General features: G+C 36.8%; 5 protein-coding genes across 5 annotated transcripts in view; 1 reads left to right on the top strand and 4 right to left on the bottom strand.

Moving 5' to 3' along the window:
- Nucleotides 1-14416: 14416 nt before the first annotated feature.
- LOC118581736 (olfactory receptor 51G2-like) lies at nt 14417-15358 on the bottom strand. Its single transcript, XM_036184212.1, has one exon. The coding sequence runs from the start codon at nt 15356-15358 to the stop codon at nt 14417-14419; it is 942 nt and encodes a 313-aa protein (XP_036040105.1).
- A 6545-nt stretch (nt 15359-21903) lies between these two features.
- On the bottom strand, nt 21904-22851 carry LOC118579190 (olfactory receptor 51L1). The gene has a single exon (XM_036180320.1). The coding sequence runs from the start codon at nt 22849-22851 to the stop codon at nt 21904-21906; it is 948 nt and encodes a 315-aa protein (XP_036036213.1).
- A 16536-nt stretch (nt 22852-39387) lies between these two features.
- LOC118578856 (olfactory receptor 51A4-like) lies at nt 39388-40332 on the top strand. Its single transcript, XM_036180112.1, has one exon. It carries the CDS (start codon nt 39391-39393, stop codon nt 40330-40332), a length of 942 nt encoding a protein of 313 aa, XP_036036005.1. The 5' UTR covers nt 39388-39390.
- A 13026-nt stretch (nt 40333-53358) lies between these two features.
- Nucleotides 53359-56088, bottom strand: LOC118576141 (olfactory receptor 51F1-like). Its single transcript, XM_036176511.1, has 2 exons — nt 56016-56088; nt 53359-54340 (listed from the first exon to the last, which is right to left on the bottom strand). Exon 2 carries the CDS (start codon nt 54316-54318, stop codon nt 53359-53361), a length of 960 nt encoding a protein of 319 aa, XP_036032404.1. The 5' UTR covers nt 54319-54340; nt 56016-56088.
- A 12198-nt stretch (nt 56089-68286) lies between these two features.
- The window catches only part of LOC118584598 (olfactory receptor 52R1-like), a 954-nt gene continuing 818 nt past the window's right edge, over nt 68287-68422 (bottom strand). The window contains exon 1 of the mRNA XM_036188898.1: nt 68287-68422. This exon is cut by the window's right edge and continues 818 nt beyond it. Coding sequence (XP_036044791.1) covers nt 68287-68422 — 136 coding nt within the window.

Below are 68422 nucleotides of genomic sequence, written 5' to 3'. Positions count from 1 at the left end.
CTATATACTGTTTTCTGAGATAGTTGATCACAAAGAATTGAAACTATTTAAAGAGAAACTGAAGCTACTGGGGAACTAGTATATAGTATTAGATTTGGTTTGATAGTTGAAAACTTATTATTGTATTAATAGATTCAATGTATTAATGTATTCAAGCATATCTATTATCCAGAGGAAAAACTCTATATTATTCATAAAACCTAGCACATATTCATAATAAAAATAATCATCAAGGATGCTAAAGAGATAGCTCCATGGTTAAGTGTTAGCTCAACAATCATGAAGACTAGAGTGTTGATTGTAGAACCCAGGTAACAAGCAGAATGTCTCACAAACATCTGTGATTTCAGATCTATGAGAGATATCCAATGCCCTCTTCTGGTTTCCATTCACTGTGCATACATTGTACACCCACACCCACACACAAACACACAGAAACAAAAGTAAAAAATATAAGTAAGTAAATAAATAATAAAATCTTAAAAGAAAAAAAAAAACACCAAGCAAACTAAGAATATGGAGGCATGTCCTCCCCACTGCAAAGGACATTTGTAAAAACCTATAGCTGACCACATACAGTGACAATATTTTCACCCTAGACCATGAAAAAAAAAAAAAACCAAAGGATTTGAATTCACGTTCTTCCTATTAAGCATCTTGCTGGAGCACTATCTAGTATAATAAGAAAAAAGGAAACCAAAAGATGGGGCAACAGCCATCCCAGGAAGACCAGCCCAACTTGGCCAAGTTTCTGGCAATTTGGTGGGCCCTGTAGGAAGATTCCCCTTTTCCAAGACTGCAAGCAGACCCTGCAATCTCCACAACTTGCCCCCACACCCGTCTGCCTGAGACCCCAGCCACTTCCTGAGACTCAGACCAGACCCCAGCTCCCATCCGCCCCTGAACTCCAATCTGGACCAGAGGTGAGTGCCTGGACCCACACACAGAGAGGCCCTCACCTAGGTCCCAGCACTGGGCACCAACCATTCCAGGGAAGGCCTGCCCAACTTGGCACCAGATTCTGGCCATAGGGCAGGACTCCCCAACACCACATGGAAGATTCCCCCTCTCCAAGACCCTCCGGTGAACCCTGCAACCTCCATGCCCTGCCCCCACACCCATCTGCTGGAGACCCCAGCCACTTCCAGGGACTTAGAAAACAGCCCCCAGCTTCCTCCTGGGCACCAGCCATCATGGGAAGACCTGCCCAACTTGGCCCCAGTTTCTGGTCATTTGGAGGGCCCTTTGGGAGGGTTCCCCTTTTCCAAGACTGCAGGTAGACCCTGCATTCTCGACACCCTGCCCCCACACCCATCTGCCCAAGACCTCAGCAACTTCCTGAGACTCAGAGACCAGCCCCAAGCTCCCATCCGGCCAGCACTCACATCTGGACCAGAGCTCTCATCCAGACCAGAGCTTCCATCTGGACCAGAGAGAGGCTCCCTAAATCTGTCAGCTCTCTCTGGACCAAGAGCACTGGTAAGACCAAGAAAGAAGCCTCAAGGAGATAGGCAGACATCAAAGCAGAAGGACATACAACAAAATAAAGAGCAATACAGCATCACCAAAACCTAGCCCTCCCCCAACAGCTAGACCTGAACAACACAGAATGGAAGAAGCAGAAGAAAACAACCTTATAATAACATCATGAAGAGGCTAGAGCCTCATATAGAAGAAATCAAAAATAAAGTGGAGGAACAGACAAACAAAAAAAGGGAAGAACGCTATAAAAAAAAAAAAAAAAAACTAGAGAAAAGGACAAATAAAGCAGAAGAAAACAATAAGTCCCTGAAAGAAAATCATGAAAAAGCAATGAAACAGATGAGGGAAACAGTCCAAGACCTGAAGAGGGAAATAGAAAAAATGAAGAAGACACTAGCAGAAGGAATGCTGGAAATAGAAAATCTGAGTAAGCAAACAGGAACTTCAGATGCAAGTATAACCAACAGAATGCAAGAGATGGAAGAGGGGATCTCTGGTGTTGAAGATACCATAAAAGAAATAGATCCATCAGTCAAAGAAAACACTAAAGCCAACAAAACCATAACCCAAAATGTCCAAGAAATTTGGGACACCATGAAAAGACCAAACCTACAAATAATAGGGATAGAGGAAGGAGAAGAATACCAACTCAAAGGCACAGAAAATATATTTAACAAGATCATAGAAGAAAACTTTTCCAACTTAAAGAAGGAAATGCCTATGAAGATACAAGAAGCCTATAGAGCACCAAACAGACTAGACCCCCCAAAAAAGTCCCCTTGTAACATAATAATTAAACAACTAAATGTACAGAATAAATAAAGAATATTAACAGCAGCAAAGGAAAAAGGCCAAGTGACTTATAAAGGCAAACCTATCAGAATAACAACCAATTTCTCGATGGAGACTTTGAAAGACAGAAGGACCTGGACAGATATAATGCAGACACTAAGAGACCATGGATGCCAGCCTAGATTAATATACCCAGCAAAACTTTCAATCATCATAGATGGAGTGAATAAGACATTCCAAGACAAAACCAGATTTAAACAATACTTATCCACAAACTCAGCCCTACAAAAAGCACTAGAAGGAAAATTCCAACCTAAGGAAGTCAGATACAGCATCAAAAACACAGGCAATAGATAACACCATAGCAGTAAACCCCAAAGAAGAGAAGTACACACACACTACCACCAAAAAATAAAAATAATAACAGGAATGAACAAACCCTGGTCATTAATATCCCTTAATATCAATGGACTTAATTCACCTATAAAAAGACACAGACTAACAGAATGGATATGAAAACAGGACCCATCTTTCTGCTGCATACAAGAAACACACCTCAAATTCAAATATAGACACTACCTAAGAATAAAAGTCTGAGAAAAGACTTTCCAATCAAATGGTCTTAAGAAGCAAGCTGGTGTAGCCATCCTAATATCCAGCAAAATAGACTTCAAACTAAAATCAATGAAAAAAGTTGATGAAGGACATTATATACTCATCGCAGGAAAGATCCACCAAGATGAAGTTTTAATTCTGAACATTTATGCCCCAAACACAAGGGCACCCACATATGTAAAAGAAACATTACTAAAGCTTAAATCACATATAAAAACCCACACATTAATAGTGGGAGACTTCAACACCCCACTTTCACCTCTGGACAGATCTGCCAAATTGAAACTTAACAGAGAAATAATGGACTTAAGTGATGTTATGACACAAATGGATTTAATTGATATCTACAGAACATTCCACCCAAACAAAAAAGAATATACCTTCTTCTCAGCACCCCATGGAACCTTCTCTAAAATTGACCACATACTTAGCCACAAAGCAAATCTCAACAGATACAAAACAATTGGAATAACCTCCTGTGTTCTATCAGACCACCATGGTTTACAGTTAGATTTCAACAACAAAAACTACAGAAAACCTACAATCTCATGGAAACTGAATAATGCTCAACTGAATCACCAATGGGTTAAGGAAGAAATAAAGAAATTAAAGACTTCCTAGAGATCAATGAAAATGAATACACCACATACCCAAACTTATGGGACACTATGAAAGCAGAGCTAAGAGGGAAGTTCATAGCACCAAATGCCCACATAAAGAAGTTGGAGATATCTCACACTAGTGACTTGACAGCATACCTGAAAGCTCTAGAACAAGAAGAAGCAAAGTCTCCCAGGAGGAATAGATGCCAGGAAATTATCAAATTGAGAGCTGTAATCAATAAAATAGAAAAAAAGAGAACAATACAAAAAATTAATGAAACAATGAGTTGGTTCTTTGAGAAGATCAACAAGATAGACAAGCCCTTATCCAAACTATCCAAAAGACAGAGGGAGAGAGCATCCAAATTAACAAAATCATAAATGAAAAGTGGGACATAACAATAGACAATGAGGAAATCCAGAGAATCATCAGGTCATACTTCAAAAACCTCTACTCCACAAAACTGGAAAATCTAAAAGAAATGGATACTTTTCTGGATAGATACCACATACCTAAGTTAAATTAAGACCAGATAAACCATTTAAATAGTCCAATAACCCCTAAGGAAATAGAATCAGTCATTAAAAGTCTCCCAACCAAAAAAAAAAAAAATCCAAGGACCAGATGGTTTCAGTGCAGAATTCTACCAGATCTTCAAAGAAGACTTAATATCAATACTTTTTAATTTGTTCCACACAATAGAAGCAGAAGGAATATTACCAAACTCCTTCTATGAGGCTACAATTACCCTGATTCAACATACAAAGATGCAACAAAGAAAGAGAACTACAGACCAATCTCCCTCATGAACATGGATGCAAAATTACTCAATAAAATACTGGCAAACAGACTCCAAGAACACATCAAAACAATTATCCACCATGATCAAGTAGGCTTCATCCCAGGAATGCAAGGATGGTTCAACATACAAAAGTCTGTCAATATAGTACAACATATAAACAAACTCAAAGAAAAAAAAACACATGATCATCTCACTAGATGCAGAAAAGGCATTTGACAAAATCCAACACCCCTTCATGATAAAGGTCTTGGAGCGATCAGGAATACAGGGAACATACCTAAACATAATAAAGGCAATTTACAGCAAGCCAACAACCAACATTAAATTAAATGGAGAGAAACTCAAAGCAATACCACTAAAATCAGGAACAAGGCAAGGCTGTCCCCTCTCCCCACACTTATTCAATATAGTACTTGAAGTTCTAGCCAGAGCATTAAAACAACATAAGATTGAGGGGATACAAATTGGAAAGGAAGAAGTCAAGCTTTCCCTATTTGCAGATGACATGATAGAATACATGAGTGACCCCAAAAAATCAACCAAGGAACTGATACAGCTTATAAACACCTTCAGCAACATAGCAGGATACATGATCAACTCAAAAACATTAGTAGCCCTACTATACATAATAGACAAACAGACTGAGAAGGAAATCAGAGATACATCATCCTTTACAATAGCCACAAATGAAATAAAATACCTTGGGGTTACTCTAACTAAGCATGTGAAGGACCTATATGACAAGAACTTTAAGTCCCTGAAAAAAGAAATTGAAGAAGATGTCAGAAAATGGAAAGATCTCCCATGCTCATGGACAGGCAGGATTAACATAGTAAAAATGGCAATCTTACCAAAAGAAATCTACAGATTCAATAGAATCTCCATTAAAATACCAACACAATTCTTCACAGATCTGGAAGGAATAACACTCAACTTCATATGGAAAAACAAAAAACCCAGGATAGCCAAAAGAATCCTGTATAATAAAACATCCTCTGGAGGCATCATGATCCCCAACCTCAAGCTCTACTATAGAGTTACAGTAATAAAAACAGTTTGGTACTGGCATAAAAACTGACATGTGGACCAATGGAATTGAATTGAAGTCCCTGATATTAACCTTCACACCTAGGAACACATAAAATTTTTGACAAAGAAGCCGAAACTGTACAATCGAAAAAAGAAAGCATCTTCAACAAATGGTGCTGGCATAACTGGATGTCAATGTGTAAAAGGCTGCAAATAGATCCATATCTGTCACTGTGCACAAAACTTAAGTCCAAGTGAATCAAAGACCTCAACATTAATCCAGTTACTCTGAACCTGATAGAAGAGAAAATAGGAAGTAGTCTTGAACACATTGGCACAGGAGATAACTTCCTAAATATAACACCAGTAGCACAGACACTGAGAGAAACAATCAATCATTGGGATCTGTTGACATTGAGAAGCTTTTGTAGAGCAAAGGACATAGTCAACAAGACAAAGTAATAGCCTACAGAATGGGCAAAGGTCTTCACCAACCCCACATCTGACAGAGGGCTGATAACCAGAATACATAAAGAACTCAAGAAATTAGACATCAAAATGCCCAACAGTTCAATTAAGAAATGAGCTATAGAACTAAACAGAGAATTCTCAACAGAGGAACCTCAAATGGCTGAAAGACATTTAAGGAATTGCTCAACATCCCTAAATATCTGGGAAATGCAAATCAAAAAAGGACTCTGAGATACCACCTTACACCTGTCAGAATGGCTAAGATCAAAAACACAGAAGACAGCTTATGCTGGAGAGGATATGGAGCAAGAGAAACTCTCCCACACTGCTGGTGGGAATGCAAGCTTGTACAGCCATTTGGGAAATCAATATGGTGCTTCCTTAGAAAACTGGGAATCCATCTCCCCCAAGACCCAGCTGTAGCACTCTTGGGCATATACACAAGGAATGCTCAATCATATCACAAGGGCATTTGCTCAGCTATGTTCGTATCAGCATTGTTTGTAATAGCCAGAACCTGGAAACAACCTAGATGCCCTTCAACTGAAGAATGCATAAAGAAAATGTGGTACATATACGCAATGGAGTACTACTCAGCAGAGAAAAACAAGGACATCATGAGGTTTGCAGGCAAATGGATGGATCTAGAAAAAATCATCCGGACTCAGAAGGACAAACATGGTATGTACTCACTCATAGTAGGATACTAGATGTAAAACAAAGATGACTAGACTGCTACTCACAACTCCAGAGAGGCTACCTAAAAAATGGGAGCCTAAGAAAGACACAGGGATCACCCAATGACAGAGAAATGGATGAGATCTACATGAACAACCTGGACGACAGTGGGAGTGATGAAGGGCAAGTTTCGAGGGAAAGAGAGTTTAGGGGAGCAGGAGATTCCAGCTGGATCAAGAACAGAAAGAGAGAACAAGGAATAACAGACCATGATAAATGAAGACCACATGAGAACTGGAAGAAGCAAAGTGATTGCTAGAGAAGTCCCCAGAAGTCCACAATGATACATCCACTGTAGACTACTGACAATGCTTGAGAGAAAGCCTGATCTGACCTAGTCTGGTGATCAGATGGCCAAAAACTCTAACTGTTGTGCTCGAACTCTCATCCAATAACTGATGGAAGTGGATGCAGAGATCCTCGGCCAGCCCCTAGGTGGAGCTCCAGGAGTCCAATTGTCAAGAAAGAGGAGGGATTGTATGAGCATGAATTGTTGAGACCAAGATTGGAAAAAGCACAGGGACAAATAGCCAAACAAATGGAAGCACATGAATTATGAACCAAAGGCTGTGGAGCCCCCAACTGGATCAGGCCCTCTGGATAAGTGAGACAATTGAATAGCTTGAACTGTTTGGGACGCACCCAGGCAGTGTGACCTGGACCTGTCTTTAGTGCATCAGCTGGCTGTTTGGAACCTTGGGTTTACACAGGGACACTTTGTTCAGCCTGGAAGGAGGAGACTGGAGCTGCCTTTACTGAATCCACCAGGTTGAATTGAATCCCCAGGAAAGTCTTGGCCCTGGAGGAGATGGGAATTGAGAGGAGGGGCTCGGGGGAAGGCAGGGCTGGGGGCAAGAGGGGGCAGGAAAGGGGAACCCATGGCTGATATGTAAAATTAAAACACAAATATAATTTTAAAAAATAGCTAGAAAAAGAAAACCAAAAGATATTCAATTATGAAAGAAGTGATAAAAATTTTCTTTGTTTGCTGATGTAATAATTTTCTATGAGCAAGAGGATAGGGGGAAAATCAACACATTGAAGCTTTCATTAAATTGAACACAAAATTTATAGATTAAAATGTGAATAAAAACACTGTAAACCTTTCAAGAAAAAATCATAGGTCTTGAGTTTAGCAAGATAGAAAAAATAATTTAAGAGACAATATGGATCAATTCAACTTCATTAAAATCAAAACCTTCCTACCTTAAATGACTAAGAAGTACCTAAACACATGTTCAACATCCTTAGTCACTGGGAAAACAAATCAAAACTACTTTGAGATTTCATTTTACAGCTTTTAGAATGTCTAAGACAATAGAAAAAAGTGACAGCTCATGCTGGCAAGGATGTGGAGTAAAGGGAACACTCATCCATTACTGATGGGAGTGCAAACTTGCACAGCTACTATCGAAAAAAGTGTGGTGGTTCCTCAGGAAGATGGGGATAGATCTCCTTCAAGATCTTGCTATACCACCCTTGGGCATATACCTAAAAAGTGTTTCATCCTACCACAGAGAAACTTACTGAACCATGTTCATTGGTACTCTATTCATAATAGCCAGAAACTGGAAACAACGTAGATGTCTCTCAACATAAAAATGGATAAAGTAACTGTGGTACATTTGCACAATGGAATACTACTCAACTGTTAACATAATGAAATTCACAGGTAAATGGATGGAACTAGAAAAAAAAAATCAAACTGAATGAAGTAACCCAGACCCAGAGAGATGAATATGATATGATAACCAAGCTACAATTCATTTTATCCATGGATGTTAGGTACAGAGCAAAGAACAAAACGAAGACAGATAAATTGACCTATGTAAAACAAATAGAATAAGTAGTTATAGATAGATGGGAGGAAGGCTCGAAAGGGAGAATCAAGTAGGAAGGAAGAAGGAGAGAGGAATATGTAGAAAGACAGTTAAAATTAAGAGCCATTTGAGGGATATTATGAAAACCTAATATAGTAGAAGCTTTGCAAAATATGTACTTATAGGAAGACAATCTACATGAAATCACACACACACACACACACACACACACACACACACACACACGGGAGGCAAACCCAAGCTGGCCATCTATGTTCCCCAAATGAAGCCTCCAGTATGAGGATTAGGTCACATGTAGATGATTAGTTGGTCAAAGGGTCCCATGGGAATCCCCAAACCACCCAGTCTGTTGCCAAAACTATAGGCTGTCCTCCACAAACTGATGACAAGGCCCCATTGCTGAAGACAACTCCTATACAACTCATTGAACATGGGGAAGTTGACCTGGTGCCAACATAGAGCCTGTACTCTTACATGCTAGAGTCTTTGGTACATGGAAGTATCCTGCATGCTACAAAACACAAACAAACAAAAACATAAATAGAAACCAAGCCACAGATCCTTTTAGCTCCTATTATACCCTTTCTGCAATGGTGGCACAAAATTTGTGGAAGTAGCCAGCCAATATCTGATTTAACTCTACAAGATGGAACATACATCTGGCACTGCTTGGGTAACAAAGGACCTGAGTCTAGACAGCCCAGGAACTAAGGATAAAACTAAATACTACTGTTCTGAAAAAAACAACAACAAAACAAAAAACATAGCAATAAAATGGCTTTGAATGACATTCTGCTACACTCATAGATCAGTGCATTGCCTAGCCATCATCAGAGGAGCTTCTTCCTTCAACAGATTTGAACAAATACAGAAACCCACAGCCAGACTTTATGCAGAGAATGAGAGACACTGGGCATTTGGATGTCTCCATCAAATCCTTTTCCTCAGGGCTCAGGGAATATCTCAGAAGAGGAGGCTAAATGGGTACAAGAGCCAGAAGGGTTGGAGGACACCAAGAAAACAAGGCCCCTTAATCAACAAGACAGATAGATGCACATATGAACTCGCAGAGACTGAGGTAGCATGTATAGGGCCCACATGGGTCTGCTCCAGTTGGGGTTCTAGAGCTGAAAGGAGAAGCAGACTTGTGCCCCAATCCCTAAACCAGAAACAAAATCCAATGGTAATGAAAATTTAGTTTTTCCAAGGGAGTCTCACTAGAGAAGCAAACTGCCCTTAAGGATAGGCTATATGCCCAGCAGCAGATGACCATCAGGAAAAATATGAGATCAACAGCATCTTTGGAGGTTCCTTATCTCATAATATCATGTCAAGGCTTTTCCATTTTTAAAAACCTGCTTTTAGTATTTTTTTTTATTTTGTTTTTTTTTGTTTACTGTATTTTTCTTCTCCCTTTTACCCTTCAGGTCCTTTTCATATATATAAGAGCTTTCAGTTTAGTTTTTATGGGATTCCTGAGCATACAAACAGTAGGTATCTTTACTGTGTTTTCTCTTGGCCTCTTTTCCTTCTGTTTTTTTTTTTTTTTTGGTTGTTGTTGTTGTTCTATTCTGATGTATTAATTTTTGTTTTATTATATTATATATTATTTTGTTACTATCCCTTAGAATCCTGTTAGTTTTCTAATGAGAGATAGAAAGGAACTGTACCTGGATGGGAGAGGAAGTAGGGAGAGAACTAAGAGGAGCAGAGGGAGGAGAGACCATAATCAGGATATCTATTGTATGGTAGAAGTCTATTTTCAATAAAAGGAAAATTTTAAAACCTTCTTATCTGTGAGGTACTTCCAAGATTGAAAGTTAATGCACACACTAAAGGAAACTATTTGAAGATCATGCAAAGGACAAAAGGCATATCCAATATATAATTGTGACATTGCTATAAATTTATATATTGGACTTGAACAATATTATAGCTAATAGTAACAAAGATAATTTTTCATTACTGGAGTAAGAGTTTGTGGTTAAGAAGGTAGAAAATGAAATTAGAAAGATGGCAAATAGTTACAGTTGGAGACATAAGCATTAACTCCTATTTTCTTTCTGTTGATAAAGATATTGGGTGGGGGGTTGAGACAGGGTTTCTCTGTATAGCTTTGCACTTTTCCTGGAACTTGCTTTGGAGACCAGGCTGGCCTCGAACTCATAGAGATCTACCAGCCTCTGCCTCCTGAGTGCTAGGATTACAGGCATGCGCCACCATCACCCAGCCAAGATTTTTTTGTCATACAGAAATATGCATGTGTTATTTGTATATGAGCAGGTTAGTAGACATACTATAATCTTTTTCTTTGTCAGTCAAAGAGCATAAATAAGAATAGTCTATTAGAAATAAATAAGTGCAGCATTCAAATAATGTTTATAAATATGAAAACAATAAGTATGTTTTGGAGAGCGGAATGATTTGAGGATTTTGACAAGGTATATCAAATGGTACTGAAGCACTTTGTAGTTTTAGAAACCATAAATATAAATATAAAACATACATACATAGATTAGTAAATAAATAATTAAAACCAGACTGCACTTAAAAGCATAAATGTGTAAATAAACCAACAAATAAATCTCCACACTTATGGGAAAATATCAAAAGTACAATTATTATCTAAGAAGAGTTCCTTTTGGTAAAATCAAGAAAAAAATTGAAAGAGTCAAGTCAAATGTATTTGACTATAATTCCAAATATGAAATAAGTTGGCATGGTAGCCCATACCTATAGTTCCAAACAAAAATGGCTGATGTAGGAAAATCGTGAGTTTGAGATCACCCTGATATGCACAGAAATAAAATGTGCCAAAAAAGGATAAAAGTATCTAACTATATATCAATATCAATAAGTCACTGAATAAATGAAAGGGAAAGAGACATAGTTCAGATGCAAGGTTTTAAGAGACTATGTAGAAAGCTTTCTGCTGTCAATGAAGGGACCGGTAGCTACCCACTCCTTCCATGTAAGCTGTGCATAATGACTTTATAACAGAAAAGTACAATGAAGGAAAGGGGTATTATTATTTCATTTTATTTATGGGGCTTAGTCAAACTCAAGGCCTCCACATGTTAGGTAAGCACTGTACTTCAGAGTTTCTTACATGTCAGAAAGAAAGACTTTAAAAGAAAGTAAAGCAAGAGAAGAGACAGGAGGGAAGGGCAAGAGAGGGGACGGGAATGTAAGGAAGGGGAGGAGACTCTTTCCAGAGGAGGAATATGAGAAATGCTACACAAGTCACAGGAACAAATTGAGCACCAGCTGTGGTGATTTAAACTTTGAATGCATTTTGTCAACACTACACACTGAAAGTAGAATTCCGCCATCACAGTCTTCCTCCCATAATCACACAAGTCTTTCTTGACCGTGTAAAAATTGTTAGAAAAAGTCTTTTAGAAGGATATTTTACAAACTGTCAAGATTTTAACAGTGAAATTCTTTATTCATTCTCCTCACATACAATATATCCTGATTGCAATCCACCCTCCACTCCTCCTTTGTTTCTCTTTAGGAAAAAAGCAGGCCTCCTAGATATATCAATCTAACACAGTATAATAAGGTACAATAAGACTAGGCACAAACTCTTGTATCAAGGCTGGGTGAGGCAAACCAGTAGAAGGAAAAGGGTCCCAGACAACTTTATGATTCAGAGTCTAAAAACAACCCTGACTGATGTCCTGTGATACTTTGGGTGATATCTGGGAGGAACAGAAGATGATAGGATCTAAGAAAATATGAAATGAATGCATAACTTGGTTAATGAAGTATCACTAGTGGTTCACTAATCAGTAATAAACATACTAATGCAAGATACTAATAATAGGAGTAACTGGGTGCTATATATCTGGGAACTGTATAGAATTTAATTTTTTTCTGTAAGTCTAAAGTTAAAGTTAGTTTTGTGGGTTTTGTTGTTTTTTGGGAGATTTTTCTATTATTTGGGGATTTTCGGTTTGTTTAAGATTATAATTTAATTACGTTTCTCCCCTTCCTTTCCTTCCTCTGGATCCTCCCATATACACTTTTCAGCTCCTTCAAATCTGTGGCCTCTTTTTCATTAACTGTTATTACAGGCATATATTTACTTTTTATATACTTATGTATTCCTAAATATAGCCTGTTGAGTCCATATATTGTTACTTTCATGTGTGTTTTCAGAGCTGACCATTTGTCACTGAACAACCAATTAATGTGCTATCTCTGGAGAGGACTTACCTCCCCCACCCCCCCACACACCAAACTCCCAGCTTTTTTCAGTTGCCTGTAGTTCTTAATGTAGAGTTGAGGCCTCATGGACTTTGCCTCATCCACTTTAACATGTTCATTGGTATCATCCTTGTTCAGGTCATGATTGGATAGTCATTTTGGTCAGATTTTATGAGTATAACTTCTGGTGTTACTAGAAAACATAGTATGACTGCATACTCCATAATCTTCTGGCTCTTACACCTTTTTCTGCCCCTCTTCCACAAGGTTCCCTGATTCTTAGGTAAGGTAATGTTTTCAAGATGTAACCATGGTGTGTAGTTAATATCTATGGAAACAGAAGTTAAGTCTATATGTGACTTAGTAACAAATAGATGACAATAAATACCATAGAGATCAATTTCAATGGAATCTTGGATATATATGTAAATAAGGTGACAAAAAATTAACTTTATAATGGAAGATGAAGAAATTTAACAATCAAATAAGCATAATTATTTAAAGATATTTTGTATACTATGTGATTTAAAGCATGAGACCTGCATGGGTCTGCACCAGCTCCTCTGAAAATATATTTTGGCTGTGAATTTGGTGTTTTTGTGAGATTTCTAACAGTGGGAATAGGTATATCTCTGACATTTTTGCTTGCTCTTAAGGCTCTTTTTTTCTCCTATTATGTTGCCTTGTCCAGCATTAAATGAGGACTTTCACCTTGTCTTATTGTATATATTTTGTCCTGCTTGACTGTTCTCTCTTAGAGGCCTGCTCATTCCTGAAGAGGAAATGGGGGTGTTCTGGGGTAAGGTGATGTGTGCAGATCTAGGAGGAGTGGAGGGAGGGGAAACTGGTTGGGATGTATCATATGAGAGAAGAATTTTTTTCCATTAAAATAAGTAAATAAATAAATAGAAAATAGATAATTCAATTGTTCATATCAGTTGCAAAAAAGTCTTTTTATTACCACACTGTAGAAATTCTTATTGTTTAATATTTATATATCCATAAATCCCATAATAAAGTTGAAGAAAATGTACCTGAAATATATGCATACATGATATTCTCAAATAACGAAAATTAAAATATCTTGAGCATTTTAGGTTAGTGTACCAATGGAAAACCAGAAAGAGACTAGGACAATGAAGGCAGAAATATATGTCTACTAAAAACAAAATTCTCTCTCCCTGCTTAAGTCTTGGAGAACACATTTTAAGACAGAATTACCAATGCCTGTTGCACATAGCTGAGAAATATGTGAGAAACATGGAAGAAAAAAGGAAACAAAAACCTTGTAGTAATCATAGTCCAGACAGAAAAACAGCTTAACGTAATAATGGATTTAGAAATGTCAGTATTCCTACGTAATTTGAGAATCACCCAAATCAGACTGACTGATTTGTCTCAGAGTTACTTACCCTTATACTTCAGAAATTGTGCTACATTTCACTAACTTGTCATTTTCTTTTAGTAACATCCATTTCCTATTGAAAATATTTTTTCTAGATTTAACAGAATCAAAATGTATATGCAAAATATTTTTATACTAAGGAAAGTAATATGGGCCAAAGTTGATGATCTAAGTTTTAGGATTTATGTAAGAGTTGTCTTGAAATTTGAGTATCTTCAGAAATTGAGGACTTTCATTTTAAAAGTAAATAAAGCCAAATTTTAACTCGATATGTTGAAAAGACAAAGATTTTTTTTTGTCATTGGGGTTTGGATGCAATATCTTAAGGGTGAAATATTATTAACAATATTTACATTTAAACATTTACATAAATAAGAAATTTTATATATATGTAGAATACCAAAAGTGTTTTCTAGTCCCTTTATCCTAAACTTTATGTTTCTTTAATTTCCTCAGGATTCTGTCACGAATCTGCTTGGTCTTCACACTGTAGACAATAGGGTTCATGAGAGGAGGAACCAGCAGGTACACATTGGCCATGAGCACATGGACAATTGGGGAAGCATTCTGTCCATAGCGACGGATCATAGACAGCCCAATCATTGGTGTATAGAAAGTGAGTACAGCACAGATGTGGGAAATGCAAGTGTTGAGGGCTTTTATCCTCTCTGCTTTCGAGGCTATACTCAACACAGTGCCCAGGATGAGAATATAAGAAAGGAGGAGAAGCAGAGAATCCAGTCCCATGGAGAAGATGACCACCATGAGGCCATAGATGCTGCTGACCCAGCGGCTGGATACAGTTGTCTTTATGAGGTCCTGGTGCAGGCAGAAGGGATAGGAGAGTATATTGATAACCCGATATTGAAGCCTTTTCAAGAGGAAGGAGGCTGGGAAGACCAGGGCTAAGGCTCTTCCAGCAATTGCCAAACCAATTCCAACAATGACACTGTTGGTTAGAATAGCTGCATAACGCAGAGGTTCTCTTATTGCTACAAAGCGGTCAAAGGCCATAGCCAACAGTACAGCTGACTCAATAATTGAGAAAACATGAATGAAGTACATTTGGATCAGACAAGCATTGAAAGGGATCTCCCGGGCTTGGAACCAAAACACACTGAACATGGTAGGTAAGGTTGTAGTAGAGAGGCCCAGGTCAGTGAGTGCCAGCATTGATAAAAAGTAGTACATTGGCTGATGGAGGGAAGACTCAGTTCTGATAATGAACAGGATGGTAATGTTTCCTGCAATAGAAGTGGCATAAACCAAGAATATAGGGATGGAAATCAAGCCATATCTGGTTTCAAGGCCAGGAAAACCAGTCAGAAGGAATCGAGGGTACAGAGTGGAATCGTTGATGACAGACATTGTGCTGATAACGGCCCTAAATCTGAAATGGGAATTAAGAACATGGAAAATTAGAGTCAATGCCAACTCTGTAATAATGAACAAAGCTTAGATTTAATTTCCCTTCTGTTCATTATATTTAATTGCCACCTGTATTTGTTAACCAATTAATTCTTTTATTTCATTGCATATTTATTAAGAACATAATAAAGGAAATTGTTTCATGCTAAAATAGAAGTGTCTATAATAAATGTCTTATATAATTATAAGCTTGTGAATAGGAGCTAAATTAAATGTTAGCTTAACTCTTCAAACATAGGTTTTAAAACACAAGGTGCTATCTAAACAGAGAGGATACTAAGCTTAACCAAAGAGTTCACAAAAAAAATTATTTATTGAAGGGGATTCTTGAATTAGATCCCAAATGACAGATATGTTACATGGAATCAAAGGTAAATATTTCTTGAACTCATTGGTACCCATGCATGTTAATAAGGAACTAATAGAGCATAGATCTCCTTATGCCCAGGAAGTACCTTTCTAGGCTAGTGGGCATGCCAAACACTATGGAAGGACCCACCATTACATGTACTGTTTTTTTTCCCCTACACTTATACTACTATTGCTAAATGTAACTCATAAATTAGGCATAATAGATTAATAATGACTAACAATTAAATAGAACACCTTAAAAACTTGTGATAAATATTATTTAATGCAAAGTACATTTTTCTAAAATTTTTCATTTATTATTTTTAGGCAAAGGTTGATGGAAAATAACAAAATGGCAGAAGTCAGAATTGTGGATAAAGGGAGAATATTGTGTTGAAGTGTAAGCAAATGCTATAGGTACAGAATGGATATTCAGATGGGTGATGGAGCTAAATTTAAACAAAATGGATAAGAAATAAAAAACACAACTTGTGAGGTTACTCTTACTGACTATTATAGAACTCTTATAGAACTTGATAAATATGTAATCAGCTTGATTTATATTGGTATCAACATAGAGTCAAAAATAATCTAAAATTTTTCAGGAAAAAGGCAGAAGAAGCCTAAATAAAGCAAGTTATTGTTATAACAAAACTGTGGGTGAAAGTAACTTCTATTAGTGAGTATTGTGAGGGATATAGAGTTGTAAAGTTACAGAGAAAACAAGAATGGATGGTACAGAGCATCATGATGTTTAGAAATATAGAACAACTGACTTATTTTATTGAAATTGGCCATTTGTTAAAACACAATAAAAGACCTGCATAGAAACTGGGTAAACAAGTAAGGTAAACCCAGTTAAGTTGTGATAAGCATGAGATGTATGTGTTAAGAGGAATTTGCTATCTGTGACAAATGAGGACTTTGTAATGCCTTATAAAGAAAGGATGGAACAACACATCACAGATGACCAGGAAGAGAAAGCAATATAGGAAAGCAATGTCAGTTGCAAGAAGAGTTGAGAGCTGCCTGAGCATCAAGCCGTCATCCACATATTGGACGTGCTAGGCTCAAGCATGGTCAAACTTTTCAAAATTCCTATGCCCCATTTACTAAGCCATCCTCCTCGAACAATGAAATCATGTTGCAATTTTCTCTGGCTAGTTTAATTATAACATAACTGATTAGATAATGCTCTATAGAGGTAGCAGGAATTTTTCACAGCTATTGTAATATCCTTATAAGATAGAAAAATAAAGAAAATGGAATAATTTATGCCCATATTTTATTTATAAAGTGATGTATATGCTATAATAATATCACATATTGGGAGATACTGATTTTTATATATTCCTTCACTTCCCTTGGTTTGAAGTCATAAAATTCTGATCTCCTTCAGCACTGAGTGATAAGAAGAACCCCTTTGGCACCCATAATTATTTTCTTCCTTCCTTATGCCCACCCTCAATAGTTCCAGTTGTCTTTAGTCTCTTTCTCAGGGAGGCATGCCAAGGTTCATCTCTTGGGTGACTCTCTTAATCCTTAGAAATGTTTTTGATTTAGAGAATTCAGTCTTGTCTCACTATTGATTATAGACATGAACACCTGATTTCAGTGGCTGCTCTTCTAAAGTCAGAAAAAGTCATATGGCAATTGTAATCTACTACTTCAAACAATTTTAGACAGATGACTAACCATCTTTGAACATAAAAATAAAGTAGTAGATATACCATTTTGTTAACATTTAAGATGTTTGAGCAAAATATATAAAATGACCACAGAGCATCTGGTACTTGGATAGTTTGATCTCAAGTAAAGAAAAATGTTGATCAAGATGAGGGATAAATATTAATTTTAAATGTGGCAGCCACAGACACTGGCTCAAAGACACTGGGACCAGTAGCTCCAGGAACGGTCAAGTAGAATTAAGTACTCATGATTTATGTGGGATGAGATAGAAGAAGTATTCAAAGCATCATCTGTACCACCAACTTCACCCATTTTGACATTTGATTCTTTACTTAGTTTTAGACAATAATATTTTTGGACAACAGTGATGTCAGTATTGAATTCCAATCATAGAAATCCTGAAGTTGTTGTTTTTTAGTAGTTTTCAAGGGTAACAGTCTAGCAGGGTGCAATAGCAGCTATTTTATCCCTCTCACCTGTTCCAGAGCAGTGATTTCACATAATGGAAGATCAGCAGAAACCCTCAACTTGCTTTCCATGTACTGAAACCTGTACATATATAATGTATCAATCTTGTACCCACTATTCTTACCTCAAAGTCTTTGCCCAGGCACACCTGAGTCCTTAAGTCAGACAGGCATTCACCTTGTCTCAGACAGGCTGAGTTTCTCTGTCAGTCTGAGGGACTCTCTGTAGGTATTGAAAGCTACTGAAGATTGGAATAAGAGAAGAATAAGAAGAATAAGACATACAGTGTGTCCTAAGGCATACAGATCTTTATGGAAATGCAGGTGTCTTAAGGCAAGGTTCAATGCCTTCTGTGACTCTAGAGCCTACACAAGGTATTTCATGCCTTGAACATATTTGGCAATATCTAGCCAGTCACTTGTGTATTAAGGACTCTAACATTCTTGTCCCTCCTGACTAGTACATTCCCTCTAGCACATTTTTTTTATGAATAAAAGCTCTGGGGAAAATAATTGATGCCAAAGCTATTTATCCTCCTCAAGGGCAGATGGTGGGCATGTCAACCTAGTCTCTTAGATTTAGAAGCAGTTCAGGAGTGTCTGACAGATTGTTTGATGGAGAAAAACAATGGGCTCCATAATGCCTTTCCTGAAACTCTATTTAATAGTATTGTGAAAAAAGTCTTAGTCCTAAATATCATGTTCAATTCAATATTTCAAATACTTGACTGAGGTGTATAAATTGAGATCATTTCTCAGTGATTTCTGTGAAGCAATCATAACCTGATATCCAAAGCTAGAAAAGCATAACACAGAAAAAAACTTGTAATACCTTTAGACTCTATGGAATTAATATTAAATTTAAACCTAATCATTATGAATATAATCTGTTAAACACACACACACACACACACACACACACACTGCCACACTGCTTCTGCTTCTTTTGTATTTGATTCAGTCATCAAAACTGTTTCTATCTAAAATTCATAGGAACTTACTATTTCCTTAAAAGGAGAGGATCATTTTATAATATAAATTGAGAAAGATATTTTGTTAAATTTAATGTTAACGGTGATACAGGGTATATTAAACTCAAAATTCAAGATAATTTTTCTTTGTGTGATTTAGTACAAAAAAAGCTATAATAGCCGGGCGGTGGTGGCGCACGCCTTTAATCCCAGCACTCAGGAGGCAGAGGCAGGCAGATCTTTGTGAGTTCGAGGCCAGCCTGGTCTACCAAGTGAGATCTAGGAAAGGCACAAAGCTACACAGAAAAACCCTGTCTTGAAAAACCAAAAAAATAAAAATAAAAATAAAAATAAAGCTATAAGAAACATCAATCTTACTTGGAAAATATAATAGTAAGACAATCTTCCCCATAGTTAAAAAGAAGATGATAATATTAACTATGTTCAGCCCTAACTATGTGCATTGTTATTCTTTTGTGTTTTCAATATAAATAGATGAGAAAAAGAAAAAACACAGAAATCAAAGGAAAAATAACTTTATTATTATTCATAGGGAATATTAATGAACTATTTGTAAATGAAAAAATCTTAATGAAAAGTCAGGAAAACTAGTACATTAATTTATCAGTATTAAGAACATACAAGTTTTATATCTAAATCCATTTCTTAGTGGTGGTAAGAAAAAAAAATGAAGCCTCGGCTACATTGTGTATTCTAGCATCAAAAGTACAGAGGAAAGAGAAACTGATAAAGGATTAGCCATACATTTACACTTGTAATTTTAAATTGTATTGACATAAATATAAGACTATTTATAGAATCAAGAGACATATTATGTTTACAGATTAGATGTTGTAATATTATAAGAACAGTTACTCACTCCAAGTTCAAAATTTATAGAAAAAACTCATGGAAAACACAAATACAAAATAAATCATTTCTGAAGTTGAAATAGTGCTGAATTGATAGGTAGGCACTACCTCTAGTAATATTAATCAAGAAAATACAGAAAACATACATTGAAACAGTACAGAGACCAATATTAGACCAAAACACAGAGGTATATTTACATTGCAAGACACATCACTGAGATTCTAGGTTAATGCTCCATTAAATAGTTGGTTCTTATATATAAACTATGCTTTGATATTATCTCACCTTGGCAAATTTTACATATTTTTTATACCCAAATATGAAAAGTAGGCCATAAAATTTTCAAAACCCACATAGAAGAGTTTGAAAACCTACAGAATTAAGCATACAAGCTACCTACTTACCTATTTAAAGCATGTCCTCTACTGGCCACACTAGTAGCAAACAGCTGAATCCAGTGAACAATTTTTCTTGCCAGCATCATGATGCAAAACTTGGCCAATAGAGAATGCTGACAAGACAGTGCAGGAGAAGTGCTTCTGGACTTCTGTCCTAGTCTTGCTTCTACTAGACAGAGACCAGACACAGGTGGAGCAGGCGCTCAGTGTCACTCCTCCCTTAGCTTCAACCTTAGGCTTCCGGCTCAGCTCTGGACTCTGGCTGTCACTATAGTACTTGGTTTCTCAACCTGTATTTGCTCTGTGCACTAGAGGGCACATTTCCAGCTTACTAGTCAAAGTTGTGTCTTCCCCTATCCACCCCTTGACTCCACCCTCACCCCCACCCCCAGACTATAAAAGAGGTCAGGTCCTAAATAAAGGCAGTTCTGAGTTACAAAAAGTGGATAATCTATCCCCAGCAGGACTGGTTTTTTGTTTGTTTGTTTTTGTTTTTGTTGTGTGGAGTGGGCAGAAACTATTCATACTTCAATGGAGTCAAAGCTATAATTTATCCTTCTTTGGATAGTCAATCTCCTTTAAAGCTAATTTACTATTTAGACTTATCTTTATCCCCCTTACATGTAATGTCTGAAAGGTTAATGGTTAAGATACATAAAATATTTCCTAACTCTACAAAAATTACTGTGTAGTTGCTAACTCCAAATTGGGCCCCAAATGACATCATAAGGCAGATATTTCTTAAAGTGCACTAAAAATAAAACACACGAACACACACACACATATATATATATATATATTTAAAATTAAGAATTTAGAAAATGTTATTACATTTATTTATTTATTATTTTTATTTGAGACAATCTATTTGACCCACAATCCCAATCTTATTCTATTTATCTTTCCCCTGCTGTGATGGGGTTATAGGCATGTGTGGCCATGCCAAGGATCTGAATCAATTCCTTATGCTCACACAGCAAGCACGTTACAACCCTAGTTCTCCTCTACCCTTCAGCTCATGTCTATTGCTGTTTACATAGTCACAGCGTTTAAAGCAATAGCTACCGCAGTACATGTTTCATTTGTCCCCATACATTTGACTTGGATTGTGAAATTAGAGCTAAAATTTATATTTGTGTTTATGAATTGGGGTAGACCAAATACATAATGTTCTGTTAATGGGTGGTTATGGTTCCGTACCCAGACTGGCACAATTCAACTAATAAGAAAGTAAATATATGTGAAATAATCAAATATTGTCCATGAAGGTTATCTAGGGAAGATGGGAAAAGGAATCAAGTATCCATAATAAAATATTTGAAAACACACTAAAGACATATACAGACTTGTAAAAAGAAAAAAAGACTATTGTCAAATGGTATTATCATTGTTAACTATTGTAAACAGCTATTTTTCATAAGGAAAGTTACTATAATAATTTTATCATTTTAAAAAATGTATATAGTTTTTTAAAAATCTGAATTCCCGTTGCATTGTTTTCTATTATTAAATCTCATAATGATCTTAGGAAAGGACATAGTAATCATCACAATTTAGCTGTGAAAACCTAAACGATATAATGATTTCAAATTAATTGAGTCTGCATATTTAAGAAGTAAAATAATTAGTAATTTAGCCAGATTATGACCCAAGAACTATAGCATATACTTTCTATGAAATAAAACAAGCACCTTTCCTAATAAATCCCAGGGCAGAAATCAGAGGATACAGGTTACTTAAAACCTTCTACTTAATCTAAACTTGCGGAGAATTCCTAGACGAATCTGTTTTGTCCTCACACTGTAGACAACTGGGTTGAGCACTGGAGGAAGAAGCAGGTAGATGTCAGCCATGAGAATGTGTACTATGGGAGAGAGATGTTTTCCAAAGCGATGGACCATTGACACCCCAATAACTGGTACAAAGAAGATGAGCACCACACAGATATGGGAAACACAAGTGTTCAGTGCCTTTAGTCGCTCTTCACGGGATGCAATGCTCAGTACTGCATTCAGAATAAGAGCATAAGAAATGAATATGAAGACTGAATCTACACCTAGTGTAGCAATAACTACGCACAGTCCATAGACACTGTTGATTCTGGCATTGGAACAGGACAACCTTAGAACATCTTGGTGTAAGCAGAAGGCATGGGAGAGGGCATTGATGCGGCAATAGTGATAGCGTCTCAGTAGCAAAGGTGTGGGCAGAACAACTCCCATGCTTCGTAGCAAGCAGGCCATACCAATCTTGCCAATCACACTGTTGGTGAGGATGGTAGAATAGTGCAATGGACGGCAGATTGCAACAAAACGGTCAAAGGCCATAGCCAGAAGCACCGAGGATTCCAGAAACGTGAATGTGTGGATGAAGAATAACTGAGCATAGCAAGCACTTGCGTGGATCTCACGAACATCCAACCACAGCACAGTAAGCATTGTGGGAAGGGTAGACATGGACATACCTAGGTCTGTGAGTGCCAAGATGGACAAGAAGTAGTACATGGGCTGATGGAGTGAGGGCTCTATCCAAATAACAGAAAGAATGGTTACATTACCAATGAATGCTACCAAATATGCAAGGCAAAAAGGCACTGAGAGCCAAGAATGGGCATACTCCAGTCCAGGAAAACCCTTCAGGATAAACATGGGCTCTGTAACATCACTGCTATTCCAGACAAGCATAGTGAACATCAAGAGACTTGAAAGTCAAATGTCTTCTCATATTCTTCTTTATTGCTCAGTCAAATTTTTATTAGTACAAACCACGCCATCAGGAAAAAATATATATTTTCTCTACATTCACTTTGGAAGAAAGAAGAAATTGCAAGTGGATATTATGTAATAAAATATTTACTGAAATTATAAAACATCAATAGTGTGTGCCCCATAAGTAGAGTCACCTCTGACAAATAACTTGATAGATTTTCATTAAGAACATTGGAAAAATATAATATGACACATAAAAATACAGGAAAAAAGTTTTACTCTATATTATAAAAATGGAAATAGGGAAAATTTAGAGTAAAAGCATACAGATTCTCATAACTTCCTCAGAAATGCACTTGAGTAAGTGGTTACTGTCAGTCCACAACCAGGAGAGACAGCTGAATTGCCCCCATGACTATAGCACAGTTCTCTTCAAAATAATCTTTGTTTCACATAATAGTATGAACCTATAAGTTTTTCTAATGTTCTGTATGTTCTCTCACAAAATATAAAAGTAATGTATTTAATATAATTGTTTCCTATGCCTTAAAAGAGTAAAAGAGATCTGTCATTTTGCTGTTATTCATTGAGGGAGGGGGATGGGGAGGAGAAGACAAGAGAGAGGGAACAAGGAGACTGAGGGAAAGAAAAAAAGAGACAGACAGATGGAGAGAGCCTGTAAAGATCAAACCTGGGAATTTGCATGTGCTAAGAAAGCAGCCTACTATGAACTACACTGTCCAGCTCTTAGGATTTCTTGATACACTGTTTTATCTTTTAGAATACTGCTTATAACTTTAAACAGAACAGTCAATACAAATATTAAGTGGTGCATTTACACCTACACACAGGAAGCCCTGAAATACTGCAGCAACTCAGCTTCTCTGTCATTTCTCCTTATAGATCCTACCTCTGAGTCTGGTAAATCAGCCCTGGCATAATGGGAAAACTGTTCTAAATGAAACTTTATTCTACAATGGGACTCCAACTGTCCAGCATTGATGCTTTATTATCCTGGTTATATTTCATTATAAGTTTATCTGATTACATTTCATTAAAAGTTCATATTTATTTTTAATTTCTCCTCTACAATATATCATGTGACAACAAAAGACTGAGGTCATGTAACTTGTACCTCAAAAAAGAATTTAAGTTACAATCTAGACAGACTCTCACATGTTTATCTTGTTTCTCCAAAGTCAAGTTTTCCCTCGTCCTCTGTGTTAGAATCAGCCCTGCTTCTCAAGTCCAGCCATGAGCAATGAAATTGCACTTTCACTGGGCGTGTGGGCTTAAATAAAGCAATCTGCTCACCTGCCTAGAAGAACAGTTACTTTTATATTTCTACAAATAAATGTCTACTGAAATCTCTGGCTTTATTCTTTTCCTCACTCAGAAAGTTTTGTTGTCTTCTCTGTTTTACAACTGAGTTCATGAAAACAACCTAGACATCTGCATCAACATATATAGCACACAACAACAAATATACAAATGTGCTTGCACACACAGATATACATGTACACACACACACACACACACACACACACACACACACACACTCATACAGCTAGAGTTTTAGACACAATGGGGAAATTTCTCTGATTCCATGTCAAAGCATAATTCTATGCAAATTCTTTCAACCTGAATGAAAATTATATTTTCTTTAACTTTCAGATATTTCTGGAAATAAGGTAGATTATGATTTTGCAGTTGTCTTGCTCCTACTCTGAGTCACCTTTTTGTTAATTTCAGTGTTTGAAAATTTTAGTTTTGAATCATTCCATATACTGAACTGAAGAATATATGAGAGAGTAATATCCTTCTTTATACTTTTAAGTTTTCTGGAGCATGTATGTAAAGCATGAAGCACAATGCAATATATATGTGTATATACATATATATATATATATATATATATATATATATATATATATATATATGTATATATACATACACACACACACACACACACACACACATATAAATGATTAGTAGAGTCAAGAAAATTATCCTATAACCTTCCACAGATGATGCCTTTTGGGTGTATATGTGAATGATAAGAACATTTAAGATCTATTCTCACACCAAATTTGTACAAATATGTACACTATTTGTTATAGTTCTTATGCTGTCTATTAGATTTCTATTCTTATGCAACTTATACCCTTTGACTTATTTCTTCTCATTTAATATCCTTGGCTATCTGTATTGATGGTGTTGTTCTCTGTGTGTATAGTTTTGATTTATTATCCATCCATCTATCATGCCTTTCATTAGTGCCTTGATCCCTCTATGGTTGCCCTGTCTAGAATCATTTTATTCTATTTGTAGGTCATTGCTTTGGTTTATTTTGGAGTATGGGTACAATTTAATTACATTGAAACTGAGAAATGATAGCAAGCCACTAGGAGTAATGACCACTGTTCATGATAGAGGCAAAGGAAAAAGATTCATATTACATACTAATCTCATTGCATAATCAAGGGAAAACTACTGAGGACAAGATACTTTTTGTAGTCTTCCAGTCATCATAGCTTTAGTCTTTGAAAACCAATTTTCAATAGCAAGTCTGTCTAAAATTGCTGAAATAAATAGAGAGAGACATTATGATGTGTTCCTCATTCCAAAACTGTCCACAAATTGACAACACTGCCTAAATTATACATTTACTTTATAATTATCTTTGTCTCTAGAAGTATATGTTAATACATAAAATACTAAAAATCCATCCACTATTTATTTGCAATGAAAAATAAAAACTTACCTGAGGTTTGTGAATAAGACAACTGCATCATCAATACACATTAGTAAGCCACCATTAGCCCCTTTCCCAAATAACTAACCATTGCGTTTATTTCTTTCTGACTAAACTTTCCACTGCAGATATAGTTATATTCTCTTTCTGTTTCTACTTCTGTGTTTGCCTTTTCTGTTGTCCCTTTTCATTTACACTTTGACTGTCCTATTCATCTCTGTTCTGTTTCCTATTGCTATTTCTATTTGGGTTTTTAATCTAGATTTATGTCTTTTCAGCTTATTAGTCTATGTTTCCATTTCTTCTTTGCCTTTGTCTCTTCATTATTTTTTATTTCTATTTTAGCTTTTGCTTTCTTTGGTTTTTATCCCCCACCTGAGAAGAGTTCAGTCTGTACCAATTACAGATGCCCTTTAATTCTGGAAGACTTGAGGCTTTAGTTATTCCTCTATCTCTATAAATATTCCTCATCTCTCCTGGGGTAGAACACTAGGGATTATTTTTTTAAAAAATCTGCTAGATCCCCAGAAGGGAAATGATGCATGCAGCATTTGTCTATCAGTTTGGTTAAAGCACAGAACTGCAGTCCTTGAATGCATCCCTACTGCCATCTATGGTCCCAAGTCCTTCCTCCACATGCAATAGTTTTCTTTTCTGGTTTTCAAATAAGTTTAAGAAAGTGAGTTCCTTATGTTTACTTTTTAACTTTTAAATTATATCTTTAAATTTTTCTTTTAATTAAAATATAATTACATCATTTTCCTCTTCCGGCTCCTTCCTTCCTTCAACCCTTCCCATGCCCTCATTCTTTCACAATTTTTGCCTATTTTCCTTTATTACTGATTATATATAGATGTATGTATATATATATATTTGTTTGCCTACAAATAAATATATATATGAATACACCCTTTGGAGTTCATTTAGTCTAGCTTGTATGTGCATTTTTATACGTTTTTAGGAATGACCAGTTGGTATTGGATAAAGAATTAGGAAGGTTATCCTTGAGGAAGACTATTTCTCCCAAACTCAGCAGTCATGATTGCCTATCACTCTTCATCTGGAGATGGGGTCTTATGAGATCACCTCCAGACACACTGGTATGTCAACTGGTGTTGATCACTATTCATGTCTTGTTCAAGCAGACATATTTTTGATATTTCACAATGTAGCTTCACATCATATCTAGAAGATAAAACCTTGTAGAAGAATTCTTGGACCTCAAGCTGTAATAAAGAATGAAGACACACATAACAAAACAGTCTAATAAGTTATATTTATATATACTTGTACATACACATACATTGTGTGTGTGTGTGTGTGTGTGTGTGTGTGTGTGTGTGTGTGTGTGTGAATGTCTGTATTTGTAACAAATATAATCAAAGAAAAAGGCTATCAACATGAAAGTGGTAAGGATACAGGAGGGGTTCAACAGTATCTGGGAGAGGTTGGGGGAGGGGAGGGAGCTAATTCTATTTCAATTAAAAACTTTAAGATTCTTAAGAAGAATCATGGTAGTGAAGTCCCAGGCTAAGCCTAAGCTTCCTTGCTGACAACGTGTTCAGGGGACAAAGGTTCATCTTCATGTTCACAGTGCATATTTCAGGTCACGACCTGTGAGTACATTCTTGATTTTCTTACATCTTTGTCCTAATTCTTTATGTCTTTATAAATCCCAGGAATAGCTTATGATTCATACCTAAATTTGAAGTGTATAATTTTATTAAGAATATATTTAAATATGGAGAAATGTCATAATTAGATCAGATATTCTAATACAAGAACATATACTTCAAAGTATTAAGTTACTCAATTTTTCTCAGGAATTTTACATGTTTGTGCACAGAACTTTCATATCCTACATTAGATTAATCCTTAAATATTTGACAGTAATTTTTAATAATATAAATAACGTTATTGTAGCTGGAAGTTTTCTGTGTCCCGCCCAGCCGTGTGGTTCCTCAGCTGCTCATAAAATAATCTTTCAGAAGCTTATATTAATTATAAAAAAACAGCAATTTCCAGAATTTAAAATCCTGAATCATGATATGACTCTGGCAGAATTCAAGTTTATCTGATACCTGGAATACTTGCACTGAATGTGAGGTCAAGCTGTAGGCCTTGCATACATCCTGCTTCATAAATGTGTCTGTCAGATATGCTAAGCCTGTAGGCCAAAGATGATACTCCAGCCCCAATGTTGCAGAGAAACCTTATGTGACTGTCCAGGAAGCTGGCTATTTCTGTCATAACTCACATTTTTTGGAAGTTGCTTGTTTGCAATTCCTGTTTTACTAGGTAATATTATTTCCTTCTTGGGTCTCTGAGGGAATTGGAGATTAGATTAGTTGTAGTTACAGTTTTCCTTGTTAAGAAATTCAGAAAAAAAAAACTCACTAAGAGGGACTAAGTTGTAAGTTTGAAAGACATCATAAGATAGTTTTCTGTTGGCAATACAAGATAGGATAGAAAGTGAATTAGGTACATTATGGACTCACCAAAATAGGATATATAATGGAATATATTTGCTGAATTTGTTAAATGCAAATGGACTAGACATTGTTGATGTTTTATTGCTTGTTTTTATTGTATATAGTTATTGTACTTATTGTAGATAGTTTTTCTTATATTAGTTATAACTTTTTAATTATTTTTATTAGAAAAAAGGGGAAATGTGATATTTTATTTGTGCTGAAATGTGGTGATATTTTATTTGTGCTTTAGTAAATAAGGCTTGTCTGGAGGTCAGAGGAAAAAGCCAGCCACAACACAGAAGTCATGCAATGTTTGCACACACCTTTAATCCTATCACTTGACAAACAGGATCTCTGTGTGTACAAGGCCACACTGGAAGCAGAGCCAGATGTGGTGGCACACACCTTAAACTCCAACACTAACTCACCACGAAGGTCTGGAGGTCTGTACAGACAGACAGGAAGTGGAAAAGCTGGGCAGCAAAAGGAAATGATGTAGCTGGACAGAGAGAACAAGTCAGATGGCAGAACAGCAAGGCATATAGGCGTGGGTAGACAGGAAGTAACTCACATTTGGAGGCTGCAGAGTTGGTGGGGTAAGGTTAGCTGTGGCTTTCCCTATTTCCCTGATCTCTCCCAAGCTTTTGCCCATATATCTGGCTCCATGTTTTTTTTATTTAATAAGACCATTTAGAAATTCATCTACACCTTATAAATTATATTTTTTCAAGTCTTTACTATATAAGTGTAAAAATAAAGGCAATACATAATAGTTTTATTTTTGAAAAAACACTGTATTTAAGTTTATTTTTCATTTTATTTTTGAGATTATAGAATTAAGATATTTCTTCCTCTCCTCCTTCCCTTCAGAACTGCTCATTTGCTTCTTGTTCAAATTATAGCCTTTTATTTTATGGTTATTACATGCATATATGTATAGGTGTATTTGTATGTATTTGTGTATGTATATCCACATAGATACTTAATATAACCTATTCAGACATATATTATTATTTGTGTGTAAATTTTCAAGGTTGATTATTTGACACTGGAGAACCAATTGGTGTGCTCATCTATTAAGTGATTGAGAGATTCTTCAGGCATTAGTATGTATCTAAATAAACCTCCAAAAGTAATGTGAGCTTCCTTCTTTCCTTTTTCCAGTATTTATCTTTCATTATATTTATTGCTTTATTTAACTAGCTACACTCTTTAGTAGAGTAGAATGATATAAAATATTGTCCTAGTTCTGAATATAGGAAAAGTTTCCAATATTTTACTATGAAATATGTACCCTAGACTTCTCACATCTTCCTCTATTAGAGAATTGGCTCACCTTCCTCTGTTCATAATAAAGTTATCTATCAAGATCAGATATCAAATTTTATAACCTTACTTTGTAACTGTTGAGATTCATAATTTTATGATCATCATGATTCTCTTTGTTATTCTGTTAGTGTGACTAGTGGTAAGATTTGATCTGTTGATATTTTGTTTGGAAATGTTTGTATCACCATTTTTCAGTGAGAATGGCCTGAATGTATTCTTTAAGGGCTGGAGAGATGGCTCAGTGAGTAAGAGAATGGCCTGGAATGTTTCTTTATTTACCCTGTGTATTGGTCACTTGTCTCATTGCTGTGACCATATACCTGACAAACCAACTTGACAAAAGGAAAATTCCCTTTGGCTCACAGCTTAAAAAGTACTACAGTCCATCTTTACAGGAAGAAACATGTTGACAGAAGAGGTCAGGGGCTAGACATGTTTTAAACATAGTCAGGAAACAGAGAGTGAGGGGAAAGAGGAGCCAAACTGTAAAACCTCAAGGCTCACCTCAGGTGACCTACTTCCCCTAAGAAGACTCCACACCCTAATGGTTCTACAATTCTTTCAAGCAACATTATCAGCTAGAGATAAAAGGTTTAAACATGTGAACCACAGGGAGCATTTCATACTCAAAATGCACCACTAGCTTGGTATGTTCTGTTTTAAATCATGTTGAGCTCAAAATAACTTAGGAGGCATTTCTATCCCCAGTTCACAACACTTTACACATATCTTTGTGACTTCGTTATTAAACAACTATGTAAAATATTTTCATTCTAAGTTTGATATTTAATCATTATACATAAGCCAGGTTTCCTTTTTGTTGGTTTTCAAACTATAAAAACATATATTTAAAGGTTGCAATATAAACATCATAGAGCTATTTGGATCTTCGGTTTATAGACTTGCCTATTTTTAAATCCTAGTTTTCCAGGAATACATGTCTGTATATCCATTTTAGTACTTATTTGGCACCTTCAGGACATTTTACTATCCAAAATAGTATCAAGGTATCTTCTTTTTCCATAACAAGCAGTAGTTTTATACACATACTCTGTTTTTGATATATAATCTACATATCTTTTATAATTTCATTCATGTGCACAATGTATTTTGATCATATTCACTTCCATTTCCCCTTTAACTCCTCCCAGATCCTCCTATGTCCCTTCTAGCTCCATGGATGTTTTCGTCTTGTCTGTTTGTTTTAATGAAGAGAGATTTTATTTTAGCTCACAGTTTCAGGTTACATAGCAGGGTAGTTACATAGACTTAAGCACATCATATCCATAGTCGAGAAGAGAGAAATGAAAGGCTGCATGCTTACTCAGCTCAGCTCCCTTTTATACACTTCAGAACCCAAAAGTGGGAGTAGCTGCCTACTTTTCTGCTGATTTTCACACATCAATGAACATCATCAAGACAGTCTCCCACAGATATGCTCACAGGCCAGCCTGATCTAGACAATACTCCACTGAGACTCATTTGTCAGGTGATCCTAGATTGTGCTGACAATTAAACTAACCTTCACAATGGTCCTTTCTGCCATCCCTTAACTTCCATTTAGGTTGGTTGGGCCAACAAGACAGGTCTTCATCCCCTGAGATTTGTCATTTTTTATCTTGGAGGAAGAGTATGGTATCTTGGAGGGGGTCATGGAATCTACATGGAGTTTAGGAGTTGTGGAATCCCAGCTTCAGCCTCTTAGATGACGAGGTGGTGCAGGAAGTGTTTGGAAATAAGAATCTGGCTCCCAAACAATTTTAAGTTTAATTAGTGAAGCTTATATGAACACAGGTATGGGGCTATACAGTGGGGCACTGTTAACTTACTAGGGGTCATACCCCTAAGGAAAACTGACTGCCTCATCTCTAGAAGGCTTCAAATGTTAATAGCTTCTCAGCTAGGTGTGGCAGCACATGAGCTCCTCCTCCTGAATGCTAGAATGTTGACCAATTTAATCTCACACAGATCTTTGTGGAGGCACCCACAGTTACCATGAGTACATGTGAGCAAAAGGCCTATCATGTTCAGAATACAGTTGTACCACAATCCTCCCAGACCTCTGCCTCTTACAATATTTCTACCCTCCTCTTCCTTGATGTTCTCTGAACTTACAGGGGGGCAAGTATGGGATAAGGATGACTTTATTCATGACTGATCACTCTATGGATATGTATTCTCAGGGTTGTTGAGTAGGTTTGGGAGTGGAACAATAGAGTTTAGACTCAGGATTCTCTTTTGGAAGATAAAAAAGGGGAACAGATAGGATAGTATAATAAGGTAGATTATTGTATCTACTTGAAAACTAAATCAGTAACTATCAGCTTTATATAATTTGCATTGGTATAGATTCTTGAATATTGAAACAAATATAAAATTATTTTCTATTTCTGTTTAAGATAATTTGTGTATTGACAAGCACAAAACTATATTTGTCATATTGTACATATGTTCCTACTCCCGCTTGAAATATTTTGTATATTGATACAAATGTATAATTATATTTATCATACTATATGTATGTTCTACATCTGCTTGGGATATTTTGTATATTGATATATATAAAGGATATTGTTGTCATATTGCACTATACATTTTTACCTCTGATTAAGATATTTCATATATTCTCATAAATTCAAGGTAATTTTCCTTATACTGTACATCTGTTTACAGATTGTTTACTCTTAATATGACACCTTACCTTAAGTTATTTAGGTAGATAAGATTTACAGATTAATAATCACCCATGCTCGTCATATTTATAATTATGTTAGTTAGATTTTCTAGATATACAGAAATATATGTCAGATGGATAGGTTATATTCAAACACTTCTTAGATCTAGAGAATATGGCATTTAAATGTTTTAATAATTTAGAATTCTCTTGACTTGAGACATGATTGCTCCTGGAAGCACCAGTTTACTCTTAAGAGAATGTTGGTCATTAAAGATACTCTATATGGAAGTTTGTCTTCTTCTTGGCAAAAAAATGGCCGATTGGGCAAAGAACTGCCCTTACTGTCCTTTCTGGAAAAGCAAGACACAAAGAAAAGTGACTGCTGAATCTTTCAAAGACAGGGTAAGATAGTCTTTCAAAATTCCTACATCTGAAAATGGTCTGTAAGATATTCTAGGCCTGTAGCCAAAAGTGGATGCCCCCACAGTGCTGAGAAACATTGGGTCACTGTCCAGGCTGCCAGTTGTTTCTATCAATTCTTGTAATTTTTCAGAAGTTGCTTGCTTACATTTCTTGTTTACTCAGATAATATTATTTTCCTTCTCAGGTCTTTGATGGGGTTGAAGACTAGATAGTTACATTTACAATTCTCTCATATCTTAGCTAAGAACATATGAGATACTAGAGTCAGATTCTTCAGGATAGGACAGCTATTGGACTGATCTCTGTAATTTGCAATTTACCTATGGTCTGGACATTTAGCATATGTTTCTTGTGTGATGCTATTCTTGTTGGTTCTATTCCATTTTTATTTATGTGATTACCTTTCCCTTCTCCTGGACAATACTTGCTAATCATTCCTATTGAATATAGTTTTATAGTTAAGAACTGCCTTATTTAGATAAAAAGGGAAGATGTAGTGGGTATTCATTCCACCTATGGCCTTGGGGTACCAGCCCCTAGGGCATGGCCTCTTATCTAGCTTAAGACCTAAGGAGCACTTACAAAGGCCCCTTCTCTCTCATGTTCTTCAATGGTGGAGACTGACTCAGGTGGTAAGAAGCAGATTGGAAGTAGATTGGGAACAGCTCTCAGCCCTCAAGACACTGTGACAGATTTGCCTTATCCTGTATTAGTGAATCGTTCTCCTCAATATAATTATTTAATAAATAGTTCCTTAATAAATCAGTTATCTGTGGGCTTTCTGCATTAAAGTATTTTATTCCATAATCATTAATGCTGAGTATACCATTTTACATAAACACACAGTAAAAAAAAATAGAAGAGGTATGGATAGGACAACTTTAAAATTTGGAATTTGTGTCTTAATCTGAAGCCAAAATTCATCAGAAAAAAAAATTATGAAACTCATCAGAAATTCAGACACCAGTTTACCAAATAGTCTAATATTATGTGATTCACATATATACACATTTCTTTTTTTAAAATTTATTTATTTATTTGAAAAATATTCTATTATTATTATTATTATTATTATTATTATTATGTGTTTTAATTTTATACATCAGCCATGGGTTCCCCTGATCTCCCCCACCTCCAGCTTCCCCCCAGCCCCTCCCATCCATTCCCATCTCCTCCAGTACCAAGACACCCCTGGGGACTCATTTAAACCTGGTGGATTCAGTACAGGCAGGTCTCATCCCCTCCTTCCAGGCTGAGCATGTGTCCCTGTGTAAGCCCAAGGTTCCAAACAGCCAGCTCATGCACCAAGGACAGGTCTCAGTCCCACAGCCTGGGCGCCTCCCAAACAGATCAAGCTATTCAATTGTCTCACTTATCAAGAGGGCCTGATCCAGCTGGGGGCTCCACAGCCTTTGGTTCATAATTCATGTGCTTCCATTCAATTGGCTATTTGGGATAGCTCAGCCATTAAAGGTTAGGCCCACACCAAAAATATACTCATTTCTTAACACTGAAGAATAATGTTAGAAAAATATGAGAATCCTTTATTTTTTATCAATAAACCACTGTGTTTCCTTAAGAATAGAAACCTTTACACAGGTAGAAACACATTTAGAGCTCAAATCTGATCTTAGGTCCTGCAGTATTATTGGAATTGTACACAACAGAACGCCCAATACAAAGTGTCAGCACTGAGTGTTCAGAATCAAGACTGCAGTGAAGTCACATGTAACCCAGAAAGCCCTATGGAAATGCCTACAGGTTCATTCTGAATTTTATTTTAAATTATGATTTGACTATAGAATGTTCAGAAATCTTTGCTATTGCCATTTTCTTTAGTCCTCACATGTAGCTGTGCAGCATGACCAGAGTCCTAGAATTTAGCAACTGGAAGCTAGATGCCTCTGGTCTGACAGAGTGATGGAATGTAATACTAAAGCAGAATCATTATTTCTGTGATGATTCCTGAGATGATACAATGTCTGCCTGAATACACTACCCAACCTAAACCAAAATCTACTACACTCTGCAGTGGAAGCCATGCTGTCCTTACTGAGCTTCACCTCCAGTTACCATGTGAGAATATATGCTCTCAATTCTGACATTGTCTGTTGCTGTGTGTTTAGTGGTTCTGGCGAGAGAGGTGTAGATATTCCACCAGAGGTCAAATAGTCCTTTAAACTTTCAAGTAGATATCTAATTGTTTCTTTCTGATATGGCAGCAAACAAAAAAGAAGAGTTAAATGTGTCTAAACTTAGATTCCACTAGTCACTGATAATAATTGTGGCACTGTGGACAAGTCAAGATATATTGTTGTTACATTATTCTTATTCACGCAGTGCCCTTAGTCACCATTGGCAGTAAATGGACAAAAGAAATGTTTCAGTTTGTAAAGTATGTGATGGCCAGTGTGAACTGCTGTTTAAGGGCAGTTCAAAGCAGTGAGAAGACTCAGGTGGTATGTGATAAAGCCTCAGAACAACTGAAGCACAGGGTACTGAAGATGGCTGTACTAACAGTCCTCTTGTTACCTTCATTGCTGGAAGATTTTATGTGATTCCTAGAGAAACCACTTCTATAATTTATCACCAAAGCATGTACTAGTTATTGCATAATAATTAGTGTATCACCTACATCTGTCTCCCTGCCATGCCAGGTTTGAGTCACTTCTCCAGTGAGGATTATAGGAGACAAGTCTTACTCTAAACATTGATGAAGGCTTCTTTTGTCCACATTGAACCACCAAATCCAATATGATACACCTTTTCTGAGGGAAAACCAAATCCAATGACCTGTCAATGGTCATTAAAAATCCCTAGGGAAGCTGGGCAGCAGTGGCACACATCTTTAATCCCAGCACTTGGGAGGCAGAGCCAGGTGGATATCTGTGAGTTTGAGGTCAGCCTGGTCTACAGAGCAAGATCCAGGACAGGCACCAAAATTACACAGAGAAACCCTGTCTCAAAAAACCAAATTAATTAATTAATTAATTAATTATTTAATTATTTAATTTTAAAAAATCCCTAGGGATTTTCTTCAGTTCCAGACTATGCTGAAGGAAGCTCTTATTAGCACCAAAGATCTCTGCAGTGTTGAATGTGTTCTTTGTTAGAACTGAATAAGTTCAGTTTGTCAGGTATCTCTATTTCCTTCTTAATTACATGGCATGTTAGCTTAAAAGAACACTCCCTTATCCATAGGAGACCTTGCCTTGGAGGAGGAGGGAATGGGGTGTGGGTTGGGGGGAGGGTAAGGCTGGGGTGCAGGAGGAGGAAGAACAGGGGAATCTGTGGTTGGTATGTAAAATGAATAGAAAATATCTTAATAAAAAAGAACACTCCCAATCAACTTCTGCACTCAGTAATTCCACTTTTCAATTCACAGGGAGTCAAACCTAGAAAGAGAATATCATTACCAAGTTAACACAGGAAAACTTATTTGCTACTTAAATCACAATAAAGTATTAATTTATTCAATATGTAAAACACTTCAACAAATAGAAAATAAAATTTAAAAAGCCTTTTAGAAGGAAGGCTAGAAAGATGGCTCAGTGATTAAGGGCAGTTGCTGATGGAGACCAGAGTTTGGTTCATAGCACCCACATGGGAAGCTCACAAACCCACAAGTAAATTACAGCTACAGAGATATGACTCCTTCTTCTGGCCTGAGTAAAAGCATATATGCACACACACACACACACACACACACACACACACACACACACACACACACAAGTGCACAACCACATGCATATAAATAAAATTTTTTTAAAGAAGAAACACTCCCACAAACATATAAAATAAAATTGACAATATCATATATAGGCTGGTCTCCAAAATAAATTCAAGGGGTCTTGTGGACTAAAAAAAATTTTAAAAAGCCAGGAAAGCATTTAGTATTTATAGAGACAGATTCATGAATCAGAAAGAAAATAAATAAATTAATTCAACTATAGTCACATAAACAAAACTATCTAGGAAAATATAATGTGGTCAGCTCTCAAGAAGAATCTGAAAGTGCAGACAAATGTAATTCATTTTTTTTTTTGGATACAGCAGGGGTGGCTTCACAGACATTTAATCATAAACATCCAAATGATATGCACACTGGGATTTGAGCTGAACAATTCTTCAGTGGGCTTTCACCTACATGAAAGACTGAAGGGCATTTTAGGCCCTCTGAGTATAGAGTAGTGTGACATCATCCCTTTAAGCTACTAAAATGGTTTCAGACAGGAAGAACTAGGATCAGTCTTTCAGAATGAGACCAACAATCAGCACTCAGGTAGGTTTATCTCAGATGACCGAAGTGCACACCTTGATAAATGCCTGAAGACCATCAGTCAGGAGCACTGTGGGGACCAGGTTACCCTTACCCAACTATGATTTTTACTATTTAATCTTTGCTTTCATATGGAAACAAGTATACACAAGACTTGAAAAGATTCCTCATAACACAGAATTGAACTCATTAAAAATCATTCCACTGTTAGTATAAAGAATACCATAAATGATGTCATGTTTAACTTCACTTTAATGCTGAACTTCATGCCAACTCTACTCTTTGAAAGCCTCTGTGTCTCTACTGTAACTGTTTTCCTTACAGTTCAACAAACTAGAGAGATGAATTCTGAAAGCTCTTCTGAACTACAGATAGAACTAGAAAATTGTCCTGCAGTCTAGCTTCCTTCAATTTCTCTAAAATTACACTTTTTACAGCAACATAAAAAAATAGTCTAATGAAATTCAGAATTTTTTATTGTGCTAAACATGGGTTTTGTCATTTAGAATAACTGGGTTGATAATGACAAGTAAAAAAGATCGTACTCTATTTTTCTAGATTGATTATTAGCATACAGTTTTATTGTATTAACAGAGCTGACATAAACTAAAAGGTACTAGTTGGGTTTGGTGTAGAAGGATTTAAAGTCAAACCTTAAACAGTATTAAAAGTTTTAAAGGTTAAAAGATTAAGATTTTGCAAGTCAATCACTACATGCCCAAAAGAATATCAACATCTAACTAAGCCAACTATTAAATTTGGGAGTACAGTTTTCTAGAGAACAACTGAAAGGTACTCAGAAGGAACAAGATTTCTTTTCCTACAGGAAAGATGAGTACAGTTAGTGGCAAAAAAAAAAAAAAAAAAAAAAAAAGCTACAGGAGTGAGGCCTGGCCTGCCTGTAGATGAGCTTGGCAGGAGATGGACTCTAAGCAGCAAATGCACTACATTACATCCCTCTTAATATTTCACTTACTCAACAAAATTAGCATTTAACAACCTTGAGGGGCTCTGTTCTGCAGAAACCAAATAAATCAAAACAACAATAACAAACCAAAATTTCAGGTAACTGTCCTTAGCCATATGGACCAAGTAAGCAGAAAACATCTCTTGTACTACATCTTTTTGGAAAACATCCTGTTGAACCACATCTTCAGCTTTCAATTGAACATCTTTTTTCAGGTCAGTACCAGAAGCTCAGCTTGGGAGTTGAAGTACATCAGGCACAACTGGTGTTTCTTTATTAAGAACTAAGATAATGGATCTGGATTCTTGATTAAGGTAGCCTCATAACATTAGTCACAACAACTGAGATTTGCCTTTATGTAATTTATTTGAAGAAACAATAACAATAATTTATCACGTATATGTACAAAAATTTAGCACATTGTCCCATAAACATTTACTACTATTAATTTAGCAATTAAAAATAAAATAAGTTGTTAATAGTATGAAAGCATCTCAATAAATTGAACAGAAAATATTAAAGTGACTAGTAAATGTAAAAAGAAGTGCATGGTAATTTAAAATAATTCACCTTTAGAAAAAAAGAAGAGTAATTGTGAAAATGCTTAATAGTTTAGATAAATACAAATTTCTAAACAATTATTAAATATGACAAATTATCAAAACGTATAAACACCCATATATATGTAAGAACAATTAATGAAAAATATGAGGGTGTAGAGGGATGAAAGGGAAAGGGACTATGTAGTTAACTATATCATAATGCCAAAAATTTTCTGATGATTTTTAAAATGCAGCAAAAATTACACGTGAATGAATGAGATGTTACACTGCAGATATGCATTGTAAATGAAACTAGTTGTTTTATACAATTGATATGCACAAATAATTACTCCTTAAAAAGAAATATATATACACACAAAGCAATGTAACTTGGTGTTAAACTGAAATGTCTAAGAAAATTCAACTAAATAGACATTTCAAAAGAAAGTATTTAATATGATAATGATTGACAGCACCATAAAATGGACCACAAGACTGTTCGCAAGAAATGTCAAACATCAAAAAGTCAAATTAGTTGTACATCTCCACCTAAGTACTGAATAATGAAGTGCATAGAATCAATGGTAAAGAAAATATGCTAACTCAGGGTACTAGCAAAAACAAGAACAGCAGCAAAGGAACACAGGTCCACAATGAATCAACTGAAATTCGTGTATGGGAAGATTGTTTTTAAAACTGTATGAAGTGAGGTAGACAACAGCAAGCATAGAATCACTCAAGGACCTCTCTTATAAAGTCCTGATTTACATCAGGAATGAAAAACAGGAAATAATGGATTCCAAGAAGAAAAAAATTCAGAGTGCTCCTTTATGTGACCTGTGATCATTTTTAATGGGTATTTGGGTATTAATATATACTAGTATGGTTATTTCTAATCTATTTTCCTCCATATTGGGTACATTTCTAAGAATAATTCCTATATCTCTTGGTTTGACAGCACCTTAAGAGTTTCAATAGGACAAAGTCAGGCATTTAAGCCATTCTACGCTGAGCACCAAAAGACACCTCTTTGGAGTCACTCATCTTGAGGCCCACACATGCTGGTATGTCCGTTCTCAACATCTCCATTACTGAAATTTCTACTTTCTATTTGGTTGGGTTTCCAGGGATGGAATCTGCCCACATTTGGATCTCCATCCCCATATGTCTCCTGTACACTGTTGCCATCCTGGGCAACTGCACTATCCTCTTTTTTATAAAATCAGAGCCTTCTCTGCATGAGCCCATGTATTATTTCCTCTCCATGTTGGCTCTCTCTGACCTAGGACTATCCATTTCTTCTCTCCCTACCATGCTCAAGGTTTTCTTGTTCAGTTCTCCAGAAATTTCTCCTAATGCATGTTTTGTCCAGGAGTTTTTCATTCATGAATTCTCAGCTATGGAGTCATCTGTACTTCTCATTATGTCCTTTGATCGCTTTATTGCCATCTGTAACCCTCTGAGATACACTTCCATCCTTACCAGTGCCAGGGTCCTTCAAATTGGGCTTGCTTTTGCTCTCAAGAATGTTTTGTTGATCCTGCCTTTCCCTGTAACTCTAAGGCATCTAAGATACTGCAAGAAGAATCTGTTGTCACATTCCTACTGCCTCCACCAGGATGTCATGAAGTTGGCCTGCTCAGACAACAAGTTCAATGTCATCTATGGTTTATTTGTGGCTCTCACAGGCATCCTGGACATAACATTTATTTTCTTGTCCTATGCACTGATCCTGAGAGCAGTGTTGGGCATTGCCTCCCAAAGCGAAAGGCTCAAGGTCCTTAGTACTTGTGTCTCCCACATCAGTGCTGTGCTCATCTTCTATGTCCCTGTTATCTCCCTAGCAGTTATCTACCGCTTTGCCAATCATAGTTCCCCTGTAACTAAGATCCTCATGGCTGACATTTTTCTGCTTGTGCCTCCCGTGATGAATCCCATTATATACTGTGTGAAGAGCCAACAGATAAGAAACGTGATACTAGAGAAACTGTGTCAAAAACAAAGCTGACAAAGATGTTTAATCTAAGAAAATCCAATTTGTGATAAAAAAAAATTGCCTAATTAAAATGAAACTGAGTGAATCAATAAGGAACCATACTGTAGGTTAACTCTTCAGTATCATCTTTGTACATATTCACCATGATCAAAGAACCAGCCTCGCAAATTTCTTGACTTAGTATTTAAAACTGAGACATTAATGTAAGCATAGAATGCATTCCTACTTTTACATAGTTGGCAATATGAGTCTTTTCTTTTATTGAAAATATATGAATTCTTTCCTTGCAAATATATCCTGATTACAGTTTCCCTCCATTTTCTACTCCCATTTTTCCCCTACCTCCCCTCTCCTCCTGACCCACTGTGATGATATTGTGTTTCCCAATACTGTGCACCTGAATAAACTTATTTGGGGTCAGAAAACAGAGCAGTCACTAGATAGAAACAGAATCCAGAAAATGGTGGTACGAACACATCTTTAATCCTAGCATTCTGGAGGCAGAGATCCAAATGGATCTCTGTGAGTTCAAAGCCACACTGGAAACAGCCAGGCATGGTGCCACACGCCTTTAATTTCAGGAAGTGATGGCAGGAAGTATAAAGGTATATGATGCGTGAGGACCAGGAACTAAAACCTTGTTAAGCTTTCAGGCTTTTGAACAGCAGTTCAGCTGAGATCCATTCAGATGAGGATAAAGAGGCTTCCAGATTGAGGAATGAGATCAGCTGAGGAACTGGTAAGGTGAGGTTAGCTGTGGCTTGTCTGTTTCTCTGATCTTTCACCTTCACCCCAATACCTGCCTCCAGGTTTGTTTTTATTAATAAGACCCTTTAAGATTCATGCTACAACCCACTTTCTTTCTGTCTTTCATTAGAAAAGAACAGGCTCCTAAGAGATAATAACCAAACAAGACACAATAAAATATATTATGATAAAACAAAGGCCATCACATCAGAGTTTGGCCATGCAACCCAACATAATGAAAAGAGCATAAGAGAAGGCACATGATTCTGAGACCCACTTGTTAACATACTCATGAGTCTTATAAAATACTAAGCTGAAAGCTATAATGTGTGTATATATATATATATATATATATATATGTAGAGGACCTAGTGTAAACCCATGTCAACCCTGTACTTGCTGCTTCAATCTCTGTGAGTTCATATAATCCTTGCTCCATTGATTCAGAGGGCCTTGTAATCCTGATGTCCTCCGTTCTCTCTCTTACACTCTTTCTGCCTCCCCTTCTGTGGGGATCTCAGAGCTCTGACAGGAGGTGCTTGATAGAGGCATCCCATTTTGAACTATGTTTCCAAGGAATCTCTCTCTCTCTCTCTCTCTCTCTCTCTCTCTCTCTCTCTTCCTCTCTCTCTCTTTCTTATTCTTGTTCTCTGTATGTGTGTGTGTATGTGTGTGTGTTTATGTGTGTGTGTATGTGTGTGTGTTTATGTGTGTGTGTGTGTGTGTGTTGTGATGACTGTCTATGGTTTTCAACATCTGTTCTCATCTGCTGCAGGAGGAAAGTTCTCTGATGATAACTGAATAAGGCAATGATCTTTGAGTATATCAGAACATCATTAGGAGTCATTTTACTGCTATATTTTTAGACCTGTAGTATTTGTTTTAGCCTAGGTTCTGGGCTATCCAGTCTCTGGTTCTTGGTCACCCTTGAAGTTCTGGGTATGGGTCCCTTCTTGTGGAGTGGGCCTTAAATCAAATCAGACATTTGTTGGCTGCTCCCACAAGCTCTATGTCAACATTTTCCTAGCATATCTTGCAGGCAGGGTAGACTGTAGGTCAAAAGTTTTGTATCTGGGTTGATGTTTATGTTTCTTTTGGTAGCCTGTAGAATACCTTCCTGTACCAAAGTCATTAGAATTTAGGCAATTTAAGTCTTAAGATTATGGTATTACAACCTTTTATATTCCTTAAAGGAATATTCAACATGTTTATTTGAAAACTGAAAACTTACATTTGTATGAAAACTAGGTTATTGAGAAAATGTCTCTTCATTTAAACTATTCCCATTCAACACAGGGTCTTGGCAACTATGAATACACTCCTGCAGCTCATAAACCCAAATACAATGACAATTTTACACAAGAAACCATTAAAGCAAATAATAAGAATAAAGTTTTTATTAGATAAATACTTTATTTATTTTACTTTCTTAAACACGTCCATATTGAGCCTTCAAATATAATCATCTAGGTCATGCTGTATATAGACAGCTGTCTGTCTTTCAGATCTCCATATCAGTTACACACAGTGATAAAGATTCTTGAGCAATGAGACTAGTCTCACTGAAACTTGATAAACCGTGCCTGGCTGATATCCATGGGAGGCTTGCCTGCATCTGAAGAGAAACAGTGGAGGAGAAGTGGATGTGGGAGCGGGGACTGGGAAGAGGGGAGGATAAAATAGAATTGGAGCTTAAAATAAATAAAAAAAAATAAACCAGAAAAAGATCCTGGAGCATATTGCTCAGTTCCACTTACAACTATCTTCTCAGCTAAGCCTCAGCTTTACATTCCCATGCTCATCTTTACATTGTACTATTTTAGTAAGTTTTGTTAAATTTGTTTAACTAAAATGCTTCACTGTTTATATTAGATTACCCCAAAATAATAAGTGGATTCCAAATATTCTGCAATTGCTTGTTTGATAATTGATCATCTTGACCTATATTCAGCAAGCAGCATCAGCAAATCCAAACTGTCCTGTACCTTGATGTTTACTACTAGACATTTCTTATCCATCAACCAACTTGTCCACACCTTCTCAGTCCATCAATTCTACTTTTATTCAGTTGTTATGACTTGAGCCTAATCTCCATCCCCACTACAAAGACCCATGAGTGCCCTATACCACCATGAGAGCTCCCCTGGAAAAAGTGCTTTTTGCAGTTATTTCACAAGTTTCTTGATGCCACAACTGAGCAACTAAATGGTAATTGGACTGATAATCACCTATCCATGACTCTACATCATGTCACATTTTCTAGCCCCTTGTTGTCACTCTTGTCTGGAGATCCATTGAAAAGACCGATTTCTGAACCATTGTACTGAGGGAAAATCAGTTGAATCACAGGAATGACAGCTCTTTGTTCTTGAGATTTGAGTCCAGTGCATAAGTTGTGCTAAGATCTCAAACACATTCTCCTTCCCACTGTGTCTGCTCTTCCTTCCTCCTTTACTATCAATTTCCCCTCCAATTCCCTTTTGTCCTTCCCCTGCTGCTCTTGACTCGACACCATCCCCCCCTTTGTCCATCTCTGACACACTTTCCTCCCCACCTTGGCCCATCAGCCCCCTGCCACTACTAGGATATCAGAATTCTAAAATCATCAGAACCCTCGAGAGACTCATGTCTCACTACAACCAAAACGAAAGTGTCCACCTGATCAAGAAAGAAACAGATTAATTGAAACTAAAATCTTATGAACATTGGCTTTGGAAGCAACCAGACAGCTTTGCATGTCTCCTCAGATATCACCTAAAGGGTGGTGCAAAGCCTCCGTTTGATTATGCATTAGAGACTAAATTCTTAAAAGTGTTCTCCAAAAGCTTGATTTAAAAAATGCAGCTACAAATGATGGTTCACACCTATAACCTCATCACTCAGGAGGAAGAGGCAGGAGGAGGAGAGTACAGGGGCATCCTCACCCCCTAGTGCCTTAAAAGCCAGCCTTGGCTACATGAAAATCTGTCTCAAAAACAACTATATACATACATATATACATATATTAAATAAATTTATAACCTATAGTTTATTGTTTTATAAGTCACTAACACTCAGTTCCTCTCATTTTTGTCAGAAAAAAAGTATAAGAGTAAATATGAGATGTAACTTTTATATAAACTAGTAAGTTTTGAATTACCTTTTTTTAGCTCAGGAGTAAAAATTTAATGATATAAAATTTCTCTTTGTGTCTATATATATTTATGTATGTATATATGTATGTTATTAATAAGTGATATTTTTAACCTCTGGCCAGCATAAAAAATTAATTTAAATACAAAAAATGAATTCTATTCCTATTGACTTCAAAATAAATGAAATGTCTACACAAATAGAATATTCTGTAATTCACTGAGATATAGAAACTAATTAAAATGTTTTAAAAAATATTTAGTAAGTGATACTAGTTTAATACAATTGATCAGAATAACTGGTATGTCCCTTAGCTGTCTGCAATAATTATAATAGTAATATAGTTTTTTTTCTATTTGGGTTTCTTTGGTTTACTAGTTATAAGGCAATAATGTATCAAATGAATGCTTAAGACTATAAAGACTAGCACACCAAAATAAGGACAAATGTATGAATATAAAACAGTAAAAACGATTCCTGAAAACTGCTTATTGCTTAATACTAAACATGCACATCAAGCTTTATATCAAAACAAAGAGCTATACATTTAATTACTTTTGGTTTGTAATGCGTGTCTAACATGTATGCACTATAAAAACAGTTAATAGGAAATTATCCAAGATCATACCTATGTTTAGTGTTATAATATACATGATGAAAATAGTTTCCAAATGCTTTTAGGTATCTTACAACCTTCAGATTATGCTGTCAAATAAACAGATATTTACTACACATCTAGATAGGAACTCGTACTACATTGTGCTTCTTTAATTTTATGTACTTTTAGCAAACTTACTTTTGCACATGGTGGACAAAACTAAATACATAAAATATGTCTGTATCTCACTTTAAAATTGTGAGATGAAGATTCAGACGTCTCAATCAATTGTAAAATGATCAATAATGAATTTTCTAAGACATTGTAAGATTCGGGACAGTTTTTAATTGTCTTCTTCCTGTGTTTCTCTGTAAAAGGGTGGTTTTTGATAGTTTAGAATTATAATCAATATATAGAAAGGGAACTAGCAAAAATAGTAACATAATAATTCTGTATCAGAGGTATACAAGGGGAACCTGTGCATGTATCTCACTAGGTATTGTTCTTGTGTAACCTGTAAGAAGCCCTGAGTTTGATCCCCTGTACCACATTAACCTGGAGTGTTGGTGTACACCTGGACTCCCAGTACCCCCAATCAGGAGGTAGAGCAGGAAGATCAGGAGTAGATAAGGGTGATACTTCTCCACATAGCAAGTTCAAGGACAGCATGAGTGGATACAGGAAACCCTGCCACAAAAGCCAATAGGAATGAGGTGGGGGCAGGGTATGGAAGAGACTTAAGGGATGATATCTGTGAGGGTCTGGAGGGAGGAAAGGAAAAGGAGGAAGAGTTGTAATTTTATTGTAATTAAAAACATTTTTAAAGTAAAAAAAAAAGCATAAAAGGAGAGCGTAGTGTGTTTTGAAAATGAAAACTATTAAACATCAAAGATGTGGTTTTGTTCAGGGAACACCAAGAAAGGAAATTTTATTTTAATAATTATAATGCTTTTTGAGTGTTGCAAAATAAGAAAGTGAAACTTGGAAGGAAAAGTTTTAAATAAGTTAGATCTGTAAAAAGGAAACTTAGAAAAGAAATGTTAGGGGCTGTCAAGCTGGCTCTATAGTTCAATGATTGACTTGATCAAAATTAACTGTTGGTTTGAAGGTGAATAAGATCTCTTTCTGGAAGGTCTGGAAAACTCAGACTATGTTAGGGAAACAGCAGAGAGGGACTACTCAAATCTGTAGGTGTCACAAGTGAAAATTAAGGAGGAGCTCATGGTTTGGATCCCAGCCTTGAAAAGCTACTGAAAAATCAAATCTGATGATTCCTTAGAAAACAAATGCAGAAATGCCTCCAGAGTCAACACCACCCCTTCTTCTTTACTTAAATAATCAGGCAAATCCAATGAGATCCGATAATTATAAAGGGGAGGCTGGAGGGATAGCTCAGCAGTTAAAAGCTCTTGCTGCTCCTGAAAAATACCCAGGTTCAGTTCCAGGACCTACATGGGGGCTCACAAATGTCTGTAAGTCTGCTTCCTGAGAAGCTGGTGTCCTCTTCTGGCCTTCACAGGCACCAGACACACATGTATTAAATGTACATAAATGCAGCCAAAGCACATACACACAAAAAATAAATCTTTTAAAAATCATAAAAGGTGTGAACATGGAAATGTTTTTCTAGTTTGTGTATCCTATATTTTATGTGTACATAAAATCACTCATACATAAATATGTGTGAGAAAGACACAGAGAGATAGACAGAGTCAGAAAGACAGTCATGGTCTCTAAAGGTCAAACCTGGGATGTTGCATGTGCTAAGCAAGCAGCCTACCATGAACTACACTCTCCAACACTTAAGATTTCTTGACTCACTGTTTTCTCTTTCTTATACCTTTTAACAGAACAGTAAATACAAATATTAAGTGGTGCATTTACACCTACTGTGAACACACAGGAACCCAGAAGTATGAAAGCAGTGCAGCTTCTCCCTCCTTTCTCCTGATAGATTCTGCCTCTCTGGATCTAACTGCAGACTCAGCCCTGACCTAAAGGGAAAACTGTTCCCATTGATGCCTTAACATTCTGCAAAAGGACTCACACTGTCCAGCAGCGATGCTTTATTATCCTAATTACATTTCATTAAAAGTTCATATTTATTTTTAGGTTTTCCCTCTCCAGTCAACATGTGACAACAAAGGGCTCAGGTCATATAACCTGTAACTCCAAAGAGAACTTAAGTTACAATCTAGTCTCTCACATGATGGAAATTTCTCTACCTTCTCCAAAGTCAAGTTTTCCCTCATCTTCTGTGTTAGAATCATCCCTGCTTCTTTAGTCCAGCCCTGAGCAGTGAAATTGCACTTTAACTGGGCCTGTGGGCTCAAATAAAGCAATCTGTTCACCTGCCAACAACAGTTACTTTTCTATATCAACAAAGAAAATGTCTACTGAAATCTCTGGCTTTATTCTTTTCCTCACTCAGAAAGTTTTGTTTTATTTCCTATTATACCATTAAGCTCATTAGCACAATTTAGGTATTAAAACCAACATAAATAGCAATACAACAAATATAAATATGCGTGGGCACACATGGGCACATATATGTACACACACAGCTAGTGTTCTGGATACTTGAGTAAATTTCTCTTATTCCATGCCAAGACACTATTCTATTCAAATTCTTTCAACTTGAATACAAATAAACATGTCCTTCAATTAATTCTCAGATAGTTCTGGAAATAAGGTGGATCATAATTTTGCCTTGCTTCTGCTCTGAGCTGCCTTTGTGTTAATTTCAGTGTTAGGAAAATTTTAGTTGCAAGGCTGTCCATATACTGAACTGAAGATATGACAGTAACATCCTTTCTTATATTTTTTATTCTTTTCTGGTATATATATTTAAGGCATACAAAATAACATATCAAGTATATAAACGATTTAGAGTCAAGAAAATTGACCTATCACCTTCCATATATAGCATTCTCTGGGTGTGTATATATGTGACTCAGGAGATCTACTCTCCCACCAAATTTACATAAATTCTTACTCTGTCTATTAGATTTCTATTCTTATGCAAGTTCCATCCTTTGACCTATTTCTTCCCATGTCATGTCCTTGACTATCTGTATTCTGTTTGCATGTATACTTTTGACTTATTATCCATCCACCTCTCAGTACACCACTTGTCACGCAATTTATTAGTGCCTTGATCCCTCTACTGTTATTATTTCTAGGCGTCTTTTTGTGCTATTGTAGGTCATTGCTTTGGTTCATTTTAGGGTTCAGGCATAAGTTCTTAACATGGAGAGCAAGAGAGAAATATCAGCAAAGCACTGCAAGAAACAACTCTTGCTAAGGATAGAGCTGAAAGAGAAAAGACTCATGCCACACACCCACCTCATCACATAAGTCAAGAAAATTTCCCAAGGACAAGATGATATTTTGCCATCATCTTAGATACAGACATCAAAATCTGGTCCCGATGGCAAGTCTATCTAAAAGTTGCTGGAAAAATAGATTAGGGAACATTATAATGTGTTCTTCATTGGAACAAATTAATACTACTGCCTAAATTATAAATTTACTAGTTACTTTATGATTGTTGTCACTTGAAGTGTATGTTAATAGATAATATAACAAAATTCTATCCACTTTTTTATGTTGAAAATCAATGTTTACCTGAGATTTATGAATAAGACAACTGTATCATCAGGACACTCTAGTAAGCCATCATTAGCCCATTTCCCAAATAACTAACAGTTGCAATTGTTTCTTTATGACTAAACTTTCCACTGCAGATAAAGTTATATTCTTTCTGTTTCAACTATGTGTCTTCCTCTTCTGTTGTCTCTTTTCATTTACACTTTGACTGTCCTATTCATCTCTGTTCTGTTTCCTATTACTATTTCTATTTGGGTCTTTATCTAGATTTATGTCTTTTCAGCTTGTAATTCTGTTTTCATTTCTTCTTTGCCTTTGCCTCCACATTTTTCCTAATATTTCTGATTTAGCTCTTGCTTTCTTTGGCTTTTATCCCTCACCTGAATAGAGTTTAGTCTGTGCTTATTACAGATACCCTTTGATTCTGGAAGACTTGAGGCTTTAGTTATTCCTCTATCTGTTCCTCACCAGCAGTAATTATTTGCATATTTCTCTTTATCTAAGGGAGGGGTCTTGGTATAGGTACAGATCTTCTTCTAGGAATCTACACTGGCATGCTATTTGGTGTTGACCATTGTTCAGTCTTGTTTGGGCAGACATATTGTTGAGATTTCTCAATAGAACTGTCCATCTTATCTAGAAGATATAATCTTGCAGATATAATCTTGAAAAATATAATCTTCCTGGACCTCTGGCTGTGATAAAGAATCAAGATACACAAAACATCAAAGCAGACTCAGGAGATTATATTTATATTTTGATATACTTCTGTACACACTCAGAGTGTGTAACAAATATGATCAAAGAAAAAGGCTATCAATTTGAGAATGGAAAGGGCATGGGAAGAGTTCAGGGTGGACCTCAGAGAGCCTAGAGGGAGGAAAAAGATATTTTAATCAAAAACATTTAAATTATTTTGAATTAATGGTAGTGAAGCCTGGTGCTAGGCCTCCTTGCTGACCATGTGTTTAAAAGCCAAGTATAAAGGGACAAAGGCTCATCTTCGGCCTTGACTGTGCTTATTTCAGATCATGAGCTCTCAACACATTTTTGTTCTTCATACATTCTTATCCTAATTTTTCTTTTAAAAACTATGGTTTTATTAAAGAAAGAATAACACAAAATAAAATAAAACAAACATGTAGAGGATATTGAAGGTATATTTGATGGGTAAATGTCTACTTTATTAGATACACACAGTTTTTATCTTTGAACATGATTATGTGTGTATGATGATTTTGTCACCTTATCTAATCAAAATATACATAAATTTTTGAAGCACAATAATGCATATATTTTAGAGTTATCTAATTTCAGTTATTTTTTTTGATTAGTCTTTAAAATATGTACCATTATTTTCATGAAAAATTTCTACAATTTTAACCTAAATCTACAATTATTATCTTTTTTGAATGTAATACATTTGAGATCAGTCCATGTCATTATGTTGTATGCAACAGAAGCTATTGTATTATACTGCAGAGCATTTCATTTCCTTTATATGCCAATTTTGTTTTTTTGTTTTAGGTGTTTTTTTTTTTCTCGTTTTTTTATTTATTTGTGTTTTAATTTTACACATCAGCCATGGGTTTCCCTGTCCTCCCCCTCCCGGCCCCCACCTCCCTCCCAGCCCCTCCCCTCCATTCCCATGTCCTCCAGGGCCAAGACTCCCCTGGGGATTCAGTTCAACCTGGTGGATTCAGTACAATCAGGTCCAGTCCCCTTCTTCCAGGCTGAGCAAAGTGTCCCTGTGTAAGCCCAAGGTTCCAAACAGCCAGCTCATGTACTAAGAATAGGTCCAGGTCCCACTGCCTGGGTGCCTTTCAAACAGTTCAAGCTATTCAATTGTCTCACTTATCCAGAGGGCCTGATCCAGTTGGGGGAAAGTGCTAGAGAGGTCCCCAGAAATCCACAATGATACATCCACTGTAGATTATTGGCAATGGTCGAGAGAAAGCCTGATCTGACCTAGTCTGTTGATCAGATGGCCAAACACCCTAACTGTTGTGCAGAACTCTCATCTAATAACTGATGGAAGTGGATGCAGAGATCCTCAGCCAGGCCCCAGGTGGAGCTCCAGGAGTCCAATTGTGGAGAAAGAGGAGGGACTGTAAGAGAATGAACTGTTGAGACCGAGATTGGAAAAGCACAGGGACAAATAGCCAAACTAATGGAAACACATGAATGAATTATGAATCAAAAAGGGTTATTTTCTTAATAAGATAAGGCAAAAGCTCTCATATTGAGGCTGGACAAGGCAACCCAGTAGGAGGAAAGGGTCTCAAGAGCAGGTAAAGGAGTCAGAAATACACCTGCTACCACTGTTAGGATATCCCCAAACCCCAAGCTAATAGCCATAACATATATGTAGAGGACCTGGTACAGACCCATGCAGACTACATTCTTGCCTTTTCAGTCTATGTGTGCCCATGTGAGTAAGCTCTGTTTAGTTGATTTGGTGGACCATGTTCTCCTGATGTCCTCTGTCCTCTCTGACTCCTAATTCTTTATGTCTTTATAAATCTCAGAAACAGCTTGTGATTCATATCAAGATTTATGGATAATTTTACTGAGAATACATATAAATATGGAGAAATATCATATATAGATCAGATATTCCAAAACAAAAACATGGACTTCAAAGTATTAAAGGTATTCAATTTTTCTCAGCAATTTTTATATGTTTATACATAAAATTTGCATATTGTACACTAGGTTCATCATCAAGTATTTAATATTAATTTATCAGTTAATTTGTCAATTAACAATTATCAATTAATTTGTTGATTGACATCTAAGCTTATCTTAATTTTTAGCTATTATGAACAAGCCTGTAGTATATTAAATAAGAGTTTTCAGGTGATATGAATGAGATGCCATAGAAGGATCACATGGTACTGAAAGTTTTAGTTCTTTGAGGAACATCCTCACTGATTTCCACAGTAGCTGTACCATGTCACATTAGCTGCAGTATTGCATATGAGTTTATCCTTCCCCATATTTTAACTAGGATTTGTTTGCTTCTTTTCTTGGTCACCATCTGAGTCTCTTAAGATGGAATCTGAAGGCAGTTTTAATTGGTGTCTCTCTGATGGCTAAGGATGCAGAACACTAGAAGACATTTATTTGACATTTGTGCTTATTTTGAGAGCTGTTTACTTGATTAGCTCATTCATGATTTGGGAGGAATGTTTAATATTTGCACTTCTTCATATATTCTAGTTATCAGTCCCTGTGTGATTATGTAATTTGTAATATTTTTCACGTCTCATCACTCTTGAAATCATTTAGTTTGCTATGGAGAAGCTTATTAACATTGTATGATCATGTTTCTTAATATTTATATTTACTGTTACAGTGGATTCTTTTTCAGAACAGTTGAAGCCTCTATCCTGATTATTTTCTCTCTATTTTCCTCTATCAATTTAAACATTTCAGATTTTATATTAAATTTTTGAGTTGATTATTTTTAAGAAAAAACGGAATTTTTCATTTTATATGTGGAGATATATATATATATATAAAACAACTAGTTTGTGCTGTGCTACATGTACCAGATATTTCTCTTACATTTTTAACTTGTCTTATTTCTCATGTGAGTTTTGTAAGAGTAAAGCTTTCTATTTTTTCTGTGGTTACAATTTTAGAACAGTGCAAGACATAAACAATAATAGTAGACATTTTAAAAACAATCATATTTCACTGAGTTCAGAAGAATGTCCGTGTTTCTTTATCAATAGGCCTATTTCAGGAAGGACTATGATTTTAAAGTTTATATTCTCCTGTGATTATTGAACATGTAACACTTCTTTCATTCTTCCACAGAATTGCTTCCAAAATATCTTCCTGATCCATCCTTACAAATCCTTAAATTTCAGATTGCAAGGCAAACTTGGTGCAATACTACTTTTGAGTTATCAGCCACAATACCATTAAATGTATTATTTTAATTTCTTGTATATGTTCATTTTTCACATATGTTAAAAAACTTTATTGAACAGAAGGTGTATGTATGCTTATTAATCCTTTAATTTCTATTACTCCATGAAAGGGCTAACAGAGTTAAGTATACCTATACCACATGTATGCTGATGATCCAAGTATCTTGGGGGAAAGTCATCTTTTAATCAGTCCATAGTTGGATGTACAAAATGGGTTTGCAAGCTAATGTGCACTAGATCTAACACACTGGTCTCAAAGTTTTTGTGAGATGAGTGTGACATCCATTGTATATGTCAATTATGTTGTTTGCATCTCTAATTTCCTCCATAAAACAGAGAGTTCAGGCTTTTTGCTGTCTCCTAAATAAAAAAAGTTTCCTGAATCAGTTTTTAGGAAACAAATATGTTGTGTCTAGCTTTGTATAAATTACTTATCAACAGAGAATCAACCTCAACTTTAGCTTGTTGGTTGGTAAGGAAGTCACATAAGTCATTTATAACATTCATAGAACATGAAATTTTATTGAATTTAGTATGAGTATGTTCACTTTGCTTTGATTTTCTTATGATCCAGATAATATAAATTATACTAAATTTTTAATGAACCATTGTTCACTATATAAATCTCTTAATAAATCATTAAGAAACAAAGCAACAACCTCTTCTCTAAGATTCCTTGCATTTTACTTGATGATCTCTTCTAGATGCTGATTTCTATTTCATTTATCAAATAAAGAATTATGTATTCCCAATTCCCCAAACTTTTCTTTTGACTGTCACTTAATAATAACTTGTCTGAACTATTTATTCTCATTATTTATATTTTATATTGCTGTGAATACAATAAGGTAAAACTTGTATTTTAAACATAAAACACCTAAATATTCACTCAACATTGCTAAATAAATTAAAATCTTGAAAACTCACATATAGAATGGGGAATCTCCAACCACAGTTGTTTTTGCAGCAAGAAAATCACACCAGGTTTTTCAGAAGTAAAGGGTAATCTCTTTACTTTTCAAGGAGCAAACTAAGGGCAGCCTTTCTGATTTGATTTGTTTTTACACTATAGATGGTGGGGTTGAGCACAGGGGGTAAAAGAAGATAAACATTGGCCATCATTGAATGGACTACTTTGGGGGCTGACCGACCATAGTGGTGCACCAGGGACAGGCTAAACATAGGGATGTAGAAAATCGCAACTGCTCCAATGTGGGACACACAGGTGCTGAAGACCTTGTACCGTTCTACAGAGGAGGCAATAGTGAGGACAGATCGAATGATCAATACATAAGACAAGACTATGCATGGAGTATCTGCTCCTGTGGTCAGAATGAGACCAACTAATCCACATATGCTGTTGGCCTGAGTGTCTGAACATGCTAACTTAATCACATCTGGATGATAACAGTAGGAATGGACGAGGGTATTCACTTTGCAGAAAGAAACAGGCTTAAGGAGCAAAAGTAGGGGAATTATTAGTACTATAGTGCGCATAATCACTAGGAAACCCATCTGAATGATTCTAGAATTAGTAAGAATTGTGGTGTATCTAAGAGGATTACAGATTGCTACATAACGGTCAAAAGCCATAGCTACCAGTACCCCAGATTCTATAAATGTGAACCCATGAAGAAAAAACATCTGAACAATACACAAGTCTAGACTGATTTCATTTGCATGAAACCACAGGATCCTCAAGGTGGTTGTCATTGTAGAAATAGTCAAACCCAGGTCAGTGGCTGAGAGCATGGAGAGGAAATAGTACATAGGTTCATGCAGACTATGCTGAGTCACAATGATAAAGAGGATCATGCTGTTCCCAGAGAGGGCAGTGGCATAAAGACAACAGAAGGGGATGGAGATCCAGGCATGAACAGACTCTAGACCCAGGATGCCAGTCAACAAGAAGGTTGGTAATTTCCATGTGAAGTTGCTCAGGAATTCCGTGTTGTCCTGCATTTGTAGCATTTGCCTTTACAATGTTCACATCCTAAGAAGCAACAAATGGTATTGTCATAAAAAATTATTTAAACAATAATCTGGTAAAAATAACTACTCTAGGAAATAAATTACTTTATCCAGAAAACTAAAATTTATTAATCTACAATTGTAGAGGTATTTAGGAAAAACAATGATGTTTTATCCTTAAGTCAAGAAAATATGTTCACATAATTTTTCACATTTATGTATTTATTTTTGTGTTCATAGATTTTAAGTCCCAACAGATTGTGTGCATAGACAGTCACTTCTAGAAATGTAGAAAATTGGAATGTTTTAATGTGGGAGACTCAGTTCCTAGGACACAGTAAAACAAATGCATTGGAGTTCCTAGAACATAGTAAAACAAATGCATTGGACTTTGAATATTCTGTTTAAAGTGATCAAGAGAAACCTACTTAAAGATGGTCATACATTTGGAATGCATGTGTGACACTCCAGAAATAGATCTCTAGAAATAGATCATTTTAATCCCACAAAATAGATGAGCAGGGAAGAAGAATGGGCTATTAAAAGAAAAATAATGAAGACAGAGTGTTGTGGAAGTTTGAGGGAAGGATTATCTCTCCTAAGCCTTGGGAAGCCTGGATGCTTTATGAAAACCATAAAAACAAAGAGACCCTGTTTCCTCATATATATGATGATAACAGAGATGAACTGTTTGAACAGCCAAGTTTAGTAAGTATTAAAACATTCAAATGTAGTTCAGAGTATGTTAGTGATCTTGAACAAAGCAGGTGTACTTGCTAACTGAAACTGACTATAGCAGTGGCTTAGAATATGGGTGTAGAAATGTGTTGGTACAGTTAATTTCATTTTTAGAAACATAACTGTTAAAGCATTGACAGAAACAGATTTGACTAAAAGAGGCTGAAAAAGATATGAATGTGTTATACAAAAGGGAGAATTTAGATAAACATACAAATTTATAAACTGTAGTTATAGATACAATAGACAATGATGCCTTTTACATAAAGAATGAGCGAATTCAACTGATACATAAAAATCGGAAAGCATCATATGATTGAACACAGTACAAGAGAGTAATTAGATTCCAGGAAGATGAGGTTAGCATTTTCATTGACACACTAGGGTGTGTCAAGTCAATAGACTGATGGAAAAATCATGCCAGGGAGTTTTTACTCAATAGCTACAGTTCTCTCAGGGAATTATAACGGTTACATTGTCTCCTTTCCCAAAAGTATGTAATGATGGATATTAGCTTAAGGACAAAGTAGAAGATAGAATTAGACAAGCAGATGATTCTACAGGCATACGTGTTATGGATCCTGTTAATTTAAATTTATAAATTACATAATTCACTTATAGGATCACTAAAAATCAAATTATAGCACTATTACTTACCTAGTTAAGGTTTTCAGTCAAATTTAGCGTGAAATTTGCTTTACACTAATAAATACCTTGTAATATGTTTTTAATTTATCATCTTTTAATGATGTTTTTGTTTATTCTCAAATTTCATGTGTTTCAACTGAGAAGAATAATCACAATATATATCTACAGACTACTTTATAATTTTATATGGATCCAAAATGGTAGAGTAGTGTATGCTATCACCTGAATTTTCAGTGAGACTGTTCGAATATTTATGTGTAGACAATAAATAAAACTAAAGTCAACACAGTGAACATTCTTATCTATCTTACCAGGGTCATGTAGAAACAGGAACTTTCTATGTCTTTTTTATCAGACATAGAACAGGCTATCATACTGGGACCTGAACTGAACTGTGAGATTATAAGTAAGATGTGTATCTCTCTGGAGAACTTTACAAAGAAGAAACAACATATATAAAAACACAAGATACCACCATTGACTCCCAGAAGGTTTTAAGCTACTATCTCAAATGAACAGTGGTTCCCCAGGAGTACTGAATGATAAATAAAGCATTCATAAATAGTTGACTCTCCATATTGATGTACTCTGTTTCTTGTGCATTCTGTCACACTCACTGTGAGTTCACATGCGCACTGTCGTGTCTAAAAAAGAAAAAAGAAAACACTATTTTCTTGTAGTTATCCATTATCACCTCTGGCTCATGCAATGTTTTCATGCTCTCTTCTATGATGATTCCTGGGTCTTGTGGGAAAGGCTGCTGTCTAGCTGTCCATTTAGGACTTAGTATTCCATAATTTCTTATTCTTGGAATGCTGACCAGTTATGGGTCTTTGTATTAATTCCATCTAATTCAGGTAGAAACTTCTCTGATGTGAGTTAATGGATGCACTCATCTACAGGTACAGCAATAACCATCAGAAGTCATTTTAAACTATACCCACTTAGCAAAATAACAGTGGGTTCTCCCCTAGGGCCTAGGACATATCTAGACACAAGTTCTTGTCTTCAGTAATGTTGCCAGGTATGGGTTCTATCTAGTTGAGAGGATCTTCAATCTGATCAGAAAGTGTTCACTTACTCCCATAACATTTGAGCTGCTATTGTACCAGTAGGCATTTCTTGCCAAGACAGTCATTATTGTAGCTCACAGAGTTCAAAGATGAGTAAAGCTGTGCCTAGCATCTTCTACATCAATGCAAGGTAACCAGAAGTAATGAAGCTTTCAGATCAATACAACATTGATTTCTCTCTGTTTTATGACTCAGATATGTGGTGTCTTCAGCAATAGAGCATGATAGATTATAGTCAAACTTAACTAATATGCACAATGTAATACTTTATCACAGGTATACAAGGTACCATTATCAGATCAGGGTAATTAGTATATGTATAGCCCTGGACATTTATCATTTCTCTGTATAAAAGCTTTTCTATGTATTTTGATGTTTGGTGTTTTTGATTAAAAAATAAGAATAAAATAGAAGAAATCTCTTGAATCTGAGACTAAAGCATGACAGTAAATTCATTCATATGCCTGTGCTTTTTAAACTGTGTATATACTTATATACAAATGTGTAGTTGGATGTTTTCCTGCCCTGACTGCCCAATACTAGCAACTGCTTCCAAATTACAACATGGAGTCTTAATATTATTTATACATGGCCAATAGCTCAGGCTTGTTATTAGCTAACTATTTTTTTCTTTATTAAGAAATCTTGGCCAGGCAGTGGTGGCACATGCCTTTAATCCCAGCACTCAGGAGGCAGAGCCAGGTGGATATCTATGAGTTCAAGCCCAGCCTGGTCTACAGAGTGAGATCCAGGAAAGGCACAAAACTACACAGAGAAATGCCATCTGGACCAGAGACTGCAGACAGACCCTGCAGTCTCCACACTTGCCCCCACACCCATTTGTCTGAGACCCCAGCCACTTCCTGAGACTCAGAGACCAGCCCCAAGCTCCCATCTGCCCAGGAACTCCCATCTGGACCAGAGGTGAGTGCCTGGGGTTATACTCAGAGAGGCAACCACCCCTAAGTCCCACCCCTGGGCACCATCCTGGGAGGACCTGCCCAACTTGGCTCAAGGTTTCAGGCCAATCGGCAGGCCCTGTGGGAAGGCTCCCCTTTGCCAAGACTGCAGGCAGACCCTGCAGTCTCCACACCCTGCCCCCACACCCATTTGCCTGAGACCACAGCCACTTCCTGAGACTCAGAGACCAGCCCCCAGCTCCCATCCGCCCTAGAACTCCCATCTGGACCAGAGCCCCCAGCACCCATCTGCGCCAGAACTCCCCTCTGGACCAGAGAGACCCTCCAGTGGACACTACAACCTCAACACCTTGCTCCCACACCCATCTGCTAGAGATCCAGCCACTTCCAGAGACTTAGAGACCAGTGTCCAGCATTCCATCCTGCCCCGGAACTCCCATCTGGACCAGAGGGCCCCCCTCCTCCATCCACCCTGGAACTCCCCTCTGGACCAGAGCTTCCATCCTGTCCCGGAACTCCCTTCAGGACAAGAGGAGCTCCCATCTAGACAAGATAAGCAGACCCTAGGGACTTCCTGAGACTCAGAGTCCAGCCCCCCCAGCTCCTATCTGGCCAGCACTCTCATCTGGACCAGAGCTCCCATCTGGACCAGAGCTTCCATCTGGACCAGAGAGAGGCTCCCTAAATCTGTCAGTTCTATCTGGACCAAGTACACTGATAAGACCAAGAACAAACCCACGAGGACATGGGCAGACGCCAAGACAGAAGTACATACAACAAAATAAAGAGCAATACAGCATCACCAGAACCTAGCCCTTCTCCAACAGCTAGACCTGAACCTCATGGAATGGAAGAAGCAGAAGAAAACAACCTTATAATAACATCATGAAGAGGCTAGAGCCTTATATAGAAGAAATCAAAAATAAAGTGGAGGAACAGACAAACAAAAAATGGGAAGAACTCTATAAAAAACTAGAGGAAAGGACAATTAAAGCAGAAGAAAACAATAAGTCCCTGAAAGAAAATTATGAAAAAGCAAGGGAGACAATCCAAGACCTGAAGAGGGAAATAGAAAAAATGAAGAAGACACTAGCAGAAGGAATGCTGGAAACAGAAAATCTGAGTAAACAAACAGGAACTTCAGATGCAAGTATAACCAAGAGAATGCAAGAGATGGAAGAGAGGATCTCTGATATTGAAGATACGGTAGAAGAAGTAGATTCATCAGTCAAAGAAAACACTAAGACCCACAAAGACATGACCCAAAATGTCCAAGAAATTTGGGACCATGAAAAGTCCAAACCTACAAATAATAGGGATAGAGGAGGGAGAAGAATACCAACTCAAAGGCACAGAAAATATATTTAACAAGATCATAGAAGAAAATTTTCCAAACTTAAAGAAGGAAATGCCTATGAAGATACAAGAAGCCTATAGAACACCAAACAGACTAGACCCCCCAAAAAAGTCCCCTCCCACATAATAATTAAACAATAAACGTACAGAATAAAGAAAGAATATTAAGGGCAGCAAAGGAAAAAGGCCAAGTGACTTATAAAGGCAAACCTATCAGAATAACACCCGATTTCTCAATGGAGAGTTTGAAAGCCAGAAGGACTTGGACAGATATAATGCAAATACTAAGAGACCATGGATGCCAGCCTAGACTAATATACCCAGAAAATTTTCAATTATCATAGATGGAGTGAAGAAGACCTTCCAAGACAAAGGCAGATTTAAACAATACTTATCCACAAACTCAGCCCTACAGAAAGCACTAGAAGGAAAATTCCAACCTAAGGAAGTCAGATACACCCATGAAAACACAGGCAATAGATAACACCACAGCAGTAAACCCCAAAGAAGAGAAGTACACACACACTACCACCAAAAAATAAAAATAACAACAGGAACGAACAATCACTGGTCATTGATATCCCTTAATATCAATGGATTAATTCACCTATAAAAAGATACAGACTAACAGAATGGATACGAAAATAGGACCCATCTTTCTGCTGCATACAAGAAACACACCTCAAATTCAAAGACAGATACCTCCTAAAAATAAAAGGCTGGGAAAAGACTTTCCAATCAAATGGTCTTAAGAAGCAAGTTGGTGTAGCCATCCTAATATCCAGCAAAATAGACTTCAAACTAAAATCAATCAAAAGAGATGATGAAGGACATAACATACTCATCGCAGGGAAGATCCACCAAGATGAAGTCTCGATTCTGAACATTTATGCCCCAAACACAAGGGCACCCACATATGTAAAAGAAACATTACTAAAGCTTAAATCACATATAAAACCCCACACATTAGTAGTGCAAGATTTCAACACCCCACTTTCACCTCTGGACAGATCAGCCAAATTGAAACTTAACAGAGACATAATGGTAACTGATGCTATGGCTCAAATGGACTTAATCAATATCTACAGAACATTCCACCCAAACAAAAAAGAATATACCTTCTTCTCAGCACCCATGGAACCTTTTCTAAAATCGACCACATACTTGGGCACAAAGCAAATCTCAAAAGATACAAAACAATTGGAATAACCTCCTGAGTTCTATCAGACCACCATGATTTAAAGTTAGATTTCAACAACAACAAAACAAACAAACAAAAACAAAAACAAAACAAAAAAAAAACCTACAGAAATCCTACAATCTTATGGAAACTGAATAATGCTCAACTGAATCACCAATGGGTTAAGGAAGAAATAAAGAAATTAAAGACTTCCTAGAGATCAATGAAAATGAATACACCACATACCCAAACTTATGGGACACTATGAAAGCAGTGCTAAGAGGGAAATTCATAGCACTAAGTGCCCACATAAAGAAGCTGGAGAAATCTCACACTAGTGACTTGACAGCACACCTGAAAGCCCTTGAACAGGAAGAAGCAAAGTCTCCTAGGAGGAACAGATGCCAGGAAATTATCAAATTGAGAGCTGAATTCAATAAAATACAGAGAACAATACAAAGGATTAATGAAACAAGGAGTTGGTTCTTTGAGAAGATCAACAAGATAGACAAGCCCTTATCCAAACTAAGCATGTGAAGGACCTATATGACAAGAACTTTAAGTCCCTGAAATAAGAAATTGAAGAAGATGTCAGAAAATGGAAAGATCTCCCATGCTCATGGATAGGCAGGATTAACATGGTAAAAATGGCGATCTTACCAAAAGCAATCTCCAGATTCAACTCAATCCCCATCAAATTACCAACACAATTCTTCACAGATCTGGAAAGAATAATACTCAACTTCATATGGAAAAACAAAAAACCCAGGATAGTCAAAAGAATCCTGTACAATAAAACAACCTCTGGAGGCATCACAATCCCCGACCTCAAGCTCTACTATAGAGCTACTATAATAAAAAAAAAGCTTGGTACTGGCATAAAAACCAACATGTGGACCAATGGAATTGAATTGAAGACCCTGATATTAGCCTGCACACCTATGAACATATAATTTTTGACAAAGAAGCCAAAAATGTACAATGGAAAAAAGAAAGCATCTTCAACAAATGGTGCTGGCATAACTGGATGTCAATGTGTAGAAGGCTGCAAATAGATCCATATCTGTCACAGTGCACAAAACTTAAGTCCAAGTGGATCAAAGACCTCAACATAAATCCAGTTACTCTGAACCTGATAGAAGAAAAAGTAGGAAGTAGTCTTGAACGCATTGGCACCAGAGATCACTTTCTAAATATAACACCAGTAACACAGACACTGAGAGAAACAATCAATCAATGGGACCTGTTGAAACTGAGAAGCATTTATAGAGCAAAGGACACAGTCAAGAAGACAAAACAACAGCCTACAGAATGGGAAAAGGTCCTCACCAACCCCACATCTGACAGAGGGCTGATATCCAGAATATATAAAGAACTCAAGAAATTAGACATCAAAATGCCCAACAGTCCAATTAAGAAATGGGCTATAAGCTGGGTGGTGGTGGCACACACCTTTAATCCCAGCACTTGGGAGGCAGAGCCAGGTGGATCTCTGTGAGTTCAAGGCCAGCCAGGGCTACCAAGTGAGTCCCAGGAAAGGCGCAAAGCTATACAGAGAAACCCTGTCTCAAAAATCCAAAAAAAAAAAAAAAAAAAGAAGAAGAAGAAGAAGAGGATAGAAAAGAAATGGGCTATAGAACTAAACAGAGAATTCTCCACAGAGGAAGTTCAAATGGCTGAAAGACATTTAAGGAATTGCTCAACATCCCTAATTATCCGGGAAATGCAAATCAATATGACTCTGAGATACCACCATACACCTGTCAGAGTGGCTAAGATCAAAAACACAGAAGACAGCTTATGCTGGAGAGGATGTGGAGCAAGGGGAACTCTCCCCCACTGCTGGTGGGAATGCAAGCTTGTACAGCCACTTTGGCACATCCTTATAAAATTGGGAATCCATCTCCCCCAAGACCCAGCTTTAGCACTCTTGGGCATATACCCAAGGAATGCTCAATCATACCACAAGGGCATTTGCTCAGCTATGTTCATATCAGCATTGTTTGTAATAGCCAGAACCTGGAAACAACCTAGATGCCCTTCAATTGAAGAATGGATAAAGAAAATATGGTACATATACACAATGGAGTACTACTCAGCAGAGAAAAACCATGATATCATGAGGTTTGCAGGTAAATGGATGGATCTAGAAAAAATCATCCTGAGTGAGGTAACCCGGACTCAGAAGGACAAACATGGTATGTACTCACTCATAGTAGGATACTAGATGTAAAACAAAGATAGCTAGACTGCTACACAACTCCAGGGAGGCTACCTAGAAAACAGGACCCTACAAAAGACACAGGGATCACCCAATGATAGAGAAATGGATGAGATCTACATGAACAACCTGGACGATAGTGGGAGTAATGAAGGGCAAGATTTGAGGGAAAGGAAGCTTAGGGGAGCAGGAGATCCCAGCTGGATCAAGAACAGAAAGGGAGAACAAGGAATAACAGACCATGATAAATGAAGACCACATGAGAACAGGAATAGGCAGAGTGCTAGAGAGGTCCCCTTAAATCCACAATGATACATCCTCTGTAGACTGCTGGCAATGGTCGAGAGAAAGCCTGATCTGACCTAGTCTGGTGATCAGATGGCCAAACACCCTACCAATCGAGCTGGAACTCTCATCCAATAACTGATGGAAGTGGATTCAGAGATCCTCAGCCAGGCTCCCGGTGGAGCTCCAGGTGTCCAATTGTGGAGAAAGAGAAGGGACTGTAAGAGCATGAATTGTTGAGCCCGAGATTGGAGAAAGCACAGGGACAAATAGCCAAATGAATGGAAGCACATGAATTATGAACCAAAGGCTGTGGAGCCCCCAGCTGGATCAGGCCCTCTGGATAAGTGAGACAACTGAATAGCTTGAACTGTTTGGGAGGCATCCAGGCTGTGGGACCTGGGACCTGTCCTTAGTGCATGAGCTGGCTGTTTGGAACCTTGGGTTTACACAGGGACACTTTGCTCAGCCTGGAAGTGTTAGGGACCAAGATTTCAGGAACCAAACATGAACCATGGAAAGTACTAGCTAAGCCAGAGAACAAGTCATAAGCCCACCGCCCTTCCCCAGAGCAGTAACACCTGTTTGCTAACCAGAGGCTCCCAAAGATAAGAACATTCCACAGTCAGGTGCCATGGCAACCAAATGTAAAGAGCATTCCATGGTCGGGTAGCCTAGCAACAGAACAAATGGCCCCTGACCAGTGACCTTAGCAGACATCTTGCATTTGCAGGACCTGCAAGTCTCCCATGTCCTGCATGCCTTCCACGTCCCTTCCCCTTCCCTCCTTCCTGCCCCTTCCCCTCTTGTGCTGTATAAGCCATGGAGAGAAAAATAAAGATTGGCGGCTTGATCAGAATTTTGTCTTGCTGTCAGTCTCGTGTCCCCTGTCTCTCATTCACTCCCACAGGTGGGTTGCCCCATTGAAACCCTGTTGGTCAGGGCATGGAAGGAGGGGACTGGACCTGCCAGTACTGAATCCACCAGGTTTAAATGAATCCCCAGGGGAGTCTTGGCCCTGGAGGAGATGGGAATAGAGGTGGGGGTAGGGGGAAGATAGGGGTGAGGGTGGGAGGGGGGAGGACAGGGGAACCCATGGCAGATGTGTAATTTTTAAAATTTAAATTTAAAAAACATGGCAAAAAATCTACACAGAGAAACCCTGTCTCAAAAAACAAAACAAACAAACAAAAAAAAGAAATCTTTTATTCATTTTACATACCAACCACAGATCTCCCTCTCATCCCTCCTCCCACTCCCCCTCTGTTCTTTCCCCCAAACCCAATCAGTAAATTGTGGGTGAGGGGTGCAATAAAGGGGATGGGATGGGAAATGAGAACTAGCTAACTCTATTCATGCTTTGCCACATGACTCACATGAATTATGGGTTGTTAGCTCATTTTCTACATATCCTGCTTGCTCAGTGGTTGTCTGGCATCTCTCCTTACTCCACCCTTCCACCTCCCAGAGTCCTCTGTGTCTGGCTATCCAGCCTATGATTCCTGCCCATCTACTGGCCTGTCAGCTTTTTTTTAACCAGTGAGAGCAATATATATTCACAGTATACAGAAGGATTATTCCACAGCACAAATGCATCTTGTTTTCATAGACAAACAATTTACAAAGAAAATACAGACAACAAATAAAAATAATTGTGGAATTATGTCCTGGAGTGACAGTTTTTCTCTTAGATAGGAAGAGTTAAAGGGAAGAGTTATAAAGAGTTATACAGTTATAAAGAGAGGAAGAGTTATAAAGTTACAATACTACCCTACTGCTCAGCCTCTAGCCCTTCATTAATTGTCAGCCATATAATTAAGATAAACTATTTAAAAACATTTCCACAGTCAGTTTCCAGGAAGAATTGGTTTCTACAATCCTTTGTTGGCTAATCTTAACTGATCTTGGGGTGGAGATAGAAACTGATCTACTTGTGCATTTTATCTGTTATCCTAAGTGAAGAATGAGGAAGAAATGAACACTCTCACTCTTTGTGGTCAGAGATGGTTATGATAAGAAAATAGTATTCAGTAATGTGGACTACCTTCACTAGAACACAGAGCATCAGAAAACATAAGAAAATGAAATGTAGTTTAACCTTCCAGCAAGCTGCATGAGCATTAATGTTCCACAACAGTGACACAATGTTTTTATAAAAAGAAAACACCTTAAGGTGGTAAGGATTTATTTGGTTCATGCTCAGTTGGTTCCATTGCTGAGGACCTAGAGTGAGGCTGAAATATGGAAGTGGCATTTGGTGGGGAATAGCATCTTACCAAATGGTGAGGAGCAAGCAGGGAAAGACATGAAGGGACCATGGAAGGGCATTAGCTCCAAGGACAGAATACCAGTGACTGACTCATCCAGAACAGTTCTGCCTCCAAAGTAGTGCTACTAATGGAGAACAAGCATTGGACCCATAAGCCCATGGGAGACATTTCATGATCAAACCATATCTGGAATGGGTGATCATTACCTTACTAAGCTGGGACTCTAGGTTTTTAGTTCAACATGCTCAGAAAAGCATCATTATCGAGATTATCTGTGTTGTTGTTTATCCTATGGAAATTTGCTTGCTGACTGCTATGGGCCAACTGTCTTGTATTTCATTTTATTGTAATAAAATTAATGTATTGTGTTATGTTAATATCAGTAGAAACAATGGAATATGTTGCTAGCTCTGTAGCTGGGATCCCACTGTCTCTGATCCCAGGGGCAAGGGTCAATAGACACAGAACCAACAGCACAGGCCCTGTTAGACTTCAAGTGATCTTATTTATTAAACAAAGAACTGAGGTGTTTATGTGTGTAGTTTTTTAGCAGGCTCTGCTTCCAGCTGCTGTGGTGTTTCCTGGTTGGCTCTGGGTCATATGTCAGCAGTGGTCATCTTGAGGGTCCGTTTCAGGGTCCTCTGGGTCAGGATTCTACTGCACATGTCAGAGCTCTTTGTTTGCTTAAGGCATGGCCTAGTGCTTTTGGCCTTACCTGCCTCAGGAACAGAATAATAGAAATGGAGTAATTCTCCAAAATGAAACAGAGCTAGATTTAAATTATAAATCTTCCTGATAATCAACACCTTTCTATGGGCTAATGTTTGTAGGGATAGTATGCAGGATAAGACTACTTATATTCATACTTTTACAAAAATCATTTCATTTAATTTGCAATCACTCTTTAATAAAGCTATAAATGTCATACTTTGTAGATACAGATATTGAAGTGAGATCTTCTTACTTGACCAGTAGTATCAATTGAAATTATGTGGTGTGCTTACTATCTGACACTTAGATACAAATGTCACTGTGAAATGCAGAAGCAAAATGAACTTTGCAATGCTTTTTCTTTCTAATACAAACTAATATTTCTGTCTTTTTTATTCTGATTCAAAGTATTAAATAGCAGTGTACTTTTAAGTTTTGTCCTATTCAATTAAATTTAATATGTTAATACAGTCATTGGAAAATCTAGATTGTGCATTCTTCTATACATTGTCCTAAAAGAAGAAATAGATTTTGCAGGTGGACTGGGGCAGGTAAGGATGGGTACAGGAGGAATGAGGCCAAGGGGGTAAAAATTCACGCACTACATCAATTGGATCACATGCGTTGCATTTGTTTTGTTTTTCATATCTATTTCTCCAGACTAGAAAATAAAATCTGAGCCAATGCATTGTCTATATTCCCTCATGGCTATGGATGCTCAATACATTATCACTGCTCAGTGTAATATCCTTGCCTTGGAATAGTCACTCAGGTGTTTCAAGCCACTTGTGAATGAATCCGTGTCCCCTAGACTCAGGTAACGGGATTAGAGAAATAATACACACCTAGTTTTTCATAATTGTAACTAGTTACCTGAGATACAATTAAAAAGGAAGAAAATCCTACTTTAGCAAGTGGATACAGAGGTCAGGTCCTGCTCACTTGTTTGAGTTGCTTTGAGCTAATTCATCATGGCAGGAGGGTCTGCTGGAGGCCTGTTCTCCTCATGCCAGCTTGGAGGCTATGAGAAATAATGAACTGGGATTCCTAATGCCCCTGAAATATTACACCCAATGACATAACGTTCTTTTGTGGATCGCATTAGTTTCCATTGCCTTCCAGTACTGCCAAAGCCTTAAACCTTCATTAGTGTGCAAAATTCTCTTGTGTTTATTCAGTAGCAAAATTGTATGTATACCAAAGAACTGCCTTAAAATAAATATCTTTGTAATTTATTATTAGTGAAATGTTTGTTTTATGTGCCTATTTTATATATCTATGTACCAGGGTCATGTAAACCTTAATTATTATTTAAATAGTAAAATTAAACTTCAGCAACTAAAGATAAGTTTTGAAAAATACTATTGTGAAAAAGAAAACAAGAAGACCCTAAGCCTTATTAACAACAGTGGGTATTATTAGCAATTAGATGTCTAATAAACTAAATAAGCTCCTGTACATGTGTATTCATTTTATAATTAGCATTGAGAATTATGGGAATTAAAGTTATTTTCTCTAAAACTTAATAGCATATCAATAATTCTTCACATCTTTTCTACAAATAAAATATCACCTGGTATTCAATCACATTTCTTCATTTGGTTTTATTTATTTTTCCCTCTACATCCTACCCTCTCCCCCTCATTTTCTTCTCTCCTTCCTTCCCAGTCTGCCTCTCTTCCATTTCCCCCTTCTCTGTCCCCTGTTCCTTTCCTTCTTCCTTACCTCCCTCGTCCCTTCTTCTCTTCCTTTGTTTTAATGTGTTGAAATAAAGCTTTTCTGTAGAGTCCAGACTGGCCTCAAACTCACAATGTTCCTGCCTCAAGTTCCTTGATGCTGTGATTATTGGCATTTACCACCACACTCAGTTCCTACAGGATGAGTTGTATGTTTTCTATTTATTTTATATATCAGGATTCAGGCAGGACTTAAACATTGTCTGTTTCTAAAAGGATATTTTTCAATAAAGAAATTACCAGATGGAAGAAAGGTACATATTTTTAACTGTTTGATGAAATGTCTAGGTTCTTCAAAATTGTATGACTGTCTATTTGATCCATGACAATCTAGTAAAATATTTACTGATTTAATGGTTGAAAAGTTTTCAGAATTTGAAGTTAATAACACAATCTAAGAAGCAAAAGTCCTGATATAAATAAAGATCTGGATAAAGAAATCATTATAAGAATAACTACAATTAAATTTTGCTATAAAAATCCATAATGACTTTGGTCTTTTCCAAATAACATTGAGATATTTGGGTTAATATCAACTTGAACACAGAACTGAAGATATCAATAAATAAATTTTGTTTAAAAAGAGTTTTTTCTTTCATGAAGAATATACATTAACTAATTTTGTATAATACATCACATCTCTTGGATCTCTAGCTGTGGGTACCATGAAATTCATTCTTCCTTGTTCTGGAAGATTTCTAGCCTATAGGCTGCCAGCTTTTCTCATAGCGATGACTTTACAATGGTAGGTAAGAGCCTGGGAACTGTTCCTCATCTGTGTTGGTACATCAGTGTGGGTAACTGAAGCATGGGATGCTGTGATCCCTGGTTCAAGGGCCTTTTCCACAACATCCTTGGATAACCCTGTCCCTGATCTGTTTGGTTCTAACTCCATATATGATGGGGTTGAGCATGGGAGGAACTAGAAGATAGACATTAGCAAACATAATGTGTACAACACGGGGC

Source organism: Onychomys torridus, chromosome 1, assembly GCF_903995425.1.
Source record: "Onychomys torridus chromosome 1, mOncTor1.1, whole genome shotgun sequence".
Lineage (NCBI taxonomy): Eukaryota > Metazoa > Chordata > Mammalia > Rodentia > Cricetidae > Onychomys > Onychomys torridus.
This window is presented reverse-complemented; position numbering and strand designations above follow the sequence as displayed.

Coding starts and splice junctions, on each gene's coding strand:
- LOC118581736 (XM_036184212.1), bottom strand. CDS start 15,358: ATGTCTGTCATCAACGATTCCACTCTGTACCCTCGATTCCTTCTGACT.
- LOC118579190 (XM_036180320.1), bottom strand. CDS start 22,851: ATGCTTGTCTGGAATAGCAGTGATGTTACAGAGCCCATGTTTATCCTG.
- LOC118578856 (XM_036180112.1), top strand. CDS start 39,391: ATGTCCGTTCTCAACATCTCCATTACTGAAATTTCTACTTTCTATTTG.
- LOC118576141 (XM_036176511.1), bottom strand. CDS start 54,318: ATGCTACAAATGCAGGACAACACGGAATTCCTGAGCAACTTCACATGG.